We start from the raw sequence: 71,756 nt of genomic DNA, 5'->3' as shown, positions 1-71,756 counted from the left end.
GGGAGGCAGAGGCTGCAGTGACCCAAGATCATACCACTATGCTCCAGCCTGGGTGACAGAGAAGACTTTGCAAAAAAAAAAAAAAAGAGAGAGAGAGAGAGAGACAGAGAGAAAGGAAAGAAGGAAGGAAAGAAAGGCAGGCCAGGAAAGCAGTAACAGTACAGAAGATTGGGTGGAGTGAGTAGGGGTGGGGAAGGAAATTTCAGCCAAGAATTCTCAAGTTCCTTTTCGAAGCCTAGAGAGAAGAGTTAAACCACTTTTTTTTTTTTTTTCCGAGAATATAGTCTCGACAGGGTGCAGTGGCTCAGGCCTATAATCTCAGAGCTTTAGGAGACTGAATCGGAGGAATTGATTGAGGCCAGGAGTTCAAGGCTGCAGTGAGCTATTATTGAGCTACTGCACCTCCAGCCTGGGCAACAGAGTGAGACCCTGTCTTTTAAAAATAAAAAATAATATTGCCTCCCCATCACTGACGACGCACAGACCCACTGAACTGGTGGTATTTCTCTGGAGAGCAACTTGGTTGGAAAGCTCTGTATGCCTCTGCCCCCATTGCTGAGACCATATTCCAAAGAAACAATCGCCAAAGGAACGAGGGGATGGAGGGTGAAACACTGTGTAAGGTCATTCCAAGCCCAGCTATTTATAATGGTGAAAAACTGGAAACAATCCAAATGTTCAATAATGGTAGACTGTCTAAAAGAATGTCGTCTATGGACCAGATGGAATGCTGTTTAGGCATTAAAGTGGTAAGTATGTGTGCTGTGTTAAGTGAAAAAGGCAGATCACAATGTGATATGGACAAAAACATCACAACTATGTAAACCTAAAATATGTGGACATTAATATAAAGGAAAGAGACCGGGGATGGTGACTCATGCCTGCAATCCCAGCACTTTGGGAGGCTGAGGCAGGCAGATCACCTGAGGTCAGGAGTTGCAGACCAACATGGCCAACATGTCAAAACCTCCGTCTCTATTAAAAATACAAAAATTAGCCAGGTGTGGTGGCAGGCGCCTGTAATCCCAGCTACTCAGGAGGCTGAGGCAGGAGAATCACTTGAACTCAGGAGACAGAGCTTGCAGTGAGCTGAGATTGTGCCACTACACTCCAGCCTGGGTGACAAGAGAAAGACTCTGTCTCAAAAAAAAAAAATATATATATACATATATACACACACACACACACACACACACACACACACACATATGTAAAGGAAAGAAAATGTGTGTAGTGTGTGTAGTGTAGAGAATAAGCTACTGTGCGTGCCACCTTATAAACATTATCTCATTTAATCCTCACACCATCTAATCATTTTGTTCAATTTTTTTTTTTTTTTTGAGACAAGGTCTCACTCTGTCACCCAGGCTGGAGTTTAGTGACCTTGGCTCAATGCAACCTCCACCTACCAGGCCTAAGCAGTTCTCCTGCTTCAGCCTTCAAGGAGCTGGAACTACCAGGCATGTGCCACGTGTCTGGCTAATTTTTGCATTTTTTGTAGAGACTGGGTTTCACCATGTTACCCAGGCTGGTCTCAAACTCCTGAGCTCTGGTGATCCACCCACCTCAGTCTCCCAAAATGCTAGGATTACAAGCGTGAGCCACCCTGCTGGGCCTGTTTTGTTCATTTTTTTCTTTCTTTCTTTTTTTTTAAACAGTTCTGCTCTGTCTCCCTGGATGGAGTGCAGTGGCACGATCTCAGTTCATTGCAACCTATGCCTCCCAGGTTCAAGCGATTCTCCTGCCTCAGCCTCTCAAGTAGCTGGGATTACAGGGCACACCACCACACCCAGCTAAATAAATTATTTTATATTTTTAGTAGTGATGGTGTTTCCCCATGTTGGCCAGACTGGTCTGGAAATCCTGACCTTAAGTGATCCCAAAGAGCTGGGATTACAGGCTTGAGTCACTGTGCCTGGCCACCATTTTGTTCATTTCTATATACACACACACACACACACAAAAGCCCTGCTGGGATTATAATTTGCATTCTGAAAAATGGGACTTTAAAATGAGTGGCTCTGGCCGGGCATGGTAGAATCCTGCTCCGGCAGGAGAATCACTTGAACCCAGGAGGCAGAGATTGCAGTGAGCCGAGATCATGTCACTGCATTCCAGCCTGGGTGACAAAACAAGACTACGTCTCAAAAAAACTGAATAAATAAAATAAAATGAGCAGCTCTCCCATTTACAAGATGTGTGACTTTGGACACTAAATTGCTTCCTTCATAAAATGAGGAGAAAGCTGATTAAATGTTAAATCTGAGTGTCTTTGAGCTATCAAATGTGTCATAATTTTACTTTTTATGTCTCTGGTGTTCCTGAGAATCACAGTTCAAAAATGCCTATCATGAAGTGAGTGTCCATCAACATGTTTTGAAAGGTATGGTGCAAGTCTGGGTGCAGTGGCTCACACCTGTAATCCCAGCACTTTGGGAAGCCGAGGTGGGTGGATCACCTGAGGTCAGGAGTTTGAGACCAGGCTGGCCAACATGGTGAAACCCCATCTCTACTAAAAATACAAAAAATTAGCTGGGCGTGGTGGCAGGTGCCTGTAATCCCAGCTACTCAGGAGGCTGAGGCACGAGAATCACTTGATCACTTGAACCCAGGAGGTGGAGGTTGTAATGAGCCGAGATCACGCCATTATTGCACTCCAGCCTAGGCGACAAGACCGAAACTCCGTCTCAAAAAAAAAGGAAAGTATAGTGCAAAATGCCACCAAAAGATAACTGACTTTCCTATATTAAAGAAGAGAAAAGAGATTAAAATTTTTTCTATATTAAAAAAGAAAAAGAAAAATATAACTGACTTTCCTATATTAAAGCAATATACGGTTCAAAATATTTATTAATGTCATTCATAGTTCCATAAATTTTGGTTACCAGAATAAAAGTGCTTTCTTTCTACCATACCCAGAGAATTGGCAGAGACGGAGATGGGGGTGGAATAACATACCCAGAAAGAATTAGAAACTATGCACAGACAGTTTAAGTGAAAACTGGAAATTCTTGCTTGAACCGCATTGTTTTCAACTAGCATTGAAATAACTTTGTCATCTAGGAGGCGCTATTTCCCCCAACCACAAACTGTCCTTTTGAAGTGGAGGAAGGAGGAGTATGTCAAGCCACATGATACAGACACTTTACAAAAGAAGACATACGTGAGGCCAACAAACATATGAAAAAATGCTCATCATCACTGGTCATCAGAGAAATGCAAATCAAAACTACATTGAGATACCATCTCACGCCAGTTAGAATGGCGATCATCAAAAAATCTGGAGACAACAGATGCTGGAGAGGATGTGGAGAAATAGGAACACTTTTACACTGTTGGTGGGAGTGTAAATTAGTTCAACCATTGTGGAAGACAGTGTGGCGATTCCTCAAGGACATAGAAATAGAAATTCCATTTGACCCAGCAATCCCATTACTGGGTATATATCCAAAGGATTACAAATCGTTCTACTATAAGGACACGTGCACACGAATGTTCATTGCAGCACTGTTTACAATAGCAAAGACCTGGAACCAACCCAAATGCCCATCGACGATAGACTGGATAGGGAAAATGTGGCACATATACACCATGGAATATTATGCAGCCATCAAAAACGATGAGTTTGGGTCCTTTGTAGGGACATGGATGAACATGGAAACCATCATTCTCAGCAAACTGACAGAAGAGCAGAAGATCAAACACCGCATGTTCTCACTCATAGGTGGGTGTTGAACAATGAGAACACATGGACACAGGGAGGGGAGCACTACACACTGGGGTCAGTTGGGGGGAAATAGGGGAGGGACAGTGGGGGGTGGGGAGCTGGGGAGAGATAGCAAGGGGAGAAATGCCAGATGTAGGTGATGGGGAGGAAGGCAGCAAATCACACTGCCACGTGTGTTCCTATGCAACAATTTTGCATGTTCTTCACATCTACCCCAAAACCTAAAATGCAATAAAATAAATAAATGGGGAAAAAAAATAAAAAAAAAATAAAATCACATGCTAATTAAAAAAAAAAAAAAAAGCCACATGATCAGGGTTAACCCCTCCTGAACCTGACGCTCTTCAAGGCCCACTTGCCTCCCTATTTGCCATAAACTGCTGAGACTGTGGTCTTCTGGCTTGGATTCTCATTAGATGCTGCTTGCTTCAGTTTTTGCCTCTTTTTTTTTTTTTTTAGACACAGTCTTGTTCTGTTGCCCAGGCTGGAGTGCAGTGGCACCATCTCGGCTCACTGCAACCTCTGCCTCCCAGGTTCAAGTGACTCTCCTCCGTCAGCCTCCGGAGTAGCTGGGATTACAGACATGTGCCACAGCACTTGGCTAATTTTTGTATTTTTAATAGAGACAGGGCTTCACCATGTTGGCCAGGCTGGTCTCAAACTACTAGCCTTAAGAAATCTGCCTGCCTCAACCTCCCAAAGTACTGGGATTACAGGCGTGAGCCACCACGCCCAGCCTGCCTTACTCTTGATAGATGTTTTCTCTTCTTGCAAGGTTACTCTTCCAGTAAGGCTGTTTCCACTTGTGAGAAATGAGGGGAGAGTTCAATCATCGTAGTGGCTGCAGTCTGTTGAGACTATGTTTGTCCCTGCCTTCTGGCTTCTCCCACCTTGAGACAAGCTTGGGAGAGGGGTGGGTGGGTCTGCAACTGGACAACGTTTCACCGGCACCTCAAGGGAACAGACCCTACCTTGATTTCTTCTGAAACAGGCCTTCCCCTCCCCAGCAGCTGAGGGAAGTAGGGGAAGGGGCAGCACAGGAACACAAAGGGAACTGACATTCTGTGATGCTCCAGCATTCTGGTCTTTAAAAAGACTTTGAGGCCGGGCACGGTGGCTCATGCCTGTAATCCCAGCACTTTGGGAGGCCAAGGCGGGTGGATCACGAGGTCAAGAGATCGAGACCATCCTGGTCAACATGGTGAAACCCTGTCTCTACTAAAAATACAAAACATTAGCTGGGCATGGTGGCGCGTGCCTGTAATCCCAGCTACTGAGGAGGTTGAGGCAGGAGAATTGCCTTAACCCAGGAGGCGGAGGTTGCGGTGAGCCGAGATCGCGCCATTGCCCTCCAGCCTGGGTAACAAGAGTGAAACTCCGTCTCAAAAAAAAAATAAAAATAAAAAGACTTTGAGCGATGCTCTGGTTTCTCTTCATAACGAATAAATTTTTTGCCTTTTACTAAAGATTTTCATGGAGAGGAACAATTATGAGTTTATAACCAAATTTTTCGATGTCCTGCTTAGGCAGGGCTAAGTAAAAGAAAAAAAAAAAAAGACTTTAAGTGGCTGGGTGTGGTGGCTTACGCCTGTAATCCCAGCACTTTGGGAGGCTGAGGCGGGAGTATCATGAGGTCAGGAGTTCAAGACCAGCCTGATCAACAGGGTGAAACCCCGCCTTTACTAGAAATACAAAAATTAGCTGGGCATGGTGGTGCACACCTGTAATCCCAGCTACTAAGGAGGCTGAGGCAGGAGAATCTCTTGAACCTGGGAGGTGGAGGTTGCAGTGAGCCATCTCACCACTGCACTCCAGCCTGGGTGACAGAGTGAAACTCCGTCTCAAAAAAAAAAAAAAAAAAGACTTTGAGTATATGAATGAGTCCTATGTTTATTTCTCCCCAAACAAGCTTCTTTGTTAGGTAGTTACACACAATTATTATTCTTGGCCTAAAAATCTTGAAACTGCAAATCCCTCTGCCAGCATTTGGGTTGCAAAATGTTTTGTTTTCTTGGCCTTCTGTCTTTAGTCTCTAAATCACCTGATGAAACATCCTCAGCCCTCTGTTCACAAATGAGGACATTTAGGGTAAAGGTGAGGGAACAAGGAAGAAAAGGCTTTCTAGTAACTTTTGAGTCGGGACAGGATTAGGAAGCATGGAATTATCTATTTTAGTCTGAGCTATGTGGTATATATGTTATTATCATTATTAATAGAAACAGCATTTAGGCCAGGTACAGTGCCTCACGCCTGTAATCCCAGCACTTTGTGGGCCGAGGCAGGTGGATTACAAGGTCAGGAGATGGAGACCATCCTGGTTAACATGGTGAAACCCCATCTCTACTAAAAATACAAAAAAAAAAAAAGAAGAATTAGTCTGGCATGGTGATATGTAGTCTGGCATGGTGATATGTGCCTGTAGTCCCAGCTACTCTGGAGGCTGAGGCAGGAAAATCACTTGAACCCGGGAGGTGGAGGTTGCAGTGAGCTGAAATCACTCCACTGTACTCCAGCTTGGGCAACAGAACAAGACTTTGTCTCTAAAGAAAAAAAAAAAAAGAAAACAAAACAAAAACTAACAGCATTTGAGGGGATAATTCTACTAACTTCATAGTATTTTTTTTTTTTTTTTTGAGACAGGGTCTCACTCTGTCCCCCAGGCTGGAGTGATGCACTGGTGTGACCATGGTTCATTGCAGCCTGGACCTCCTGGGCTCAAGCTATTCTCCTGACTCATTTTTTTATTTTTTATGGAGATGAGGTCTCACTGTGTTGCCCAGGCTGGTCTCAAACTCCTAGCCTCAAGGCATCTGCTGGTCTTAGCCTCCCAAAGTACTGGGATTACAGGCATGAGCCACAGCGCCCAGCCTCATAGCATTATTGCCAGGAATAAGTGAGGCTGCGATGTAAATAAAGTGTATGACTTAGTGCCTGGCCCATAGTAAATGCCTCTAAACTATTAGCTATTATTATTGTTACCAGTCATCTTGTTATTGAGCCTATACTGTACATTGGGCACTGTATCTGATCTTTTATATCAACTGATTTGAATATCAATGGAACAGTTATAAGCAATTGTCATTATGCTCATTTTACAGATGAGAAAACTGAGACTCAAGGTCACAAAGTCCTTAGGTGGCAGAACTGGGACCCAGGCCCATATGTGTTCAGTTCCAAAACCCACGTGCTCCTCACCGCACTACAGTGGATAAAGGACACTTTCAAGGGCTTCGCAAGTTAGCCAGTTTCTCTCCTCAACAGTCTGTTACTAAACTATGAATCCTTATATAATGACAGCATTTCTCCCTGAACCAATTTTCTTCAAATGTCATTTCCTCCTTCTATAAACAGACTGAACACATCCCTGACTCACATTTGAACAAAGTCATTTCACATCTCAGATTTTCTTTTCCCTGCAGTCAGCCCTATGGCAATTGCGCAGGCCCAGGGCCAAATTCCAGCTCAGAGTGGAGGATGTGTGAATACCATAGGCTAAGAAAATAGCATGAGACCAACTAACAGAGGGCCCCCAAGTCCTGTCTTACCCTGCTATTTCCCAGCAGGCTGTGGATTAAGATATAAATGAGACATATGGAGATGGTAAAAAGCATATGTCGGGCATGCTGTGGCCTGTGTTCCTGTCAAGCACACACACTGGGTCATTCTTAATCATGAAAACACCACCAAGCAGGCTACCCAAATATTTCTACAGAACCAAAATTGAAGTCAATGCTTTATTTCTCACACTTTCCTTCTTACATCAGCCTTTTCTGCAGTGTCCCAGAATTGGGTGCACACACCCCTCCTCCGCTCCCCAGAAAAAGGAGAGAGAAAGAAAAGAACTGGTTAGTTCCAAAAAAATGAAACAGTTTCTCCTGGGTATGTTTCAGTTGAATTAATTATCCCCAGGCATAATAATAAATGTTGTCATGATCAACAGCAAAACTTATCGAACATAAACCTTCTACACAGTATTGTAGAAGGGCGTTGTGGTAAAATGCCATCAAGCATCCCTGCTGCACCTCCCTGTCGGTAATGTGTCCCCCATGTCCCTGTGTTGTGATGCGCTTCCCTGCCTTAAGCTCTGAGGACAACATGTATAAGAACTCACCATTCAAGAAATAGCCATTTCTTCCATGAAGCCGCTCTGGTACACTAGAGCTTGGCCATTTCCTCCATTCCCATCTTCACTCCCAGATTCAGATGGCAATTTGATGTGGCCGCTCGTTTGGCCCTTGGCATAGGCTCCCCGGCGCCATTTTTAGTGGCCCTGTCTTCCTCTGACTCCTCCTACTGTTGGAAAGCTTGTAAGCTCTGGAGTCAGATTATCCTGAATTGGAATCATGCCTCGGTGAGGTGGGGGAAGAGCAAAGATCAAAGCAGAGGTCCTTGTGGGCTCGGGAGATGTCTTGGTTTCGCTGGTGCAGAAAAGAGTTCCTGGGAGGAAGTAGTGAGGAATGAGTCTGGAACAGCAGGAAGGAGCCAATTCACAGGAACCTTTACAAAAAGAACAAGTTGTTAAACAGTACATCTTTCAAAACTTTGCAACATCTCCATTTAATTCCCTCCTATCCTCTTTTCAGTTTCATTGGGAGGATATAGGCCAAATTCCAGCTGGAATACATAATGATTCCCAGCATTGGATAAGCAATTCTCACTTTTTTTTTTCCTCCCAAAAGATTGTTTAGGCAGCCTTTCACGTGTGTGTAGAGGAAAGAACATTCATTAGATAGGGTATCAGGAGACCTCGGTTCTAGCTACGGGAAGTTGAGTCAACACCTCTCTCTGAGCCTCGGTGGAAGGTAAAAGGACTAAAGTAGGTGACCTTGACAGTTGTTCTAGCTCTGACATCCTTGATATGTTCTCAACAATAACATCTGGACACTAAAGAAAAGCAAAATCTAAGGGTATGTGTCTTTCATGAGAACAGAGGAATATGGTCTATTTACCCAGTGGCTTCAGGGATAACCTGCACTTTCTCAGTTGTCCGCATTTACCTCAAGTCTCTTCCTGAATATGTTCCTTGTAGGCCTTGAAGTGTTGGCTGTTGGGTTAACCTGAGCCTTAGAACTTTTGCTCTGTTTTTGCTGAGTCCTTCACCTGACCTGCATGCAAAGATGTTGGGAACCCATTGGCAAAACTTGCTTCAGCTCTTGGCTGCCCATACATGCATGCCGATAAACCCACGTGCCCTGGAGATTGTGAACACAGGTCCCTTTATACTCTCAGGCCCTTTTTCTTTCAAAGTACACATTCTTTAAATAAGGCTGTGAGCTGGCCATGAAAACAACAATGAGGTTTACAGTGCAGGCTTTCAGCTACACAACTGTATCGGCCCATTGACAACTGAGTTTTGCAAAGAGACATTCTCTCAAGAAGAGCCAGAACAAGGACAGATTTTTAATCATTGAAAATGGCTTCAGCTTGAGTCTCAAAATGTTGATAATCTAAGACTTTCGAACACCATGTAGCCCCAGATAGCACATGATGATTAATGAAGTACAATACCTAAATAGGGATGAGATAGATTCCTCCCATCCACAGAGCTTCCAAATGTCTAGATCAACACTCAAAGCAACAAACCATTCCCTCTGCCATGGAAACATCTGAGTTTGCAGCATTAAAATCTGGGGGCTGAGTGCAGTGGATGAGGGGACATGGTCTACTCTGAATCTGACCAATTCTCCCTGGGAAAAATCTCTCTCGGTTTATAGAAGAGTTTCTTCTGCATTTCACTTCTTGTGTGTGATCTGGAGGTTTTTACATCTCCCTCATTCATCTAGCTACCTCATTTTAAAATGTAGTTGGCTTTGTGTGTGTACTGTCCTTTATGGGGAAATGGATAGAAAATCGTGCTTGCAGTGTATTGTATCAGACTCTGTCACAGGACATTGTGATACAAAATGCCATCAGGCATCCTTGCTGTACTCTCTATAGGTGACATACATGACCACCCCCACCTGTCTGTATTGTGATGCGCTTCCCTGCCTTGTCATGCTCACTGGTAATGTCATGGTGATACCTTGGCTTTCAATGTACCCCAGGGCAAAGCATCTGCTCTGAGTTTTATATATATATATATATATATATATATATGTTTGTGTGTGTGTGTGTGTATATACGTATATATAAAGTATCCACAATGTATGTACACAATGCTAGACCTGTATTAGAATCTCTAATACTTCCCATTATCAAAGTGTAATAGTATTAAATGTTCAGCTGTAACTGACATCAAATAAGACATTATTCAGTATAGTTTCTTAGAAATGGATGTCATACAAATAACAACACATGTAGAATCAGAAACTCTGGGAATGGGGCCCAGAAATCTATGTTAACTCCTCTTTTCTTCTCATTTTTTCCCATCTGGATTTTTATCAATTTTTAGCTCTATTAGAAATTCCAAAGTGTCTTTAAAGGGCATCCCTTGATACTTTCTGCTTTTGGCAACCTCTGAAGCTTCCCTTATATTGCAGGCCTGTATTTGGAATGAGGAAGCACAGCCCATGTTTGCTGTACTTTATTTGAAGTCAAGAAAATAAATGAGGACATTTTCTTGCCCTTTAATAATTTTAAGTCTAGACCTTTTCAACACTGGGGTTGCCATCCAAAATATTTTCATTTCTTCCTCCTTCAGTACCCAGGGGGCTTCTAGTACTCTCTTTCATTTATTCAATAAATATTATTTACAGGATAAACAGCATAATAAATGTGGCACATCTTCTTTTACACACGTATTTTGAAATCAGTCCCAAATACTGAGCATTTATTGACTCTTCTAAGCCTTTCCAGAAGGAAGCCTGTTTAAGAGGAGTCATATCTATCTCCATTTCAAGACATACATTAAACACCCATTTTCTTTTTTTTTTTTTTTAATCTGTATAACTTTAAGGGGTACAAGATGCAGTTTTATTTTTTGGATACATTGTGTAGTGGTGAAGTGTCTGGGCTTTTATTGTAACCATCACCTAAATACCCATTTTCAATGCTTTCTTCTTCAATAGTTTCAGTCGATTTCATTAGAGGCTTAAGAGGCAGCTGTACCAACACTCAGGTTAGGAGATGTAGTTGTGGGAGACCTTACCAATTGGAAAGTGCATCTTTCAAAAGTCCCAGTAGCCAGAGTGTGAGGATTGGCTCAAGGAAGAAGTGGAAGACAAGGGTGAGGAATTAAGAGTGTACAAGGGCTTGTCAACTGGAAATTGGGAGGAGCCAGGTGCGGTGACTCACACCTGTAATCCCAGAAACTTGGGAGGCCAAGGCAGGTAGATCATTTGAGGTTAGGAGTTTGAGATCAGCCTGGGCAACATGGTGAAACCCAGTCTCTGCGAAAAATAAAAATAAAAATAAAAATAAAAATCAGCTGGGTGTGGTGGCGCACACCTGTAGTCCCAGCTACTCAGGAGGCTGAGGCAGACCATCACTTGAACTCAGGAGGCGGAGGTTGCAGTGAGCCATGATCACACCACTGCACTCCAGCCTGGGTGATAGAGTGAGACTCTGTCTCAGAAAATAAAAGAAAAAGAAATTGGGAGGCCCAGTGGAAGGAGGATGAGCTCTGCAGTCAGATATATGTTGGCATGAATCCACTCTGCGACTTCCTAGCTGTGCTAACCTTGGGTAGGCTAGCTAACCTCCCTGGGCCTGCTTCCTCATCTGTAAAATGAGGATGAGAATAGAAGTGAGCTCATAAAGTTGTGGTGAAGATTACATGAAATAATCCATGTCAACGCTTTCACACTGGGCCTCCCATTGAGCAGGCAATCAGCAAATGATGGCTCTTAATATCAACCAGGAAGTTTCCAGGCTTACCTACTACTCCAAGCAGATTGCCCCCACTGCCACACCCTTCCTCTCTGAGGTTTGTCTACATTCCCACTTGGGAGGGAAATGGCAGTGGGAGCCTCTTTCCTTTCCTCAGAAGTTCACTGCCCCTTCCCTGGTGAGCTCAGGCAAGGAAAATCAGCCCCTCTACCCCAGGGAAGACCTAAAAGGAGATGGCACAGAGCAGCCTGCTGAAATTAGACAGTGGGGTCACCCTGGTCTCTGTGCCACAGGAAGGAGGGTGTACTGAAGCATCAGTTGCAGTGGGCAGTGCTGCAGCAGAAATTCCAGAGCTGACAAGGCTGCCATCAGCCAAGTGAGACGTGACCAGGCCCTGAGTTAAGTCTGTAACTTAGGAGGAAAGAAAGTGCAGATGTGGGAAAAGGAAGGAAAATGTGAATAGATTTGGCAAGAGATGAGTCCAGAAGGAAACATCACTCTTCCTGGGCATCACAGTCAAGCTACAACAGATGCAGGGTAAGAGTGAGCGATGAGAGGAGAAAGAACGAAAAACCGGAGCCTTGTCTCAACTGTGTATATGACAAGGAATCTAACAGGTAGTTCCAGATGGAGAGAAAAAGCCATCACATAGCTGGTAAGCTTAAAACTCATAGTACAGGGCTGTGGTGGTGGCAGTTTGCATGCAAATTAGCTAGACTTGGTAAGCTCACTAAATGTTTATTATATGTAAATTAAACTTTTTAAAAACTTCATCTTTTAATAGAAACAAATGTGACAATTCCTAGACCTATTATGACTGTGGTTTCTGAATGCTTTTCCTTATGGTGTAAGGTTTAAGGGGAAAAAATAGCCTAGAAGGAAGAAAAAGTGAGCAGGATTCCAATTCTTTTCTGCTCGCTGGGGAACACATGCTTTCCAAATACCAGGAGGAGAGGAGAAGAGAAGAGAGGAGAGGAGCCACCTGGGTTCTTTCTCAGCTCTGAGTCTGTTTTGGCTCCAGAATACACTCTACTTTCCTCAAGCTGATAGCTTTCACTTCCAATATTTTTTTCTCAGAAATGCACAATCTCGTGAGAGCTCCTTGGTGAGCTTCTGCAGCCCTAAGGAAACATCTAAAGGGACCCTGATATGTCATTAGTTTAGAATCAATGAGATCAGGGGCCCCAGAGGGCAGGGCTTCCTTCTGTATGTATTTGTCCCCATACGGACAGTCACAGAATAGGTTAATAAAAGATTAATTGAATAATTTACCTACTAAATGAATGAATGAATGAATGAATGCTAAATCTCACAGTAATCTACCAATGATGTTAGATAGAAAGAAGTTATATCTATAGATTAAAAGGCATATCAAATAATGCAATGTATGGACCTTGTTTCCATTTTTATTCAAAGATTTTTTTTAAAATGCAATTTGGAAATTTGAACACTAATTAGATATTTGATGATTTTATCTGCCCTGCACCATGGTTTTTCTTTTCTTTCTTTCTCTTATTTATCTTTTTTGAGACGGAGTTTCTCTCTTATTGCCCAGGCTGGAGTGCAGTGGTGCCATCTCGGCTCACCACAACCTCTGCCTCCTGGGTTCAAGTGATTCCCCTGCCTCGGCCTCCTGAGTAACTAGGATTACAGGGGTGTGCCACCACGCCCAGCTGATTTTTTTTTTTTTTTTCTTAGTAGAGATGGGGTTTCACCATATTGGCCAGGCTGGTCTTGAACTTCTGAACTCAGGTGATCAGCCCACCTCAGCCTCCCAAAGTGCTGGGGGGATTACAGGTGTGAGCCACTGCACCCAGGCATTTTTTTTTTTTAACTTTTAATGTAGTCACCATTTAAAAATAGATTTTACAGTAAGATCCAGATTTCTAGCTTATTTTGAAAAATGGGAATATCTGGCCACAGATGGGCCCACCTCCCCACTCACGACCATGTGCTGGAATTATGGTGTGGTTACTCGATTTTGAAGGTGGTTCCAACAGTCTCCATCTCAGGCCCAGGATACGTGCTAATTCTTCCGCAAAAACTTCTCTGATCACCCCAAACAAGACTGATTTCTCATCCCTCTGAGCCCTCGGAACCCATTTCAATTACTCACCTAAATCCTCCACATGCTGCCTGTATATGGTTATTTCTGGATGTCTTATCTCCCTTCTTCCTCGTACATCCTGGCTGGAATGAGGCCTTTTGAGGCTCTACACACTGAAAAGATTAGCAGGGTGCCTCCCCATATGTAATTCCCAATCAAATTTTATTTTTCAAAGTGACAGTGTTTACAAATAAGACAAACTTCTAGAATGAAAAAAAATTCTCGGCTGTGTGCAGTGGCTCACACCTGTAATCCCAGCACTCAAGGATGCCAAGCAGGGTGGATCATTTGACCTCAGGAGTTGGAGATTAGCCTGGGCAACATGACAAAACCCCGTCTCTACTAAAAATACAAAAATTAGCCTGGTGTCACGGTGCATGCCTGTAATTCCAGCTACTCAGGAGGCTGAGGCAGGAGAATTGCTTGAACCTAGGAGGCGGAGGGTGCAGTGAGCCAGGATCACACCAATGCACTCCAGCCTGGGCGACAGAATAAGACTCCATTTCAAAAAATGAAGAAAAAAAAAATCTCTATTTTCTTCTAATGAAGAACAACTTCTCATTTTGAAAAACCTCAAATCAAATCTTTACACCTAAATTCTTCAACATCTTTTTCTCTCTCTCTTTTTTTTTTTTTTTTTTTTTTGGATGTTTTTTGTTCTGCTCTCAGGGTGGAGTACAGTGGGTGATCTCGGCTCACTGCAACTTCCACCTCCAGGGTTCAGGGGATTCTTTTCCCTTAGCCTCCTGAGAAGCTGGAATTACAGGCATGCATCACCACACCCGGGCAATTTTTGGGTTTTTGTTTTGTGGGTTTTTTCTTTGTTTGTTTCTGTTTTTTTCTGTATTGGTGGGGTTTCGCCATGTTGGCCAGGCTGATCTGGAACTCCTGAGCCCAAGCAATCTGCATGCCTCGGCCTCCCAAAGTGCTGGGATTACAGGTGTATTTATTTCTTAAGAAGAAGTACATTTTCCTAGGTGACCACAACATCATTCACACAAGAAAATTCACACCCAAGAAATTTGACCTTGATACAATATCACGTACCATACAGTTCATATTCAAGTTTTCTAATTGTGCCAGTAATGTGTGCCCTTTGAAGCTTCTAAAAATCAGAGTTCTAATCAAGGATCATATATTGTATGTGGTCCCTTTTCTTTCCTTTTCTTTCTTCTTCTTTTTTTTAGGCCAAGTCTTGCTCTGTTGCCAGGCTGGAATGCAGTGGCATGATCGCAGCTCACTGCAATTTCGGCCTCCCAGGTTCAAGCGATTCCACTGCCTCAGCCTCCCAAGTAACTGACACTACAGGCACGCGCCACCACACCCGGCTAATTTTTTGAATTTTAGTAGCAATGGGGGTTTCACCACGTTGGCCAGGATGATCTCCATCTCCTGACCTCATGATCTGCTGGCCTCAGCCTCCCAAAGAACTGGGATTACAGGCATGCGCCAACGTGCCCGGCCTACATGTGGTCTCCTTAGCTGTCTGTGATCTGGAACACTTCCCTGATTTTTGTTGTTAGTCTTTCATGACACTGAAATTTTGAAGCATCAGGGCCAGTTTTTTGTAGACTATCCCACAGTCTCTACCTCTGTCTGAATGTTTCTTCATTATTAGATTTAGGTTCAACATTTTTATGAGAAACTACAAAGCTGATGTAGTTTGCTAAATTTTCTGTTGGTGGAGTTCCAGATACTGTCATGAGAGCTGAACTTGTGTTTGTGTATGTGTGTGTACTTTGTGGGCACCTTAATAATATGTGTGTTGTATTAATAATCTTGGCTACCATCCTGGATATCATGCAAAGCATTAGCCGGGTGTCAGGGTGCATGCCTGTAATCCAGCTACTCGGGAGGCTGAGGCAGGAGAATTTACTTATAAACAGGGCTTCAGGAATTATAATGCCAAACTGTTTATTTTCCCCACTAGTTGGTTTTTTGTTTTTTTTGTTTGTTTGTTTTGTTTTGTTTTGTTTTTTGAAACAGTCTCTCTCTCTGTTGACCAGGCTGGAGAGCAGTGGCATGATCTCAGCTCACTGCGACCTCCACCTTCCAAGTTCAAGCGATGCTCCTGCCTCAGCCTCTCGAGTAGCTGGAACTACAGGTGTCCGCCATGACGCCCAGCTAATTTTTGTATTTTTGGTAGAGATGGGGTTTCTCGGTGTTGGCCAGGCTGGTCTTGAACTCCTGACCTCAGATGATCTGCCCGCCTCAGCCTCCCAAAGTGCTGGGATTACAGGCGTGAGCCACTGCACCCAGCCTCACACTAGTATTAATCTACGTCACCGCAAACACTTATTGACCACGTTTTAATTTTTCTTAAATCTGTAGGTGTAACATAATGTCTTTTTCCTTTGTTTGTTTTTTGTTTTGTTTTGTTTTGTTTTTGAGTCAGTCTCTATCGCCAGGCTGGAGTGCAGTAGTGCCATCTTGGCTCACCACAGCCTCTGCCTCCCTGGTTCAAGCGATTCTCAAGTCTCAGCCTCTCGAGTAGCTGGGATTACAGGTGCCTGCCACCATGCCCAGCTAATTTTTGTATTTTTAGTAGAGATGGGGTTTCACCATGTTGGCCAGGCTGTTCTCAAACTCCTGACCTCAAATGATCCACCCACCTCGGCCTCCCAAAATGCTGGGATTACAGGCATGAGCCACCGCGCCTGGACCTATATTACATATATTATATATTAATACATGTAACATGCTGTTATTGCTAATATATGTAATATATGGTATTATTAGCTTCATCCATTTTATAGCTCCCATGTCATTTGGAGACTCATTGGGCTCGCCAAGGTGCCCATCTCACAAGCGGTCCTGCCCCCTTTGGGGATGTCCTGCACCACACTTAATGGCCACAACCCTAAAGTGCGTCCCTATAGCCGTGTCACCACACACATGCTCATAACAGTGGTGACTCCATCTCGTACGGGCAAGCGCCCATGAACTGAGGTCTGCCCCTTAAGGGGACTGGCCAATTATGGTTTTCCTTGTGAATCGAAAAAACATTCTGCGACCCGGTAGTGTCTCCCAAAATCCGGAGAGATTGATGCCGATAAGTACCCTGCCTCTCTTTAAAGACTCACATCTTAAAGATACTTCACGCAACTTTGAGACCTATGTGTCATGATTTATTCTGCAACAGTTAAAGGAAGTCTACTCATGACGGGGCCCCTAGCACATCAAAGCAACCCTGCCACTCACAACCTCTCCCTGGGCTTCTTCCCCCAACTTGGGTCTTTCTTTGTGTAGTGTTTCAAGGACTAACTAGTAAACTCATGATACAAGCGCACCCAGGAGGCACGCCATAAATGCTCCTTGAATAAACGAATGAGGAAGGACTGTTACTGCGTTGCTAGGTAAAGGGAAGGAATGTTGGGGGGCCAATCTAGGTGCTGATTGGCTAGTCCCCACAATGCAGTAGGGGTAGAACACGGAACGTTAGAGACGGTTACTTTAGACGAGGCAGTCGCGGCCCAGCTGGTGAGGAGGTGGGACGCAGGAAGCAATCCTGCCTCGTTCCCGGGTCCGAGGCGGGCGCGGTGGCCCTTCGGGCCCCGCCCCCGCCCCGCCCCGCCCACCGGCAGCCGGGCCACGGCCCCAGCGGAGGTCCCGCCGACGCCTGCGCAATGTATCCTTACTGCCACCACTGCCTACGGTCCCGACTCCCGTGATGGCGGACGGCTCCGCCGCCGGCGCTGGCGGCAGCACATGCTTGAGGGAGCTGCGGCCACGGATGGGTGAGGGGGCGGGCGGGCGGCTCCCGGGGGTGGCTCGGTCCTGCGTGGGAGGCGGGGCTCCGGCAGACCCCGGGCCGTCGGAGCGGCGCAGCGGGCGCCACAAAACTTTTCCCTGGAGTCGCCTAGCGCTATCCTGTCCTCCCCTCACCCCCGCCGGAGTCCCCTGGGATGGGACTGGGAGTAGCCCTGGGCCTGGGGCGGGGGCGGGGGTTTGAAACGGGCGGCCGACGCCGCGAGCCGCCTGGGTCCGGCCGCCAACGGTCGAACCGCCGCTGCCAACGGTCTAAGCCCCGCGGGCACGGCGCGAGGGAACTCACCGGCTCTGCTTCGACGCGCGGGGCGGGGGTGGGCTGGAACCCGGACCTCGCGGACCGCCCCGAGCCCTGGCTGTCCATGGGGGGCGGCGGCCGCCCGCGCAACTGCCCCAACGGACGCCCGCAGGGACTCCGCGCGCCGGCGCCGCCCCCGCGTCCAGGCTGCCCTTCCAGGCTGCCCTTCCAGGCACGGAAAGTTTGAGTGATCCCCCAGCCCGGGACGTGGGCGAGTTTAGGCGCTTTCACTGTCGCAGTCCTCTCCTCTCCCAAAGGCTTACCTCCTGCACCCTCCTGGTCAACGTCCAGGAGGAAGCGGGGTGAGGGTGGGGATGTTTAAAAGTTGCTTTAAAAGTTGAGATGAAACTTGGCTCTTTGCATCTCCTAATTTGCCTGCTGTAGCACGTGACTTCGACAAGATGTCACCTTCCGTGGTACATCTTGCAGTCCCTAGGCTGAACTGAACGAGAATCAGCATTTCAGAGTGCTTTTTCCTCAATGGGTCCCAGCGCCAAAAAGTTTTTCCCTCCTCCAAAACCGTTGATCTTAAACAATTTGACAGAGAATTGCTTGGTCCAGGAGACTGCTCCACTATCTGAGATAGGATTTCTTCCTTACAGGAGGTTACTTTTAGCTTGTTAAACCAGTTTCCTCTGCTATGAGTGCAAATAAAACGATTTTATTAATTTTAATTGAATTTCTTAGGGTTTTTCTTTGCATTTGTAATTAAAAAGTTAGATTGTCTGAGACTGGGAAGCTATATGTTACTTGAGAAGACTCTGAATCAGCTCTCCAAAGACTGTGTCAGAAGCATATAGTACATATACTTTCACCATTCATTAGGGAGAAATGAATCTTCCTTCTGTGTCTAAATTTATAGTTCACCTAGAAAGAGAGTCTTCAATAAATTGTGTTGCTTATTGGTACCTGGGACTCTGTGACACTGGTTTATTTCAGTGATTTAGATTAACCAGCATTACTCCAATGTGAAAGAGCTGTGGACCAAATAACCCCCCAAAAGCATTTGAATATCAGATGTTAGAAAGTGTTTTAAAATTATGTATAGGGCAGATACTTGAATTCACAGCATTTCAAACCAAAAACTTAAGAGCCATGCAAAAGGCGTAACCCAGGACTCTGGTTTAAATCCTTGCTGCGCATTTCATGTTAGGAATTGGAAATATCACATGTTAGACTTTCTTTCACAGAGCACCAACTTGACCAGAATCGCCCTTTAGATCTCAGCGTTTTCCTTGAGGGGTCACGGAGACAGATGTTTTTGCTAAAATGTTTTCATGTTCTGCTGGAAGCCTGGCAGCAAGAGTTAAAACTGTCTTGAACACATAACATATAGATGCACAGTACAGTCTAAATATATTTATTTTATACATTTATGTATGTATGCATTAAAGGATACACTTATATAAATAGATGTTACGTATAAAGTGTAAATATGCATGTATTGAGTTATGTTTTCTGTGCATAGCACTGTGCTGAGGTTATAGCATACCGAATATTTATTTTAACAAAACACATGTGTTTCATAGTTTTATGCAGAATTGTTTTAAAATAATTTATTTGAATATTTCAACCAGCTGAGTGTAAGAAACTTGCCACTGACTTATCACCTTTCCTTTCCTGGTTTTCTAAATTCACAAATGTTTCTCAGTTTAGAATAACTTATTCAAAGAACAATTTCTACCTATGCAGAAAAAGTTACTGAGATTGACAGCCAGATTATCATACAATTTTAGAGTTGGAGAAACCTTAAGATTATCTTGTCTGGCATCCAGAGTCCCAGCTGTAAAATCCTGGGGCACTTCTGCCACTTGAATGTGTAGTCTAATGAGGAGCTTAATATTTTCCCAAGTAGCCATTCCATTGTAAACAGCTCTAAATAGTAGAAAATTGTCTGCAATTTTGACCTCAAGACATGATATCATTGGTTTGAACTTGGAGGTCTTCTGAAAGTCTCAGCCCTATGACTTTGGCTTTTGCTATTCAAGACAAAATTCTGTGAATCTGCCTGATTTTTATGGTTCTCTGATAGCAGATTTCTTTTCCTGTTATTTTTCTCTTAATATTTTATAATAAAGTTGCTTTGAAATTTACAGTTAAGTTCTGGCTTCACCACTTACTACCTGTGTGATCTGAGAAAGTTATGTTTAACTTCAGTTTTCTCAACTGTAAAAATAAATGGGGGGAAATAATTCTGACTACTTTATAGGATTGTTATAAGAATTACATTAAGTAATACAAATGAACTTTTTAAATGGTGAACTGATGTATAATAATGTGTTATGAAAGTTTTTAGAAAAGTACCATAGATACATATTAAGACTCATAATTCAGTTTTAGTAATAAACTACACATTTTCTTAATCTACAGGCAAAATATAACTTTTACTTTAATTTTGGATTTACAATTAGTATAAGGACTACAGAAACACCTTGCTGTTACTTTTAACTGAATATTAATTCCCTCATTCATTAAAATGCATGTTAAGTAAATTCTTTCGTTCAATGAAGTTGTATAAATTGTTGACCCTATTATATCCAGACATAAAGGCGTTATCCCATTGCCTGGACATTTTAAATAATTTTAAATCCTGTCCTTTCTGTTAATGTATTTCTTACCAGTAGGAATTTGGATACAAAGGACTAAAAATCAGATTGGATACTACTACCACATTAACCTTTATAGGATTTGGTTCATTATTCTCATCACAACTACTTCTAAGGTTATTTCTGTTTAATAAAATTTTTGATTAATCTGGTAAAAATGTACTTTTTTGAGACAGGGTCTCTCTTGCCCAGGCTGGCATATAGTGGCATGCTAATGGCTCACTGCAGCCTCAAACTCTTGGGCTCAGCCTCCTGAATAGCTGAGACTGTAGGTGTACACCACCACACCCAGTCAATTTTTGTATTTTTGTAAAGATGGGGGTTTGCCATGTTACCCAGGCTGATCTCAAACTCCTGACCTGAAGTGATCCACTTGCCTTGGCCTCCCAAAGTGCTGGGATTTCAGGCATGAGCCACCACACTGGGCCAAAAATGTGCATGTTGGGAGAAATTGTCAGCTAAATAGTGTCAAATACAGACTATCCTTAGGACTTCTAAGCTGGAGAACTGAATGTATAAAAACAATATTACAAGATACTTTGTTTTCTCTGCGCTCACATAAAAATGTTGTAAGTGGGTATATACGAGGATCTATAGACTAAGAAGTTTTGTTAATATACTAGTGCTCAAATTCAGAAGATAATTGTGGTCCATGGAATTGCCAGTGGTTAAATTATTAAGGAAGCTGAGAAGAGTCTAATCTTCAAATTAAGCTAGGTCATACATTATCTAGGCTGTTAGGCCTCTAGGGTAAAAAAAAAAAAATCATTTTTCTCTTTGGAAATGGTGATCCTTATGGCAGCAATTGTGATGTCACTTTCAAGGTTATGCTGTAAAATAACTCCCTCAGTAGCAACATCTCGGAGTTCATTCATTTTATAAGTGCAAGGACAGCCCCTCTATTCCCTCAGTTATTTTAACTGCCCATCTTCAACTGTTCTATTTTTCTTAATATATAAAAACCAAACTTGTATGCAGTATCACAGGGGCTTACTTCCTGTGCTTTTCTACAAGGGTGGAATAGAGTTTTCAGTATTATTCTCCATACTGTTTCTGAAGATACTCAGTATTGTGGGGCCTTTTAGATAGAGCCATATGTGGAATTAAAGGGTTCAGGGATTCCTCTTACTTTTCCTCATACTGTACCTTCCTAATCTTACACTTCACTCTTATTGAAGTTTATCACTTTTTCTGCCTGTTTACACGTTTGTTTGCACATTGTATAATTTATGTTTGTTTGCTTGACATCTACCTAGAATGATACCATCTCACTGGAGATTCCTTCTTCTAAAAGAATAGTTATTTCTCCACCTTCAGTGTGCATCAGAATAAAGCTTTTAACAACTGCCAATGCCTGGGCTGCACACCCAGAGACTGGTGGTGGGGAGCAGGCAGGCAGGCATTGCTGATTTTTAAAAAGTGACTTAGGTGATGCCAATGTGCAATCAGGGTAGAAAGCCCTAATTTAGGTAATTTATAAATTTACTCCTTAACATTGGTTTGGCCTGATCTCTGAGTATTTCACTGTTAACACTTTGCTTCGAAATTCAGATCCATATATTCTTAACCTGTTATCGTCTAAATTTCCAATTTATGGTGAAACTTAATTTTCCCAATTCCTTGCCAGCTCAGTTTTTCTAACACTTTTTTTTTTTTTTTTTTTTTTTTTGAGACAGAGTTTCGCTCTTGTTACCCACACTGGAGTGCAATGGCGTGATCTCGGCTCACCGCAACCTCCGCCTCCTGGGTTCAGGCAATTCTCCTGCCTCAGCCTCCCCAGCAGCTGGGATTACAGGCACGCGCCACCATCATGCCCAGCTAATTTTTTGTATTTTTAGTAGAGACGGGGTTTCACCATGTTGACCAGGATGGTCTCGATCTCTTGACCTCGTGATCCACCCGCCTCGGCCTCCCAAAGTACTAGGATTACAGGCTTGAGCCAACGCGCCCGGCCCGATCTAACACTTGTTGTAATGTCTTGTCTGAGACATTTTTGAACTCTGTTAATCATTGGCTCCTACTCATCCACAAGCTTGTTCTGCCACTGCCACTTACAATTATCTTTATGTCTACAAATACCCTGGCCCATCATAGTCAACACTTCGTTAAAGTCGACACTTCTTCGTTAAAGTATTGTTGAAGATCATAGGCGTTCAATATATCTTTGTTGTTGACCCAGATGAAATCAGTCGTGATTTTTAGAAGTGATCCTATCCTTTATCATCAGATACCATTGGCTGTGGTTTGCTGACCCCTGTGTTAGCTATTCATATTCTTAATACCTAATCCCTTTATCTCCCTGTGTTTTAGTTGCTGCAGCACACCAGATTGCAGAAAGGCAGAAACAAGTTGTGGTTAATAGCATTTCATCCCATACTCCAAGTATAAGAGCAACATTTAAACCAGGTATAATTTCTCTGAGGCTTTGATAGATGTCAAAGTGTCGTATCTTTAAAATTTTATATCCTATTAATATCTAACTATATTTATATATTTTTTTTTTTAGTGATCGATGGATCTGTACTTAAAAATGACGAAAAACAAAGATTAGCAAGAGAGAGGCGGGAGAAGAAGAAAAGACAGCAAGATGGTATATTTTAGACCTTTTTCAAAAATCAAAATGAATTTTATTTTATATACTGCAAAGTGTTTTTAACTTCTCCTCATTTGTTTATATGATAGATTATACTTTTTATATTATATATTATTTTGGGTTAAATCCTTTTACTAAATCAGGTAAAGAAGGCCCATGAAAATTCTTTAAATTGTTTAATTTTTGAAGGAGTAGTTTATCTAAGTTTTGTTTTTCTGAAAACTAAGGTCTGGAAATTTCTTCAATATTTGTGAAAACAATCAGAATAAGATTTCAGTAAAAGTGATTCTAAAAATGAAAATAAGTTGCCAATAATCCTAACATAAATAAGATGAAAAGCATGTTACCAAGTTATAAAAAGATTATCCTTTTAGATCCTAATTTATGCAGAGTCACACTTCAGAAGCATTTAGTGACAGAAAATTTTAATATAGGAAAAATTGTGCTCTCCTATAAATCGATTAATGTAAAATGCATGTTTAATATGATCTGTATAGATGAGGACTTTGAAAGAAGTTTCTTAGTAGAAGGAAACAAAACATATATCCTGGCCATGTGGTTTTTAAAAAGTTTTATTTTAATATACAGCATATTAATATGGTGGGGTTTGACTTTAACTCAAATCAGCAGAAATATCACATGAAAGAAAATATTTTTTCTTAATTTGGAATTGTAGTTTGCACAGGATGAGAGACAATCCAGTTCTCCAGAAATTAAGTGAATATTCAGTGGAAATGGTTCTTCAGTGGCTACCTCTGTTCACTTTATAATAAATCTTTAGTTACTAGCACAGACTAGCACAGATTGTGTTACATTAAGAAAGAGAATGAGATATGTTAACTTCTGTGTGTGTAATATGGAAAACCTAAATATTTTCTTCGTTCTTACACGTTGAAAATGTGTTTGGAATATTTCAGCCGATAAGGAGACACAACTACTTGAAAAAGAAAGAAAGACCAACCTCCGACACAAGCAACAGTTAGAGGAAAAAGAGAGAAAGCTCAGGGAGCGAAAAGAGAAAGATGAACGAAGGAGAATAGCTGTGGAAGAAAAAAGACACCAGAAGGATGAGGCGTTAAAGGTACATAATTTTACAGCCAGTGCGTGAGAAGATAAACTGGGTTGCCTGAGTCTGGAATGTTTTCTCAGGCCTTCTCTGCAGTATTGGCCCTGTGGAAAGGGAACCAATCCCAGCTCGCTCTTCTTCCCTTCCTCTTCTCCTCAGTATTACAAGCTCTTACTCCTGTCCTGTTAAGATTCCGGGAGCTTAGACCCACTAGCGCAGGGAAGGAGGAGCCTTGCAAATCCAGGAATAAAGCCATATCCACCTTCAGGACTTGACACATAAGGAAGCTGTGGCCTGGGGTTTATTCTGAGTGGCTCTGTTGTCTCATTGCCTACAGAATAACGGCAGACCCCACTGTCTGACCCTCCCAACATGCCCTCATCTGACCCATGGTTCACAACTCCTTTAAGAGTGTGACTCCTCAGCCAAATCAGGGCACTTGCTCTCCCTTTCAGCGTCCCTGGCCCCCTCTGGTGTGCACTCATACTCTCTTCCTCTCCACCCTCTGTCCCCATATTCCTCACTTTCCCTTTCCTGGCAGGGACCCTCTGGACATATGGTTCGGAGTCAGCATCCTTGCTCTTGTTTTGTGGCACTGCCCCTCTCTTTTCCTTTCTGGATTCTCTTTTGGTGTCTTTGGCACTCTATTGGGATGAGTCTGTGGCTTTGTTACGCCCTCTCTTTTTCACTTCTTTCCCTTTTCAGTTTGTCTTTTGTTGTTTATACTGGACATCTGGCTACCTGCCTCATTCTGTGATTCTCTCTGACACCGAATTTTTCTCTTGTAGGTCATTTTGCTACTTGATTTGGAGTATGCTTGACTCCTGAGTCTAGCGTGGTCTCTCTGACACCATTCTCTATCTTCCCGATGTTCTCACTTTCTCTTTATTCCAGGGATTCTTAAGTGTCCCTAGGTAAGCCTTAGTCTGTCTTTGGGTCTCTGTCTGATTCTGACCTTTTTCTGCCTGAGGCAGCTTGCTTTTCTTTCTTCTGTCTTTGTCGTAGCTTCTGTTTTTCCCCATCTTTAGACTCTCTGTCTGCCATTCTTTCAGTGTGTTCTATTTTTATTTGCCTCTCTTATTTTCTGTCTCTCTAATTTTTGCATTTCTTTTTCTCTCCTTTTCTTTCTGATTCCATTTCTTCCACGAAGAAGCTTCTTGTCTTCCTCTGCGGCACTCACTTTCCTCCCTCCCCATCCATACTGTTGCTCTAGTACGTGCCTCCTCTCCAGCCCTGCACCCTATCTGGAGAGCTTCCTGATTCCATAACACCTCTTATGCCACTTCTTCTCCATACATGGTGTACTGTCTGTCTTTCTAGACCTTTTTCTGTGGTTTATGCTATGTTTAATGTTCCACTATTTGGTAGACTCATTCCGAATTTCTGTCACTTTCCATCATCCTCTGTGAAACATCTCCTTATTTTACTTATCTGTGGTGAAGAGATGAAGGCCAGAGAGAGAGAGTATGAACTAAGTAAAGATAGTTTGAGAACCAAAGGAAGTGAAATATAAACTGTGTAGAGTGAGGGGGAGTGCATGGAGGAGAGAATCCCAGGGCTGAAACCAAAAAATAAAGACTATCTTAGAGAAAGAAGAAGCTGCCAGAAAGAACAGAGAAGAGAGTGCAGCAAAATGACACGGCAGACAGAAAGGGAGCCACAGACATGGCAGGAGAAGGGGCAAAAGAAAACCCCAGAGAGCTAGTGTGGGGGAGTCCCAGACAACACGAGGCATGTGGCACTGTAAGTAGGGTACATATAGCAAAAGAGAGGAATTCTGGAGAGCAGAAAAAAAAAAACAGACTCAGTGGTGCTGAGGAGGGATGAGCGTGGACAGGAGGCGTATATGAGATGGGATAGGAACTTCTATGTGAGTCCACAGTGTGAGAAGGGACCTGGATGAGAGCACAGTAGGTAATGCCTTTGGAAACAGTCGAATAGAATCAGAAATAGTTTAATAGTACAAGATTAATCTTTGTTTTTAGTCTATTATAGTTTCAGGGTTTCTAAGTAATTCAGAACAACTGTCTTTCTGTTAGATAATATAATTTTCAAATACTGCCATTAGATCAACTTTATTTTAGGAATTGCAGTTGCTTTTCTTCTCAGAAGCTATGGCTGCTCTCCATGTTCCTAGTACGTTTATCTTTGCCCTTGGTAAAAACAGTACAGGCTTTGTAAGGATGATGTTTGCTGTGAAATGGTTGTTGATAGGGAAGAATAGAAAACCTCTGGCCCTGAAAGTTGATTTGTTTACTTGAGTTCATGGTATGGTGCAGTACAAGGATGAGAAATATTTGAGAGAAGAGCTCACTTCTGGAAGTGGAGTTGTTTTGCTGCAGCATGGCATTGACTTTGTATAGTGTCTTGACCACTTTAAGTTAAAGTTGAGGTCAAGACAAATACATTGATTATCTTTTTTGAAACTTTATTTTTATTAACACCAGAATTTAAGCTGTTACAGATGAGAGTATAATAGGTGATTCTCGTATAAATTTAACTTATACGTGTGCTGATTTTTTCCCCTGCCTCATTCCACAAAGAATTTAAGGTGACTTAAAAATGCATACCACACCAGATGATAAAATAAATGGTTGAGAGAATCAAGCAGAGGAGAAAATTAAGGTAGGCAAATAAAACATAAAGTATGATTAGCATACACAAAAGTATAGCAGTCAGTTTTTGTACAGTTGCTGGAAATGCTACAAACTTGGTTCTAAATTTCCTAATGATACAAGCAAAGAGGAAGGCATGGTCATTTTCCCAATGCAGGGTCCATAAGATAAAAAAATGAGTTATTTAGAGAAGCACTGGTATTGATTGATAGCTGAGACATGTCTCCAATTATTTTAAACTTTTACCTGACACAGAAATTTGGTGACGGTTTATTTTATAAACCACACAACAAAATTATACTGACTAATATAATGAATATGTAAAAATATGTTGGCATTTGCTTTAAATAGGAGAAATTTACAGCCATTCTTCACCAAACATTGGAAAGGAGGAGACTTGCTAAAGAATATCAGCAAAAAAGATGGTCATTGGGAAGCTCTGCCATGGCGAATTCTGAGAACACAACTGGTAATTAATACATCTGTTAAATTTTAAGTTCATTTATGTTCTTGATTAAATATTGGCTATGAATAGAAGCTTGCATTACAGCAAGGTTTTATTCTTTGTATCCTAAACAACAATACTGTAAGTGGTAAATTTAAATTTATGTCATTTGCCATTGCAAAAGAAACAGGTGAAATTTTATAGTAGCTTTTATTTAGCTCAATATACCTACAATCTTATTGAAACTTATAACCAGCAGAAAAATGATGAATTGGTGAATAATGACTAAGCTTTACACAGCTTATTGAATGCATATTTTAAAAAATAAGTCTGCTTTATCTACTATTGATTCAGTGTAAATTTTCCTATGTGTACATAATCCTACACAATTTCAGAAAACAAAAGTACAATTTATACACTTTAGAAGGATTGGCCAGGTGCCGTGGCTCATGCCTGTAATCCCAGCACTTTGGGAGGCCAAGGCAGGCACATCACTTGAGGTCAGGAGTTCGAGACCAGCCTGGCCAACATGGTGAAACCCCCGTCTCTACTTAAAAAAAAAAAAAAAAAAAAAGGAATGACAGGCAGTGAACATTGTGAACTTCAGTAATGTACGTCTGTGCTCCATAGAACTATATCATGAAAACTCATTTTGTTTCAGTTAATGATGCTTTCCTCCTTGAAATATGATTACAGTAAGTGTTATGTCTTTTCTCAGCCAATAAACAATTTTCATCTACTGAAAAACTTGAACAGGGAACTTCTTTTGCTCTTATCAGACAAATGCCTTCAACATCTGCAGGACTTAAAACTTCCATTGCCAAAAGCAAGTAGTTATTTTATGTATTCTACTGAATTTCCATTTAATGAAATTAGTTTATATTTTTACAGTACCACCTATTTGAATTGTGGAACATTTAGGTTTATTTCAGGAGAGTACCATGTTATTTTACAGCAGAAAGAGAGAGATAGTAATACGTACTTTTTTTTTTTTCTTTTTGAGACAGAGTCTTACTCTGTTGCCCAGGCTAGAGTGCAGTGGTGGCTCATTGCAACCACTGCCTCCTAGGCTCAAGTGATTCTCGTGCCTCAGCCTCCCAAGTAGCTGGGATTACAGGCGTGCACCGCCACGCCCAGCTAAATTTTTTGTACTTTTGGTAGAGACAGGGTTTCACCATGTTGACCAGGCTGGTCTCGAATTCCTGACCTCAAGTGATCCACCCGCTTTGACCTCCCAAAGTGTTGGGATTACAGGCGTTAGCCATCATGTTTGGCCTTGTATTTTCATCAATATACTTGTTTCATGATGTTTGTGTTAATCATATCAGATGGGATTATTGGGCCTCAGTAGCTCAAACTGAAACATATTTTGGCCAAAAGACATTGCCATTAAGTGGCATAATTATTTATTTTAAAATTAGTTCATATTCTAGCCAACCTATAAATGAAATCATGTTTTTTAGGGACTGGTTAGACTAGTTATTCAATTTCCATTAAGTATTGTGAATATTACCTCATTTAAGAAAAATAACAGCATATATATATATATATAGCAGTGGACAAGTTGATCTGCATTACATATATCGTGTTTGTTATTCACCATTATCTTAGAAAATTGACAGACAAGTATAATTATCTTCCTTGTTTTGTAGTTAAGACTCAAAGAAATTCAGTGACTTCCACTCTAACATCCTTTTCTATGGTTTATATTTTGGTCATTTTATAGGTGGATCATGATATTTAAATTATACCTTTCATTTATAAGTCAACATTTTCCCCCAAAAGCAAATAAAGTGATAATGACGTTTAATGATAGATGTATTGCCAAGCTCCACTTTATAACTCTTCCTAGTGGCAATACAGAGTTGTTTTAAACATGTGAAGTTATCTACTATGGATAATTCAAATATCTTTTTGCTGCTGGTGTTTGCCCTTTTAATTAGTGTTCCTTATTAAAAGAAAAATCTATACCCAAGTGTGTGTCAATAACTACATCTGGCTTGTAGCACATGGTGCCTCTCACTGATAATTGAAATGAATTAGGCAACCATACCTTTAATCCAAAAAAAGAGATCCTTTTTCTTTCTAGAGGAAAGAAAGGAGTGTTCTTGAGAGGAAAAAGACAAAGAAAACAAATTCCACGTCATTCCCTTAAACTTAGCCATTAAAAAAAGATGAAGAAAGACAGCTTTTGTGCCTTAAGAATTGAAAAAGTCATAATTATAGTTTGAAATTTAAAATGTTTGTTTTGCATTATTAGGTTTCTCAACAATTTTTGAGCAATGCTGATTGCTATAAAATTCTAGTACAGCAAAAGATTTTGGATATCATTTAAAGTAATTAATTGTAGCAGTAGTTAACCTTATGAAAAAGATTTCCATTTTTGCATAAAACAATATAGTTTTTAATATGTTTAAAAGTATTTCTAGGGGGAAAGGATTTTTGTTCAAACTGACATTATGTTATTTGTACTTTTAGGACTCTTAAAATTTCAATGATGAACTTGAGAGGTCTTTTATTGTCAGTCTGAGTATATCACATTTTCTCTTGTATTGATCTGAGAAAATTTTATCCACTTACCACCTCCACCCTCAATATGCTTTCCCAAAGCACTTTTATGTATAGTCTGGGTTCATTCATAGATTAATATGGGAAGATTTTCTCTGGCACCTTGCTTATAATATGGTAAAATTAATTTATTATTCACCAACTAAATCCTTTAGAAAAATTAGATAACATTAATTGCAATGCCATGTTTACATACTTTCATTTTAATATATCTTAATTGTTCCACAAGCATTGACTCTGTTTTACTATCTAATTGCTTTCAGGAATTAGCAAAGATTTATTTCATAGACATTTATTACATATTTAATATAATGAGCAAAAGCCTTATTAATGAGACATGTAAAGAGAAGGGACAGATTATGACGTCAAGATAATAATTAGTTAAATTGTATTGTGAAGGAGCAATTCCAAATAAAACTTTTAAAATGATTTATTAGTTTTTAATACAAGAAGGTATGTATGGAAGATACTTTGTGAAATAACTTGCTTACAGGTATAATATATTGCACCCTCTGAAATGATGAATGCTATGATTAATGATTTCTAGGAAATAAAATCCATATTGGCAGTCTTACCTTTAAATTGTAATAAAACCTCGTCAATACAGATAGATCAATATTTTAAACTCAAATGAAGTTCATAATCTAACCTGTAATATTTTAAATAACTGTTTTAAATCTTGGTTGATTCAAGTAGTCTATTTTTGTGGCTACTCATTGCTGATTCATAATAACTGCTCACACCATTTTGTCATTTCTTGCAGTATGCTAGTGAAGGATACTGACTTAATCACATGATCAGACACCTCTGCGGTTCGGTTCATGCTGCTCAATCACATTATCAATTCAAGAAATTTTCAGATCACACTATGTTGTTAACATGTACTTTAGTTTACAAATCCCCAAAAGAGAAATTATTATTATTTTTTGAGACAGAGTTTCACTCTTGTTTCCCAGGCTGGAGTGCAATGGCACAATCTCAGCTCACTGCAACCTCTGCCTCCCAGGTTCAAGCAATTCTCCTGCCTCAGCCTCCTGAGTAGCTAGAATTACAGGCATGCACCACCACACCTGACTAATTTTGTATTTTCAGTAAAGATGGGGTTTCTCCATATTGGTCAGGCTGGTTTTAAACTCCCAACCTCAGGTGATCCACCCACCTCGGCCTCCCAAAGTGCTGTGATTACAGGCATGAACCACCATGCCCGGCTAAGAAATTATTTTTTAAACAGACATTTCTCAGTATACTGAGCTAGAATATCTTATATGAAATAAAAGTGTCTACACGGAAGCAGATTATTTTTCCTTGGGTTGCTTAAATCATGGCATCTATAGCAATTGTCAATATTCATTTTTATTTTAAAAATACTAGTTATAACTATGTAACTTGTAAGATCCAGGACCTCAGCCTCTGAAAGCCATTTTTTGGCCATGCAGCTGAAGTCAGATGCTAGAGCTATCAATAACATTACACTTGATATCAAAAGAATAGCTCCGTAGGGTAAAACACTGACAGTCTGTTAAAGCCTAGAAGCTGATACAGGTATAACTCAGATAATTCATTTTCTTTATGTTAAGAACAAATATCTTTTTATTTAAATGATTGATATTGGAGCTCGGTGTTTTCATTTTGTATTGGTGTGTGCTCATATGTATGTGTATACCTGTGTGTATACATATATGTGTTTTTAAAATATATGCATATATAACAAAAAACAGTAGTTATAACTAAAGTATAAATTATTTTTAAGTATTAGACATGTCTAAAGGGTTGTATGCTTGTAATTTGGGAACTTTGATGTCAGTATCAGACATTTTACTTCTTAATTTTTACCATTTTCTAAATAATTCTATTTCATTTCAGATAAAGAATAAACTCACTTTAAGTTTGGGGATATAGACTTTCTGCATATTATTTGAAATTAAATCTTATAAGCAAGGTAGAGAAGATAAAAAATATTTGAAAAAGGAATATCTCACTCCTGAGATAATTAGTAGTTTATGAACACTAATATTCTTTTGTACTTGATCTCTAGAAAAAACCAACAAGGAGAAAAGCTTGTCTTTAGATAGAAGAAATACCAAGGCACATTCATCTGCTAATACAAAACAAGTGGAAAAGAAGCCAGGTGGTTATTATTTCTAAATACAAATTTTAAGTAGTGATTTAAAGGAGGTATTTTATGTCAACATTGAATTGCTTGAAAAATCATTTTCAAAATTGGAAGCCAAAATATTCCTACTTAAACTAAAAAATGTGCTTTGATGCCATGCCTATTTGGCTAAAGCTAGAACAATCTGTCTGTAAATGAAGTATGTAATTCCTCTCATCATCTGACAGGGGGTGGATAATGCAGCTGAGGAAATAAATAACAGAATATTGGTATAGATAGCTGTGTATTGGAGGATTTGATTCACTTCCAAGATTTCATTAATTTGGATTTAGAAGTTTAAATTCCTGGCCACATTTTGAACTTCAAAACTTTGCTCTTGCGTCATAGCATTACCCTTTGTGCATATTTTCACTGCTGATTATTCACAGAATTTCACAGTGATTATTAAAGTACTTCTTTATATAAAGTAGTATTTTTTTTTTTTTTTTTTTTTTGAGACGGAGTCTCACTCAGTTGCCCAGGCTGGAGTGCAGGGCGCCATCTCAGTTCCCTGCAACCTCTGCCTCCTGGATTCAAGCAATTCTCCTGCCTCAGCCTCCCGAGTAGCTGGGATTACAAGCACCCACCACCACACCTGGCTAATTTTTGTACTTTTAGTAGAGATGGAGTTTCGCCATGTTGGCCAGGCTGGTCTTGAACTCCTGTCCTCAGATGATGTGTCTGCCTCGGCCTCCCAGAGTCCTGGGATTCCAGGTGTAAGCCACTTCGCTGGTCATAACGTAGTTTCTTTTTAAAACCTTTCCCTGGCATTTTCCTTTCACATGTATTTATTGCTTTTTGTTTCATACCAAGACTCTCCACTTAATTGATTCAGGTCAAATTCTGTTAGAACAAATGTCATTGACACAGGGATCTTTATGAACATGAAGATTTATTGGCATAAGATATTTACAACAAAATTTACTTTTAATGAAAGAGTTTACTCACTTTCTTGAGGCCTTTGGCAGTGGACTTGACCATTATGATTTTCAGTGATGTCCATCTGTAGGAATCCTTGTAAAAGTTGTTTTACCATGTGCAACTTTTTTTCCCAAGTGTGAGTTCCTGTATATACTTCATACCGTGGGGAATGGCTGTGTTTGAATTGTTACCTATACTTCTTCCTTGGAGTTATTTTGGTATGTATGCTGTACCTTTCTCCTTTTATTTTGGGAATCTCTTCCTTGAAAGTACAGTCCAGTCAGATGACAGTGTTCAATCCTGGTATGTTTTGTGTTGCTGGGAAAGTTGCTGTTGAGAGCAGTTTGCATTGTTCTTTCTTTCAATGGAATCCTTTGAATTTGTTCTCATTATATAGCTCATTGCTCATATATCAGTTCTCAAGAGAATAATTTAATCAGTTGTCTTTCAGCCCAACAAAAGTGTCATTAGCCAAAAGCAGAAGTGCTGCTTCATTATCCAGCCCTGGAAAAGATAGTCCAGGTAACAGGCATATTGTGGAAAGCCTGATACTAACACCTGCAGAGGTGTTAGTATTTGCATTTGAAAGCAGGCTTCATCACTGAATTTGTTGTATTTAGACATCAAAATAGCTTGAATCAGTAGTTACGATATTAGTGATTTTACCCAGTATTTGATGTTGCATATTTATTTTTTGACTTCTAACATGATAGGGCAGTTATCTGGGGGATAGGTAATTTGTAGGATGAGATAGTTAACTCTGGAGGTGGTTGTTAAATTTTAAAGCTCTGTGGGTTTTTAAAATATAGAAAAACTTCACTTTCAAGGGAGACAGTTTCCTACGCTACCCTCCTTTTTTCCCTAAAATGTGGAAGAATAGCATAGAATCATCCTTCAGCTTTTAACCAGAGACCTAAGATTGTTCTTAACATAAAACATCTTCAGGGTTGTGTGGACTTTCTCATTTTCTCATTTATAGTTTACATATAGTATTAGACTTGCCTTTGGATAGCAAGACACCCCCTGCCCCAATAATGGAAAGTGCTAACGCTCTGTTCCTATGACTTTTTTCTCTTTTTTTTCCCTTCCACTTTTTCCTTTCCAATATATATCTCACTCTCTTTGCTTTTTCTCAGTATTCATATGATTAGTAAAATGAATCTAAATGCTATCACAGACTTTCTTGGAGTGCACCCTTATTTTTTTTGCTCTAATTCCTGACTTTTTTACGCCTAGTTATATGTATGTCAGGTTATTTTCTGCCAGCCTCCCCCACCAATCTATGGTGAGATATTTCTATTACCACTGTCCAAAAAAACCTCAATATTTTGTCTTACATGTTTCTAGCTAATAAAAATCCAGTTATACTATATTTTCTGTAGATCAAACTGTTGGTGCTAATGTGACTGTTTAGGCATATGTAGATATGTAAATAAAATGCTTTCTCCACTAAAAATGAGGGACTAAAAGATAACATTTAATATAACTAAAAGTTTTATTCATAAGTAGTCAGTCTTTGGTAATTTGGTATATTTTAATTATTTGATAAGATTACATGAAAATTTGCCACCCATACTTAAAGATGAGATGGCAGATAAATTTAACCAGGTCTTTTTTAAAATTTAATTTACCAGGTCTTAAGAAAGCCACCTCCAAATACGTTTTTAAAAGTGTTTAATTAGGCCAGGTGTGGTGTCTCACGCCTGTAATCCCAGCACTTTGGGAGACCAAGGTAGGTAAATCACCTGAGGTCAGGAGTTCAAGACCAACCTGGTCAACATGGTGAAACCCCGTCCCAACTAAAAGTATAAAATTCGCCGAGTGTGGTGGTGCAGGCCTGTAATCCCAGCAACTTGGGTGGCTGAGGCAGGAGAATTGCTTGAACCTGGGAGGTGGAGATTGCAATGAGCCAAGATCACGCCACAGCACTCCAGCCTGGGTGATACAGCGAGACTCCATCTCAAAAAATAATGATAATTAATTATATAAGCAATAAATATTTCACGTAGAAGAATTTTTTAATCTAATCCCCCATTACCCCAGTGCTCACTGGCAAGTTAATATTTTTCTTTGCATTTTTTTTCACAAAATGAAATAACCTTTCATTTAAACTCAATAGAAACCATCTTTTATGTCCAAAATATTGCATGTTATTACTCTCAGTGACTGCCTTAATATTGTCCACATTTCCTTTGGAGCATTTGGATGGTATTTGCAATTGTTTCAATATTATAAACAGTATAGTAATTAGCAACTTTATGCATACATTTTTATGTATTTATGTAATTTCTTTTCCTAAGGTTAAACCTAGAAGTAGAATTACTAGAACAAACAGTATGTACTTTTTATGCCCCCCAGGGAAAATATACAAATCTATACTCCCACCTGTGGTGATGAGGTTGCCTGGTTCCAAACATTGGCATTAATGACTTTCTTCCATCTTATCTGGCACAAAATATGATCATTTTTGTCCACTTCATAGGAAAAATAAAATTAGATTGTTAAAGGTGGAAGGGACCTTGGAGATCCAACTCACTCTGATTAATGTCTTATTACAATTGTTAGTATGGGTGAGAAAATGCTCTTTCTTACATTCTATTCTAAAACAATAAAATATGGAGTGTCTTACATAATCACCTATAATGGTAAGATCTCTAGCCCTGGTGAAGATGTTTCGATTACTTTTAGAAAGGGTTGAAGATCTTGTAATTTTTTGTGAGAATTATTCTGAAATATAGTACGATTAAAATAGACACAACTTACTGCAAACATCAACATTGGAGAAGCATCTTATTTTCATCCGTAACAAGCTATTGCTTTTACAATGACTGTTGTTCATGTTGCTTCTGAAGCACTGACTTTGTGATGGTTCTGTCCTGTGTCATCAAATTCACTAAAATTTCCTGTGTTGTGTGTAATCCCTGTGCTTTCCTAATAAACAATCTCTTTTCTCTGTTCCTGTTGTTATACTGTATATGTGGTGTATCCTTATCTTGTCAAATTTCTAACTTAGGGAATTTAATTCTCCTTCCTCATTCACTTACAGGCGTCCCCAAGTATGTAATGCAGTATGTCACTATATCACTGCCTAAATGTACTAGTGATGAATTGAGAGCTTTTATGCTTCGTATATCGGCAGCGAAAATACCTCCTCAAACTAAAGTAGAAGAAGTTCCCTCAGAAGAAGTAGAGACACCTCCCAAGAGTATGGATGCACCCTCCCCAGTGGATGTGGAAATAATTTCCAGCAGAAATATAGAGACAATCCCCAAGCGTAACTTTTACACAGACATAATCTCTGAGGAGAGCACAGACTTATCTTCTGTGGCAAGTCTGGACATGTCATCTGTCATGAGCACAACTGAATCTGAGATGAGCATGGACACATCCTCCGAGTTGAGCATAGAAGCATCCTCGAAGGTGCACCTGGAAACATTTCCCAAGGTAAGCGTAGAAGCATCTCTCGAGGTGAACCTGGAAGCACCTCCCAAGGTGTGTGCAGGAGCAGCCCCCAAGGAAAATGTGAAAGCGTCATCCAAAGAGAACACGGAGGCGATGGCGAAAGTGTCCCTGGAGGCGAGTGTAGAAGCGCCCCCCAAGACATCCTTTGAAGCAAGCTTGGAACCCTCTCACAAGGCAAAAGTGAGAGATGCTCTAAGGGTTTGTCAAGTGTCTGTTATTGACAGATTTTCTATTAAAATATGTACATTTTGTTGTATAGTTCACAATAGGTCAGATTTTACAACATAACCAGCATATTATTTATAGTATTCTGCAATATAGTTAATAAAATAGGCTAACTCACTTAAACTAGGAATTTAAACTCTCTGATGTTCATTGGACCACTTTTCCCCCAAAGCTGAAATATTAGTGAGTCTTTATAAGAAGGGAGAAAATGTGAGTTTATGTGAACTCTGTTTCTAAACTCTGAAGAAACCTTTTGTGAGAAATGTTTTAAACCCTGAGTTAGGATTTGGAAATGGAGTTAGGTTTTGAAGCATAATATGTCTTTTAAACTTATTACTTCTGTGATCTCCTCGAATTGTGTAATATAAATTGTTAGTCCAGAAGAAAATATCGCTGTCCTGCTTCTCATGCTCTAAAAGAAAATTGCAGTTTAAAGAATTCTAATTGTGTTTTATTCAGAATGCTTTCCTCTTAAAAAAAAAAAAAAAAAAAAAAAAAAGCCAGCTGCAGTAAGAGAATTGCTAGTAACTTATCTTATTGTGTTTATCTGTTCAGAAATCAAAAACGGACCAACAGACCTTAGACCCTGTTGCCAAGAAACATCTGTCATACGGTGAATGTTATACACGGTCGTTTTCTCCTGCGAATGTTTGTACTCTGCCATCTCCTGTCAGTTCTAAGTAAGCAGCTTATTTGCAACTGTTCCTGATAGGTATTTTACCAGAACAAATTTAGTGTCAATGTCTGATGAGTGAAATAATAGAGTGTGCATGGTAACACAAATGTAAAGGGAAAAGCCTGTAAAAAGGGATTTGCTTTTCAGAAAAATGCCAAGATTATAATATTGTCTCATAATATCATCTCATATTTTATAAAATTGTACACCAAAAATTAATTAGCAAACACGTATTACTTTTTCTCAGGAGTCAAATCCAAAAGAACCAGCTTTCATCACCTCTGCTGAAACAGTCAGAACAATCAGCAGACCCTTCCCTTTTCTGTAAAATGCCTCTTCAATGTGCCCAATCTGTGCAAAGCGAATCAAGCGCTGATAAAAATAAGAAAGAGTCACGTAAGTTCTTTCACTAAGTTTATCTTAGCAACACAGAAAATCTTAACTGTATTCTGGGAAAGTTTCACTTCATTTTATTCCCCAATTGAGAGAACTTTAGGGACTTATTTTCCTTATAGAGAAAGAGAGTCTAACCAATCTCTGTTACATTGGAATGTATCTTCTCTGTTTGCTTGTCCTTACCAAAGCTTTCTTCTCACCCCTTTGTTTTGAGAAATCATTTTTGGAACTGCTTTTAAAAGCATAGGTCTGGCCAGGCATGGTAGCTAACACCTGTAATCCCAGCACTTTGGGAGGCTGAGGAGGTGAGAGGATTGCTTGAGCCCAGGAATTTGAGACCAGCCCAGGCAACATTGAAGAGAGATCCCCTTTTCTACAAAAAATACAAATATTAGCCTGATGTGGAAAGGGTAGGCTATATATTCTCTTAGGGGTTGAGGATAAGAATAAGCCATATTATACCATAACTACCTAGCTTTAGGTGGTATGCAGCTGTAGTCTCAGCTAGTAAGAAGGCTGAGGTGGGAGGATCACCTGAGACCACGAGGTGGAGGCTGCAGTGAGCCGTGATGGTGCCTCTACACTCCAGTCTGGATGAGAGAGCAAGACCCTGTATCAAAAAAAAAAAAGCACAGGTCAGATGAGAAGTTTGGTCTAGGTGACTGCTAAGGTCCCTTCTAGCTCTGATAGTGATGGTTCTTGGAGAGAGCATATCCACTCGTGGATGATCAGGTTTCTCCCAAGATTTAGGTTCGTTTCTATATATAGGCCATAATGTGGTTTCCCTTGATTTGTGTAGTATTCCTGAAAATGTCATATTGCCATATTTGCCCATCACATGCATTCTTAATACCAATGGACAGTACTTAATTTCAAAAACACACTGGGGAATTTTGCTTTTTTAGGGAGCTCCACAGTGAATTTCTTGTAACAGAAACAATCTTTTAATTATAGATTATTCATTCCTGATGTGTCTTCTCATTTTCGTATGTGATTTATTTAAAATAAATTAGTTATGTGGACCAAAATATTATAATATGTCTCCACGTACTCACCTTATTTTACTGATAGTCTTGGTTTTGTTATCTACTGTTAGCTACTCTATGATCAACCACATATATACGCTATTATCAAGGTTTAGCTAAATAGTAATTATATAGTAAAAATGATGCACAAATCTCAAAACGTATGCCAGATGTATTTTTGCTTATTTGAGGTACACGTACCATTCATTTAGACTGAGCATACCTTGTTTTCCTCTGTGTTCAGTATTTCTTACTCTTTTCCCATGAGGTCAGTTGATTCAGTTATTTCAGAACAGCTAAAACAAAAGTAGAAGTACATTGTTTCATTTTGGAGCAAGTAGGTGTTAAAAAGAAAATGTTACTGCTTTTGTTGGGGTACAGTTTGAACGAAATCTGTTAAGCACCTATAGTTTGCTTGTGATTTATAAATTTTGGACTATACACCTGTTTTGTTTTTTAATGTTTTGGATTGTGTTGCACTTCTTTGTTGGACTAAGAGACGACTAGCTCCGTAAACTAACTGTTGCACATATTTATTTAAACTAGAGTCTGGTAATAAGAATACTGCAGGGTTTATGAATGACAGGGAGACAAAAAAAATTTTTGCCAAATTACGTCGCATTGCTCATCGAATAAGATCAAGACAGGAAGAAGAAAAACGACAGGAAGAGATGAAGCAAAGGTCAGCACGAAGTCTTCCTTCTTATGCTATAAATCTTGAGTGGGGCCCACATTTTTGAAAATCAAAATTTTACCCTGAAGTTATAAATTCTCAAAGAGCAACTGACTCTTCAAGGAGGATCAGAAGTGCCTCATTGCTTGTATATGAAGCATTTCAAGCCCTTGTAAATGGCTAAGGACCCTTGTGTGTGGATAAAAGGCATAGTCCTTTTTGGCCTCCATGCCTCACGTGCCATTAAGGTGTGGTAGGAAGATGCACAGAGATCAAACTCACATTCAGGATTTGATCTCTCAGCACCAGAATGATATATAAGAATATTTTTCTTTGTGTTCACTAGTGTCAGCCCTTTTCTTTTTTTTAAAGGACTTTTAACCTCAGGATTTTTAAACCTGAAAATTACAGTTACTCATGTTTTACTTTGGGTGTTTTCCAGGGATCTTTGTGACCCCTGTATCTCATCAGACCGGTGAGTCATTGCTAGGATTTCCTTTGTGGGCAGGAAATCTCATGTACAGTTGTGTGCTTTCAAATTCTAGCAAAGGTTTCTTGCTCTTCCATCTTGAGGCCTGTTTTATGTGAGCCCTTATAATGTAAACCTCTGTCCACTGACTGCAGGGAATAACAACAGTACTGACTTTGCTTTTAAGTATTTAGTGTTATTTGAAATAATCACATATTTTCCATATGCTTATATGGGCTTGGGAAAAAGAAGTATTATGAATAGCAAAAAACTATAACTTGAAGAGTATTATTACTTACTTCATATAAACAGAGCTAATGTAGCCTTTGAAAATGCTGAATACTAGGGAACCACCAGACTCTCCTCTAAGTTATCTCTACAATCCCCACAGAGATTGGGTGTGAGCATGTGTAAATACGGCCTTTTAGGGGATGTCACATCTCAAAGACAGTTAAGTTTTTTAACAAGCAAAGTAATCTATTACTTGATTGAAATATTTTTCTGCTCCCGAGGACTGGTTTTTCTCTTTTAAAAAAGGGTGGAACTGTGTGATTCCTATATAGTAACAACATAGAAGATGTAGTGACTATGGTATAAATATAAATTGTATTACTATACACATTATAGTATACTATATACTATAAAAACTCACATAGGACTGCAAGCCGAGTATGGTAGCAATCAAGACAGATACTAAGAATTATTTAAATACTCTCAGGATCATTAAGAAATCAAATGACGTGGAAAAGAAAGAAGCTGAGTTATTGGAAGCAGAAGAGTTATTGAAACCTGAAGATGGGCAACAGCAAAAGGAGACTGAAGAGAAGAAGGGATGGCCAGATCAGGAAGACCAGGAAGCACCACTTCAGGTTTGCTGGCTTGACAGTTTATCAGGAGATAGGAACCAGATTATATCAGTTAGAACCCAAAGCAAAAATCTCTGTCTCTGACAAAGAAGACACGAGCAGATTCTCTGGCTGCATTTTTTTTTTTTTTTTTTTGAGACAGAGTTTCACTCTTGTCACCCAGGCTGGAGTGCTATGGCATGATCTAGGCTCACTGCAATCTCCACCTTTTGGGTTCAAGTGATTCTCCTGCCTCAGCCTCCTGAGTAGCTGGGATTACAGGCATCCACCACCACGCTCGGCTCATTTTTGTATTTTTGGTAGAGACAGGGTTTCACCATGTTGGCCCAGCTGGTCTTGAACTCCTGACCTCAGGTGATCTGCCACTTCGGCTTCCCAAAGTGCTGGGATTACAGGCATGAGCCACTGCACCTGGCCTCTGGCTGCATTTTTATGTTACAGTCTCTATTACCCAGTACCACTGCAGGTCATTGTCAGCCACTCTCAGAAAACCACAGAATGTTTTCCTACTGAAATTAGCAGAAAACAGGAAATTGTGGATTAGTGGTTCTTAATTTGAAACCCAAATTGCTTAAACAGATTCAATATCCTACACTGGTTTCCCCCATCTTGCATTCTGTGGTACCACATACAACTCCACCAACTGGACCTTACAATGTCCCTATGACAGATAAGATAAACCATAAATACTTCTACAAGTTTAAAATCATTAACCAATAAGAATGTCTCATCTATCTAAAGTCAAATCATTGGGTAAATAAAGGCCCAAACTGAGCTCAGACTATACTCAGTTTGAATTATTATCATAGCCCAATTCATATTCCCGGTTTTTAGTGTGTCATTCACCAGCATTGGTCATATTTTATATATGATTGTTTATGCCTGCATTTTTTAGGAAGGTGCCTTCAATAATCCTCTCAGTGCTTTTGAGAAATGTCAGGCTGTTGGCTTCTGTTACTGTGTTAATGGCCAGCTCCACAGTCATTTACATACTTTGAAATAGGGTGGTATGGTGTTCATAATGGTCACCCTGTGGTCCCGAATCTTCAAGATAACATTTAGCCTAGCTTTGTGCATTCTAACTAGTGCTTTGAAAATTGACAGTCTACAAATATCTTATATATAGGAACCTTCATCCAAAAGGTTACATTCTTTTCTTATGCTGCATAACATTTTACTGTTGAAGTTTTTAAACTAGAGTTCTCTGATGTCACTCAGGTATCTTGAGATTAAATGATACTTGTATATAAATTTTCTAGGAAGGGGACACCAAAATAGAAGCTCAAGGGGAAGCCGACAAACACAAGAAAGAACACGACAGAATTATTTCACAAAATTTAAAAGGACGCCTACAAAGAAAAAAGGTACTCTCTATTTGGGGGGACTTGATTTTGTGTTTTAAACAATATTGGGCACCTGATATCAGCACATTTTTAAAAATCACAAATCTGGTGTATGCTAGCCCTTGGTGGTTTCCCCACTCTGTTATCTTCCTTATCCAAGGATCTGACCTCTCCTACATAGAAGGCTCCCCTTGTACTGATCATGCCTCCCCCTCATGGACCCTCGGTGGCCGTTATAGTGATGCCTCACTATATCAAACCTCTGGTAACAAAACTCCTCTGAGCAGAATGACTCCAGTCATGGTAGGAGTTGGTGGAAGTTAAGAATTTCTTCCAAACTTGCTGGAAATTGCAGCAACTACATGGGAAGAAGCAGAAACTGCGGGCCTCTCTGAGAGGCCAAGGCGCAGGCTATCTGTAAGGTAGGACCACGTGTGAGCTCATCTGGCAGCCGTGGTCCAGACTCAGGTGCTGCAAGGCTTCTCTGGTAGTAGATTGGTCACCTCGAGGGGGCCAGGGAGCTGCAAGTCTTCTCACTGCAGGGAAAGAAGTATGCACAGGAGAAAGAATTCCTGTCATTCCCTAGAATACATTACTCTTCCACCTCCTGTCTTCTCTCTTCACTAACACAGTCTCTAACAGTGTGGCATCATTGAGGTGTATATTATTTTCATTAACATTGGCTTCAGGAATCAACTGAAGACTAAAGACTATAATTATGTTAAGACTAAAATTATGTTAAAAGCTCTAATTGGTTTGCAATATGCTTAGTCTAAGTAATGAATTCCTGCATATGCAAGATTAGGAGTGAGATGCTGTCATTTGGATATTTGTGTTATAACAAATCCAGCGGTCATCATTCCAGGCATTGTACAGCTGAAACTGGGATTGGGATAGGGAACTTAACTGCCACCACAAGCCTTCTGTTGGTAATATCTGGCGTTTTGGAGCAATCGCTGCCATTGTCTACCTCTGCAAAATGGGGATAATCAATTCTTTTAGGACAAGTGTTTGGTTTCTTATCTGTTTTTCTGTTTGAATTTTTATTTTCCTTTAAACAGAGAATAGAAGAAGTTACAAAGCGGAGGAGAAAAACAGATGTGAATGCCTCAAAGGTAGTCTCCATACTCATACCAGCAGTGTATAAGAATGCCTGTTGTTTCACATTATTGCCAAGCTTTTCATTTTTGCCAATCTGGTGGTAATGAAATAAAGTATTACATTTCCATTTCCCTGATAATTAACAAGGTTAACCATGTTTTCATATCTTTAGTTAGCTCTCATGTTTTCTTTTGTGTGAAATGCTTGTTTTGATCTTTTGCCCAAAACTTTTGGCTTGATTTGAATCATTTGTAGTTCTTTAAATGTTCGAGATACTGCTTGTTTTTTGGTTATGTGTTGCAGATGTCTTCTCCCAGTTTACAGCTTATCTTTTCTTTTTTTTCTTTTTTTTTTTTTTTTTTGCCTACAATGTATAATGATCAAATCAGGATAATTAGCACACCCGTCACCTCAAAGGCTGATCATTTCTCTTGTTTTTTTTTTTTTTTATTTTTATTTATTTATTTTTTTTGAGACAGAGTCCCCCTCTGTCCCCTAGGCTGGAGTGCAGTGGCGCAATCTCAGCTCACTGCAGCCTCTGCCTCCTGGGTTCAAGCAATTATCCTGCCTCAGCCTCCCCAGTAGCTGGGATTACAGGTGTGTGCCACCATGCCCAGCTATTTTTGTATTATTAGTAGAGAGAGAGTTTCACCATGTTGGCCAGACTGGTCTCAAACTCCTGACCTCAGGTGATCCACCCGCCTCAGCCTCCCAAAGTGCTGGGATTATAGGCATGCGCCACCGCACCCGGCCAGCTTATCTTTCTTAATGTTGACCTCTGGATAAAATCCTAGTATCTTATTTTTTTTTTTTTTTTTTTTTTTTTGAGATAGAGTCTTGCTCTGTCACCCAGACAGGGGCACAGTGATACAATCTCAAATCACTGCAACCTCCACCTCCCAAGCTCAAGCGATCCTCTCACCTCAGCCTTCCAAGTAGCTGGGACTACAGGTGCATACCACCACACCCAACTAATTTTTTTTTTTTTAATTTTTTTGTAGAAATGGGGTATTACCACGTTGCCCAGGCTGGTCATGAACTCCTGGACTCAAGCAATCCACCCGCCTCAGCCTCCCAAAGTGCTGGGATTGCAGGCTTGAGCACCCTGCCTTCTGATTTTAATGTTGTTGAATTTACCAGTATTTTCTGATGACTAATGAAGTCAGGCACCTTTTCATAAATGCTTATGGGCCTGTTGGAGATTCTCTTTGGTGAAGTACCTTTTCAAGTCATTTGCCTATTTTGCTGTTTTGTTACCTGCCTTTCTCTGAGTTGTAGACATTTTTACCAACACAGTTAGGAGTCCTTTGGATTTGCAGGTTTCTTTTTTCATGTCATAGTTTGCCTCACACTCCCCTAATATCTGTTGATGAACCAGACAGAAGTTCTTTTTAACAAGCTCAAATTTATCATTTTTTCCCTTATGGTGAGTGATTTTGTGGTCTGTTTCATAATTATTTGCTTACCCCAACGTCATGTCTTTTGATGGGGCACATGTATTCAAGGCCTTTTTCCTCCAGCTTCTGTGCTTTTTACATTCTGTGCTGTAAGACTGATGTTTTGTCTGTTTGTAATTATCCAGTTATGCTCATTTATATTAAACAAAGTGAGAATTTACAAGTAGAAACGTCATTTCCAAAAAATGCTGGGAGTCATCATGTCAAAATTCATTCAACTCATTGAGAGTTTTACCTCAAGCAGCAACCAAAGGCTGGGCGCAGTGGCTCACGCCTGTAATCCCAGCAATTTGGAAGGCCAAGGCAGGTGGATCTCTTGAGCCCAGGAGCTCAAGACCAGCCTGGACAACATAGTGAGACTTCGTCTCTATAAAAAAAATCTAAAAATTAGCCAGGTATGGTGACACATGCCTGTAGTCCCAGCTACTTGGGAGGCTGGGATAGGAAGATTATGTTAGCCCTGGAGTTTGAGGCTGCAGTGAGCTATACTCATGCCACTGTACTCCGTCCTCTTCAACAGAATGAGACTTTGTCCCCCCTCACCAAAAAAAAAAAAAAAAAAAAAAAAAAAATCAGTCAAAACTTTTTAGCTATTCACTGACTAGTCCCATCCCGCCTTAGTTAAGGTTCTGAGCAGGCATAGAACAAATGCCAACCCAAAGCTGTAGTCCCTTGGCTCCTGCCCAGGGAAATCTTTGATTCTTGAGTGTCTTTTCCTAGCTAAAAGATACAGCTATGGGTACCTGTCTCTATCCTTTGTAGATTCTTGGGGCCAGTTACAAGAGGTTAGATTTTTTTACCTTTTCATTGAAATGACAAAAGTTAGCCATCAATCCAGCTTTGAAATCTGACTTTGTTGAAATTCTAAACCAAGATGATTGAATATTAGGCATAATCAAGATTTCCTTTTTTAATCATAGGTCACAGAAACACCCTGCCATGACACATATGAGGGGGCCGAGGCTACCAGTGAAGAAAGTGACACGGACTCATTGAATGAAATGTTTCCATCAGGTTAGTCCCCATTTAGGAGCTAGACTGCCTAGGTTCATATCCAGGTGTTCCTCTGCTTTTGAGCTGTGTGGCTTTGGGCAGGTCATTTAACCTTTCTGTGCTGAGTTTTCCCATCTGAAAACAGGGGAAATTAATGTCCTTTTCCTAGAGTGGACATGAGATTTCAATGAGATAAACCCATGTAATGCTAAGAACAGTGTCTGACACACAAACTCAATAAATTGCTGCTGCTGCTGCTGCTATTATTTTAAAGATCATGCTAATAGACTGTAGACATCATCTTTCTCACTTGAATGTGAGGATTGCCAGCATTTCATAGCTCACCTCCTCAAGGCATGCATGATTGACCATGGAATTCCACTTTCCACTTCATTAAGAAAAATGGAAACCATGTCATAATATGAATGCCCTCTCAAATGTATCAGTGACTCCCTTACGAGTAGGAATGACTTTGTAGTAGCAGTAATTGGCATTTGAGAAAACACTATTTGTCCATATTTTTCCTGCCAGTGGATATTAAACAGGTGAGTCAGGCCCTCTACTAGGTGCTGGGGATGAAGCGAGGTGGAAAGACATGGCCTCAGCTCGAAGGAGCCATAGCCAGTGGGAAGACAAACATATGAGCAAACCATAATACTGCCACAAGATGATGGGGTTAAAGGAAGTTTGGTGAAAATACAATGAGAACATAGCAGTAGGAGTCTCTCAGTCTGCCTTAGGGCATTGAGGAAAGCCAAAGGTAGGAGGTAACATTAGAGGTAAGACGAAATGCACAAACAGAATTGGCCAGGTGAGTGATCACGGGAGGGGCAAGAATCTTGAGCAGTCTTCTCTCTGGCCTGTTATTCTTTCCTAGCAAAGTAAAAAGGACAAGTTCCTTAAAGGTAGCCTCTTGGTGCCTCGAGGGCAGGATGAGTGTGTGTGCTGAGCAGTGGCCCGGGACATGGCTTGGGAAGGTAAAACAGCTGTGGGCTGCTGGGCCTGCCTCCCAGGGGTACCACTACTTAACTCTTCCTGCCTTCAGACAGGTGTCACCTCCTCCCCATGCCATCAGGATCACAGCCTTCGCTTTTTCTTGAATTAATTATTGAAACTCCATATTTAATTGTGTTTTTTTTCCCCTAGGCAAAGATCCATCTTCCAGATTGAAAATGTCAATTAAGAATATCAAGAAGATGCCGCCCAAGCTTGTATTTCTACGAGACAGTAACAGCCAGGTCTGTAAAGAGCCAAAGACATATTTTAATAGTGATTTTAAAACCTTCAGACCAAAAAGCGCGAAAGGCACTTCAACACAGGCAGTCATTTCAAGGTGAGTCACTGAGCCAGCTTATCTAAATAAACTTGGCAGGATTATGATTGACATTCTTGGAATGCTAAATAATATTATCTCTTGAGCTCATGTTTGTACCAAACATGATGTCATGTATTTGACTTAACAGAAATAAACTCATCCCCACAACAGCCTTGCTAGGTAAGGATCATCATCCCCATTTATAAAGACAAGGAGACTGAGGTGCAGAGAGGCTAGAGGCTTCATTTGCCAAATATCCTGCTATTAAAGGGCTGAGCCCAAATTCAATTCCAGATACATCTGGCTCCAAACTTTACTTTCGTTCACAGTGATTAATGTTATCGCATAAAGTCAGGCAATAAGACATTTACTGAGTGATTGCTATCTACCAGGTATTTTATATTACCCGTTTCAATTATCATCACAACTCTGAGTGTGACAGTAATATCCTCATTTTATTTATTTTTAATTTTTATATTTTTTAAGAGAAGAGGTTTCACCATGTTGGCCAGGCTGGTCTTGAACACCTGGGCTCAAGTGATCTGCCCACCTTGGCCTCCCAAAGTGCTGGGATTACAGGCATGAGCCACTGCACCCAGCCATAATATGCTCATTTTCGTTGTAAGGAAACAAGGTCAGAGGTTAGGTCAGGAAAGCGGGAACCAATTCATGGAAAGGAACGCTATTCACCTGCAAGGCCCACAGGAACAGGAGTCTGCTGAGAGGAGCAGTGATGTGGAAGGAGCACTAGAGCTAGAGAACCTGCACCAGTTCTGTCACTACATGTCATTGGCCACATCCTTGACCAATCTGAGGGAGGGTTTCTGGAGTCCCACGTGCTTAGCTGCTCCTACTCCTAGTGCTTCCCTGGGACCAAGGGCTTTCTGGAGTACAGTTTGAAAATCAATGTGTCTGTGAGCTCTAGGGTTCCTTTTAGCCATCCTGTTCTATGATTCGGAAAATATTTTTTTAATTCCAAGGCATTTCTTAGAAGTTAATCAAAGGACAGAGCTTCTTTTAGGACAGAGCCTTGGTGTGTGCGAATAATTGGGATTCTAACCAAACTGTCTCTTTCCAGACCATCTACCAAAGGAATGACCAGTCGTACAACAAAAACCAGAAAGGCAGATGAAACCAATACCACCAACAGATCCTCTGTTAGTATGAATTATGAGCAGCAGCATATCTGTGATAAGATTACCAACATTGTAAGTCACACCAGACTCTCTTTGTCACATTTTTCTCCTGACAGCCACAAACAAAATCTGGATTCCATGACATCTTGCCAAAGCCTCCAGACACCTGGAGACGATAAGAGAAGCAGCAAACCTGTTTATCCAATTCAGGTAACGCCTCATCTCATCTACCTTTTTCTTGAAAGGCAGTTGACCCCGAAACCCCGTCCCCTCCTTCTAGCTGTTCCAGGGCAGTCTTTGCACCACATAGCTTTGGAAGAGAAGAAGACAGTTACGAGTCTGCAGGAATGATGTGAGAGTCTTCCATTAAGCTGGTTTTGAGAGAGTAGAGAGTAGATGACTTGATTCTAATTTTTATGTCCCACATTTCCTGCCAGATATAAAAAATAAGTTCTGGCCAGGTGTGGTGACTCACACCTATAATCTCAGCACTTTGGGAGGCCAAGGTGGGCAGATCACTTGAGGTCAGGAGTTTGAGACCAGCCTGGCCAGCATGGTGAAACCCCCAGCTCTACTAAAAATACAAAAATTAGCTGGATGTGGTAGTGCATGCCTGTAATCCCAGCGACTTGGGAGACTGAGGCAGGAGAATCGCTTAAACCTGGGAGGCGGAGGTTGCAGTGAGCTGAGATCACACCACTGTACTCCAGCCTGGACGACAGTACAAGACTCTTTCTCAAAAAAAAAAAAAGTTCTTTTCAAACTTACATCTCAGACTCCTCTTAGCTCCTGGTTTGCTGGTTGCTTGGCAAGCACGCAAACATTTGCTTAGCGCAGAATATTAGGGAGGTCTTTGAAATAGCCTCAACCTGTGTTTCTAAAACCGGAAGCCCCTTGTTTTTCTTTCCTTGAGAAGCTCTCTTTGAAATTGAAAACCACCTTGGGCTTGGTCGGGAGCTGGGGGATCATTTATAGGATCACCAGTATGTCAGCAACTCCAGGAGCATGTGCCCTGAAGCGAGGCCAGGGACAAGTTGCTGTGAGACTAGTATCTTCTCTACTCATCTTTCTTTTATTTTTCCCTTTGGTCAGATATGTAAACTTTTCTCAGCCTGGGAGGTAAATACATCGTCCACTTGGATAACTCAACTCCTGGGCCATCAGTCCTCAAATTTTTTGCTTCTGACTTGAACCTGGCAAAGGATGTGACACCGAAAAGTTAAGGAAGCTTCAGAAGGTCACCTTGATGTATGTCTTAGAAGATGCACAAATCATCTTGTTCTCTTGTTTCTAAGCAAGAGTTCTGAGTAAAGTGTTGTTTCTGTTTTGTTTGGAAAATCACCATTGTCTCTCATCTTGTGTTTTCCTATCAACGTGTTTGCTGGAGTGAGTGTGTATCAAGGTTGCTTTCCTGAAACTGTAACTGTAGAGTTTCTAGAAGAATCTGATTGCAGAACTAATTCTCTTTCAGTATATATTTGAAATCTTAATTTTTTTTTTTTTTTTTAAATTGAGAGTCTCGCCCTGTCACCCAGGCTGCAGTACGGTGGCACGATCTCAGCTCACTGCAACCTCCACCTCCTGGTCTCAAGGAATTCTCCTGTCTCAGCCTCCTGAGTAGCTGGGATTACAGACATGCACCACCACGCCTGGCTAATTTTTTGTATTTTGAGTAGAGATGGGGTTTCACCATGTTGGCTAGGCTGGTCTTGAACTCCTGGCCTCCAGTGATCCACCTGCCTTGGCCTCTGGAAGTGCTGGAATTATAGGCCTGAGCCACCACACCCGGCCAAGTAATGCTTTTTCTGTGTACCAGTGACAATTTCGACAGCTTAACACTCACAATTGATCTTATAGAGAACATAATAGATTATGCAAGGGCCGCTCACAAGAGCTGTGTCACATTGTTTCTAATATACGAAAACCAAAGGTTACAAAATACAGTAAATTGTATTTTACCATTATATATGTATATTTTTAACTCTACCCATCTGTGCCAGTGAGTATACAGGCAGTAATAGCTTCAAATGTTGGGAGTCCTGTAAAACTCCATCTTGGAACAGTCAGCACCTTTCATGCTTTGTCAGTGTTTCCTTTGGAAGGATACATTGGGGTTTATCTACAGAAATATATATTCTTTTTATTGTGTACATAAAGGAGTACATGGCTGTTGTCTCATGGGTAATGTTTAATTCCTATAAATGTTTAAAGTATTTTTCTGCCTGTACTCTCCAGTTCTGTCCTTGAGTATACACTCAGGCTTGAGATGTAATCAAAATTTGCTTGCCTTTCCCTAGCCACTGGCTGTCAGTGAGTTCCCATGATGGGCACACAGAAATGCACACAGATGTACATACATGTATGCATGCACACACCATATATGTTTCCGTAAAACTCAAATGCAGATTAATTGTCCTAATGCTAATGAATTTTCAGTGTTGAATTGCAAGTAGTCCAAACCAGGTCAGTGTTCCTTTTGGCCGCCAGTCTTGGATTAGTAAAAGGCAGTAATTCTTTCAGATTCCCTGGTTCTTTGCCACTTAGAGTACTGTGCCTTTGATATAGAATAGAGCAGGTTACCTTTGGTTTAAACACTATTTTTATATACTAGCTCTTTCATATATAAAGCAGAGACAATCATCCTAACAAATGAGTTTCTGTTATTTTTCTGCACAAATGTCATGTTGAAGCACTCTGTTACAGTTCCATATAAATGTGTGCTATATGAAGTAAACTTTACAGATAAAACAGGGTTTTTTTCATTATAATACTAAAAAAAAAATGTACTGGTGGTGGTATAAAGGCGACACCAATCATTGGCCAAGCTATGAACACAGGCAGCCAGCAAATTCAATGAACAAGGATGAAATCTTCTGATCTCCCTCTTCATCTAGTTGGTGATTTGGCAGAGTTCCACTTCTGGAATAGAAAGATATGAGGTTGTTCGTTTGTTTGTTTGTTTGTTTTAGAGACAAGGTCTCACTCTGTGGCCCACGCCGGAGTGCAGTGGCATGATCATAGCTCACTGCAGCCTCAAACTCTGATGTTCATGCAGTCCTCCAGCCTCAGCCTCCTGAGCAGCTGGGATCACGGGCATGACACCATGCCTGGCTTTTTGTTGTTGTTGTTGTTTCCCAGGCTGGTCTTGAACGACTGGCCCTAAGTGATCTTCCTGCCTCAGCCTCCAAAAGTGCTGTGATTACAGGCGTGAGCCACAACACCCAGCCTAGATGTGCATTTCCAAACTCTGGTTGTCTTCCTGCAACTACTTCAGTGCTTGTTACTCTTCCCTGTTATGGTTCTGTTGTGTAAGTTGAGGCTTATTACTACAGTATCTTTTGATTTTTTTTTTTTAAATATGTTTTGTTGTTTCTTTCTTGCCCTGTTTTATGGTGCTGACCTTGCTTTTTTACATCATAATAAAAATCATATAACCTAAAAGTCACCATTTTAACCATTTTAAAGTGCATGTTCACAAGGCTGTGCAGCTATACCCACTATCTAGTTTTGGGTATTTTCATAACCCTAAAAAGAAAATCTGTGTGCTTTAAGCAATCACTCCCCTTTCCTTCCTCCCCTCACCCCTTTAATTCTCACTTTTGGTGCTCACCTTGGATGAGGAAAACCCTCTTGCTTTGAAAAGTCTGGGCGTGCATGCTCAGGCAGTTAATTGTGCTCTTTTACATACTCTTAGTGACATCACCATTACTGTGAGTGGCAAAACAAATGTTCTGATCTGCCTGTGAGTGTTTAGTTTCCAACCTTAAATCATGCTTTATTCCAGCAGTCCCCAACCTTTTTGGCACCAGGGACTGGTTTTGTGGAAGACACTTTTTCCATGCACCTTTGGTGGGTGCAGTGTGGTGGTTTTAGGAGGATCCAAGTGCATTACACTTATTGTGCACTTTATTTCTATTATTATTACGTTGTAATATATAATGAAGTAATTATACAACTCACCATATTGTAGAATCAGTGAGAGCCCTGAGCTTGTTTTCCTGTAACTAGATGGTCCCATCTGAGGATAGACAGTAACAGATCATCAGGCATTAGATTCTCATAAGGAGTGCATAGCCTAGATCCCTCACATGTGTGGTTCACAATAGGGTGAGCGGTCCTGTGAGAATCTAGTGCCACCGCTGCTCTGATAGGAGGCAGAGCTCAGACGGCAATGCAGGTGATGGGGAGCCACTGTAAATACAGATGAAGCTTTGCTTGCCTGCCATTCACCTCCTGCTCTGTGACCCAGTTCCTAACAGGTCACAGACCAGCACCAGGCTGTGGCCCAAGGGGTGGGGACCCCTGCTTTACTAGGTTTTATTTTTGATAGGGCAAGGTCCTTGTTTATCCCCAGTCTTTGGGGTCTGGTGCTTATGAGAATGGTGGTAGCCGTTCCCCACTGAACATGCTAGAGCATTCTGTATACTTTTGAATCAGCACAAACTAGACACATCCCATTCCTGTCAAACATACCACCTCCATGTGTCTCATCTGAGCTGGAAACTCTTTACTGCCAAGTGTGGCGCCAGGTTCTATTGATCCATCCATTGAAACTGTCTACCAGGATGTTCCTGTTTACAAGGCCAAGGTGATGGACATTGACCTAGCCTTCCCCTCACGCTTTGCTGCCTCGCATTTCCCTTCCTGGTGTCCTCTCCCTGGAGGGACAGACCCCTGGCCTCTAGCAGCAGATTCTGCAGATCAGCGCATTTTCTACTCCTGTGTCATTGTGGACACTGCCTGTGGAATGAAGCTTTTAACAGCTACAATCCCTAAAAAGCACAAGAATGCAGTGTGAAATACCATAAAGAGTGCCAGACAGACCCCTGAAGACCTGAACCCAGCCGAGAGGGCTGCTGGCTCCCATGTGACTTTGTGCACGTTGTTGCTCCTCTCTGATCCCTGTTCCTTATCTGTCAAATGAGGGGGCTCTGCTACAATCTCTGCAGCCTTTTCAGTTCTGAGACTCTACTGTTCTCAAATACCTCTAATAGCAGCTAGGGCCAAGGAGCCAGGGCATAGAGGCAGGCTGTACATGACATTTTATCATGTCAGGGGGCAATTCCCTGTCATTTTCAGTGACCCCACCCCCCGTCAGTGCCTGGCCGGCCTGGTTGGTTGAAACAGGCTCCAAAACAGCCTCCTCGCCTGGATGCTGTAACCAGTCCAGTTACAGTGTTTCCAGATGGGTTTTAGGCACCCAAATAATTCAAATTTCCCCAACTGTGTTGTAATCGTTGTAGTTAGATTTACATGTGCAATATGCCAGGTACTTGATAGGCATTTTATTTTATTTTATTTTATTTTATTTTATTTTTTGAGATAGTCTTGCCCTGTCGCCCAGACTGGAGTGCAATGGCGTGATCTCGGCTCACTGCAACCTCTGCCTCCTGGGTTCAAGCGATTCTCCTGCCTCAGCCTCCGGAGTAGCTGTGATTACAGGCACGCACCAGCACACTTGACTAATTTTTGTATTTTTAATAGAGACAGGGTTTCACCATGTTGGCCAGGCTGGTCTCGAACTCCTGACTTCAAGTGATCTTACTGCCTCAGCCTCCCAAGGTGCTTGGATTACAGGCGTGAGCCACTGTGCCCTGCCAGGCATTTTCAGTGCTCACAACAACCCTACGAGGTGTGGGTTTTCATTTATGCCTATGAGGACACGGAGATTTGTGGCGAGCAGCATTTGTTCCAGGTCACACAACTGGGAAGAGGCAGAGCTGATGTTCAAACCCAAGTTTGTCCCTCCAGCCAACACCCCACACTGCTTTGGGAGTGGACATGGTGTCCTGAGGCTTGCAGGGTGGGTCACAGACACCGGAGCAGTGTCTTCAGTGCTGGGGACAAAATCTTTGATGGCATTGAGGGCTTTTACTGGGTGCCAGTCCCCTCACTAAGCACTTGTATTATATCCCCTGCATGGGATTCTGCGCAGTAAAAATTTTAGGTCTCACAGATGAAGGATCAAGCTCAGAGAGGTTAAGTAACTTGCCCAAGGTCTTATGAGCAGAAAGTGGCTGAGAAGCCGGGATTTGAACCCTGGTAGCCTGGTGCCAGAGCCCACCCATTGACCACAAGCAGAGAGGTTCTTGACATTCTGATCCCATTCATTATGAGGGAGAAAATGTTTCTCTGCTGACAAATTGTTAAGTGGAAATTTACCCTCATTTTTCCTAAGCCTTATGGGTGTCACTCTTAAAATCACATATTCAACAAAGTGCCTTATAAGTACTGAGCACTGTGCATGCTGGTTTTATTGTGATGTGTGTATTTGTATGACAATTTAGTGTCATGAGTGATTTGCTAGAGGTGTGCCCACGGTGTGGCTTGTCACTTATTAGCTGTGGGACTTTGAGCAAGCTTCTTAACCTCTCTGTTTTCTCATCTGGGAAATGGGAGCAATGGTGTGTGTCGGCCTAGAGGGTTAGCTCTGATGTGTGTAGGTGCTTCACAAGATGCAGAAGTGTGAAGGGCAGGCATCGCAAAGCAACAGCTAGAAGTAGACTCCGGATAGCCTCAGTCTCCCGGGTGAGGGTGGTGGAGGCAGTCTTGGGACTTTGGGCCAAGTGCCAAAGTGGTGGGACTGGGAATTTTAGACCAGGATGGCTTTTCCTCCGCAGAGCTCAAGCCATCCACTCAGGTTTTGCTGGCCAAGCAGGCTAGAAGGGCAAAGGGATAGCAGGAGTAAGGGAAACGAATGCAGTGCAGAGAATAGAATCTAGGGCAGATGGGGAGGGGCATCAGGGTGGGAAGGGGCTGAGAAGGAGGGTGCACCGAGGACTGCAGGGCAAGGAACTGGCACAGTGAGAAAGACTTTGGAATGGGAAACAGCACGTGGGTAGGATCAGAGCGTAAGCTGGGGCCAAAGCCCTTAGTGAAGGCAGTGGAGCCCCCCTCTCCATCCCAGGCCTGTCTCCTCTCCCCTCTCCCCGCAGGGCTCCTTTCATTGCTGTAGCCTCAGGAACTCAGCCAGAGGGGGCAGCCACTCTCCATCCCCCAACCCAGCCTCATTTTCCTGGGGACCCAGATGACTAGATAGACTTCATTGGTTTCGAGGTTTTCACAGCTAATTTCTGTAAGGAAACACACACAAGGCGATGTGCCACATTCCTGAAAGTGCTCATGGTTTCTTGCTGACAGGTTCAGTGCCCTTCTCAGAAGGCAAATGTTAGCACCAAAGGGCGTCTGCCCTTTGCTTGTATTACCCTCAGCATGGGGCCCAGTTAAGACTAACACCCTCTCCTCCCACCCAGTTCTGCCTGGAGTTTGACAAGGGTCCGTTATGGTCTGAAGGCCCTTCCACTGGGAGAGTACAGCAGACACCTGTCGCATGGGGCCTCCTGTGCGGTGCTGTAAGGGCCACATGGGTTGGCGGTTAGATGACCCAAGAACACAAGCCTCAGAGGTGAATGAAAGACACTGGTGTGTGGTACTAGGCTAGTGGCAACTGCAGAGCCTCAATGCCAGGCCAACCCCTCCCTCTGCCCACAAGATCCCTGCGTGTTCCCCCTAACTGAAGTGCATGGGCCCAAAGGGGCAGCCTCCTCAGTGAGCCATGCCCACAAGCAGCAGCAAGGATCTCATTCGGCTGTCAAGTGGAGGGAACCGTGGTTGAGATGGTCACATTCAACCTGGACCCTGGGCTCCAGAGGGCACAAAGGGAAAGGCACAGCAAGGAAGCACCCAAAAGACAGGGACTGAGATGGTTTCTCAGCACCATGCATCACTGGGGGACTCAGGGATTCCCTCCCTAATCCCCTGGCCAAATCAAACCAAGTCATCCTTTTTCAGGGATGTGAAAATCTGGGAAATACCATTTTAGGTCAGAGTGGTTTTTTTTTTTTTTAAACTCAATCAAATGTGGTATTTACAGGTTTGTTTATAATTCTTATGTTCTGTACAACTGTACTGAACTGAGTATATCCTGGAAGGAAAAGAAGTCATTTGGGTTTCTGGGTCTGGAGTATCACCTTAGTGTGATTCCACCCAGCAGAATGAAAGGACAGGAGGCAGGTTATTCATATGCTGCTTTATTTCTGTAAGGATACACTGAAACGTTAGATGATAATAGCTAATGACAGAATGTAGAAATGAGGCATCAGCTTCTCTAACCACTCCTACAAGAATGTTAGTATGTATTGTCATTACATGTTTACTTTTGATATTGTCTCATTATACTATGTCATATAATAATGTAGAATACAGTTAAGTAGGTGATCCTGCATTTCAGGTAAAGCGGTAGATAGAAATCCAGATTTCCTCTTGAGGATAAGTCCTAGGAATCACAAGAGAAGGGACTTTGCAGTCCTCATTAACACAGGGACACAGAGCAGACAACTACTACGTTACAAGGGATTCAACTCATCACTGTTGGGAAATGTCATAACCATGTTGATGACAGCCCTGGCGCCTGCTCAACTCCCCCTCTAGAGTTTGGCGGTTACTTCTGTAGGATGAATTTCAACGCTGCAGGAACATCTGAGGGGAGCTAAAATATTTTCATGCAAAGTTTCCAAACCCATAAACTATTTTACTATCAATTAAAAACAAACAAAAATTTAATTAAAAGCAATAAAAAGGACAGCAGGGTTAGTTTTGTTAAGCTTCCAGAAGTATCTGTGGTGACGATGTTGCTCTGAAACAGGCTCGTTTTCTCAGGTCTGCCTACACTTCCCAAATCACCTGCATGTTCCATGCTTTAAAGTAGGAACGCTCAGAAACATGCCACACGGGGAAACCAAACGTTAGTACGGGGATAGGTCAGTTTAGAATTACAGCTAAGTTCAAATGTTAATTTTCTGGAAATTCATGTTAGTCATTTGAAAGCACAAAAGAACAGAAGGAAGGGCAGAGTTCTGATGAGGAAGTTAAGCCATGCATGTCAGTAAGTTCTTTTCCTGCTCACAGAAGAGGGTGAGCAGTGAGTCGGAGCAGCCGCTCCGACTCTGGCATGTCGCGTGTCTACACGGTGGGTCCCAGCTGAGGCATGAGAGGCAGCTCAGTGGGCGCTTTATCTCATATGCTTCTTGCTTACATCACTAAGTGGCTAAATGATTAGCACTTTTCTGCTCTATGAGAAACATGCAGAAGAGTCAATCTACCTAAGTTTTTTTTTTTTTTTTTTAATTGCAGCTGGACAGAAAATCACTTTGCTGCAGGGTTGCTTTTTGCTAAATGCTAATATGATCATGGTGTGCCCTTATTTGAGTAATACTGTAAAATGGGAGAAAAGACGGAAGGAGAACTTTAAAGAGGGGAAAGACCACTCTTCCCCTGTTGATGTTAGAGGGCAGAAAGTAAGGACACAAAGAACAAGATTCAAATGCCATTTTACAGGACAGGAGCCCCTGTCAGTTTACAGCTTTTTGGCACAGTCGGGACAATACACTTGCTCCTCGTGGAAAACAAAGCGCTTGTTGGCCAGATTCACGGAGCATTTTTTGCAGTGGAAGCAGTAGTCGTGCCAGGATTGTCCTTCATAGGCCACCACACTGGAGCCTTTACCAAACCCTGGGGAAAAAAACAAAAGAAAACAAGAAAAACAGCTGAATGAATACAGGTAAGGAAGCCACGATTCAGAGAGATAAAATGACGACCTGCCCCACTCACAGACCGACAAGCACCACAAGAGCCAGTGTCTGCCTGGCTCCCAGACCCCCTCCTCCATTCCATCGTGCACAGTCCCCCACGCCGCCATTGTCCCCCATGCCGCCGCAACCCTGCTATGGCTCTCCAGGACCTGAGAAGAAGCCGGAGCCCAGCCAAGGGCTTCCCTGATGTAAAGACCCCACGCTCCCATGCCACCGCGCTATTGCCCTGTGACTCGCACCGACCTCCCAGCATAACCAGTTTCTTTGATTTAGGTCAGGGCCATGGCATCAAAGTGGCCACCAGGAGGCAAACTTGGGCTGTTCGTGGGGTGTGCACTTACCGGGCCTCGAGGAGCTGCTAAGCTTCGATTTTTTCTATAAAGAACCACCACCCACGAGGGACAAGTCCTCTCTCCACCCGGATGCCTGCCCCGGAGGTTGGCGCTGGGAAACAGGGTGAGAGGCAAGCGTTTCCCGTGGCACACTGGGGGCTTCCTAGCTTTAGAGACTGGGTGGCTCACTCTTGACACAGTCCTTTTCCCTGAGGATGGCAAAAGTCTTCTCAAATGTACATTTCAAGGCTCCCCGGGGAGATGGGAAAATTGGAGGCAAGGGAAAGGGCCCAGGGCACGTGGATCGCGGCCGCGAGATGAGGAATGAAGTGATTAGCTTTGCTGATCGCAAAAACAAATGAACAAAAAACCGAAAAAAAAAAAAAAACCCTGCCAACAGGCACCTCTGAACTAGCCTTCAGCTACAGGGTGTTACAATCCCAGGTTATCACTCTTCGGCCTCCCCTCCCACTTCCCCTGCCCTTCTTCACCCTACCCCACTCCCCTTCTTTCTACCCTCCTCCCGCCCCTCCCACCAGAATCCCCCTGCAACGTAGCAGTGCCTGCCGGTGGTGGCCGGCAGGTCTCAGGCTTGTGAACTCTCGGCATTGTTAGTCAGCAGTAGTCAGGAAGTGTTCTGTATTGCAAAGCCTAACCTGGCCTGGGGACGAATCCAGACTCTTGGGGGACCTTTGGGATGACAATAGCGGGGGGAGGAGGGCATTCTCTGGGGGCCTTTGTGGATGAAACCGACGATAGAAAAATGAGAGATGGTTACCATGCGCAAAACCTAGCCTGGCAGACTTAGCAAGGACTCTTTAGCCTACCAGTGATGGGGTTCTTGCATCCAGCACACTTCTTGGCCACAAAGTTCTTGTAGCAATCCACGCAGTAATACTGGTCCTCCACAGCGGTGAAACGCTGCCCAGCCAGCTTCTTAGAGCAGGTAACACACACAAAGCAATCGGCATGCCAGGGCTGATCCTGGTAAGTGATTCCTCCAGATGTGATGGCCTAGACCAGGGAGTGTAGCACCGGATTCAGATTCAACAACCATTTTGTTGAATGCCTACTGTGTGCCAGGCACCGTGCTGGGCGCTTTGGTATACAATATCTCATTTAATCTCCACAGCAGCCATGGGAGGCAGGGGCCATTATTATCCCCAGTTTACAGATGAAGACACCAAGGCTCGGAGAAGGCGAGCCCGTATGTGAGGTTGCACAGCCCCTAAGTGGTAGAGGCAGGCCTCTAGAGCCAGGGCTGCCCAGCTCAGCATGCTGTATGGGCCACCCAAACCACGGGGCTGAGCGTGCGTACCGACAGCCAACTTGGCTGCGGCACTGCTTTCTAATCCATGGTCTCCTCATCTGTAAAATGGGAATAATAATTCCTACGTCACAGGACTGTCGTGAGGATGGAATGGGATAGTGTGTGTGGAAGTGCTCTGCAAACCGTCAAACACTTCTGGAAACAGCGGTCAATGCCGAACTCCCTTGAAAGCATACCTTGTTGCACTTCACGCAATGCTTGGCAAACTTGGTCTCATGGCAAGTCACGCAGTAGAAGTCCTCCCCTTTAGGGAAGAAGCTTCCAGTCCCGATGACTTGCTTGCAGTTACTGCAGGTGAAGCAGTCTTTGTGCCAGACGGTCCCCTTGTACTCCACGTTTTGATCTCCTGCAGGAGGAAGCAATTGGATGGCCCCACTGACAGACTCTGCAGGGGGCTGCATCCACTCAGCTCCACTCCCCAGACCCCTAGAGGTGAGGGGATGCAGGCCCTGCAGTTACTGGCCTCACACTTCCAACTAACCTACCTGTGCTCTAATTGTACTTGTGCCAACCCGGGATTTCTGTCATGGGCGGGGACCCCAGCATTATTATTTTAGGATCCGATGCCTGAATCCCCCATGCTCCCACCTCTATACCCTGCGTGCACTTAGACATTAAATCAGGGACTGACTGGCCCACAATGACACCCTGAGGAAGAAGCATGCTTTCATCACTTACTACGCCCAAATGAGAAAGCGCTACATACTGTTCACTTCATTCTCCTGCCACAGGCTGTTCTCGCCAGTGTTCTTTAGTCTCCGAGTGTGTGCGTGTGTGTGAGCATATATGTGTACGCATATATACGTGTATGTATATGTGTACATATATATGCTAAGATCTCAAAGCAGCTCAGAGCAACGTTAGCCCCACCGTGACAAGCAAGCCCACATCATATCTGCCCTTAGGGCCTCCTCCCTGGGAACCCGGGGTGGGAAGCGGGCAGTACCTGCCACAATGGCCTTGAAGCACCCCTTGCACCTGGGGGAGTCCTCCCGGGTGGTGCACTTGTTGCACAGGATCTTGTTGTCCTTGGCCACAAAGGTCTCATTGGCCAAGGGGTGAAGGCACTTGGCACAGCGGAAGCAGGTGTCGTGCCAGAAGCGGTTCTTATAGTGCACCTCCTGGAAACCAAGCAGACAGGGGACCGCCGTGAGGGGTGCTGGGGACGGTGGCAGGAGCCCTCCCATAAGGCAGATTTCCCCGGGACTGACCACTGAGATGACACAGTCCCTTACACTTGGGACGGCCCCACAGTGACAGTTCTTATGAGTAATAGGAGGGATGCTGAGATGAGGATAAAAATCTCACAATTCTTAAAATGTTTAGAATGCAATCAAAAGAGCTGGCAAGGGCCTTGTCACCCGTCCAGTCGAGCCCCCCATTAAACAGCTCAGGCCACTGTGGCCTGGGGAGTGGAGGAGGCTTCCTTGAGACCTCAAGGTGGCTACAGTGATGCCGGGAAATCCTCACAGCCAGATGCTACCGCCATGGTTGTGGGGAAAGGACACTCCGAAGCCCAGTCCAGCCCATTGGTACGTGGGGACGCCCGTTACCTTGGAGTCCGCACCGATGGGCTTGCGGCATTCCACGCAGGTGTTGGCACAGAACTTGTCAAAGCACTTCAGGCAGCAGTGGTGGCCATCCTTTTGCACATACTTCTTCCCCTGCAAGGGGTCCCTGCAGTAGTGGCAGTCAAACTTCTCTGCCATGGTGCCCACCTTATAGCTGGAGGGACCTGCGGATGCAAGCAGACAGGACAAATGACCACCAGAAACGCCCCAGTACCCAGAGGCACCTGCGCAATGCTGCCTTGGAGTCCATGGGGTCTGGGGACCAGGACCCAGCTTCGCCTTCAGCACAGCTGACCACCAGGCACCAAGACAACAGATACTTCAACTATGATTCCAGGAACAAAAGTGCCCCTCGGGGCCAGAAGGCTGATGGCCAGTGTCTCCCTGGGGAGATGGTAGAAGCCCCTGTTTGGATATACCACTGTGCTGATTCACAAAGGAAACGGAGGAGGACAAGTGGATCAGAGCCATGTTGGCGGAGTCACCAGACAGGGGACAGGATGCTGGGAGGTGCGGCTGGGTAGTGCTATTGTGCTGTTGAGCAGTGACCCAATGGAGTGGAGAGTTGTGATGGGCAGGCAGGCGAGAAGCAGTTATTTTACACAAAGTAAGAGTGTGGGGCAGAGGCTCAAAGGGGCGCAGGAAAGCAGGGGCCCTGCCTGTAGGCAGCAGCTTCTCTGAGCCCACCACGTTGTCATCAAGAAGCCTCTCCACCCGCTTTTGGCTCTTCCTCCTTCATTTTTTAGAGAGGGTAGTATCCTCTGGAGGCCTCCTGTTCCTCCTATCTATAAAATTCTATTCATCAGAATAGAAACTGACAGCTCATTCTGTACCACAGGAGGCACCTAAGCAATCCTTGTTAATTTGTTTAAAATGTTTAAATTGGCTTGAAATCTAGGAGAAAAGTGTTAAATTCCTGAATAGATCCTAAAGAGGTTTGTCCAAGAAAGTTTACCGACTTTTGAGGCCACAGCAATATAGCAAGAGAGAACTTACGGACATGGCACTGTCAATTGGTACAGGCAAGTTTGGCAACCATGAATTATCTGTTATAGTCATGGGTGGCTTTGTGAGCAAAATCAAATCCCCCCTTGATTCAAGCAAGTGAGGATCAATATGCTCATAGAAGTGTAGCCAGTGTTATCATTTGGGATATGTGCTGTTTTAAAAATTATAATCTTAAAATAGAGCCTGGAAAAAATTATTCCAAGAATCCCTTCCACTCCCTCCATGTGAACAACCCCTCTTCCCTCCCTGGTCTCCTCCCCAGCTGCGGCCTGAGACAACAGGCCTGCAATCCTGAGCATTGCTAAGACACTCTGCAACTCCCTTTACCAAAGCATTTCCTATAGAATTCTGCCACCAAAAAAGGTACCAAATGTGAGTTTCTATTAGCTCTCAACTTCTTTAAACATATGCTAATTTGTTCCTCTCCCCCTGAAAAAGAAATTTACACGGGTAAATAGATAGCAATTATTTCATTTGCACAGAAAACAGACAAGAATTGAGACTATTTTCTAAAACTATCCACAAACATGGTTATTGTGCTAGCAAACATCCAGTGTAATTTAGAGAGAAAGAATGAGAGAAAATAAATGAGCAGTTGCCTGGTACTCACCGCAGCTCTTCCACTGACTGAACAGCCCCAAACTCTCACTTTGGGTTCCATTCCCAGGTTTTTTTATACAAACACATGTCCAAGTTATTTGGATCCTGTTGCCATAAGCAACCAAATAGCAGAGAGTGAGCTAAGGAAACCACACCCTGTGTCTGAGAAGCCGCCTGGGCAAAGGCTATTGAACTCTCACTCAGAACCAAGCCTCCAAACAAGGGAAATCAGGCCACTGGACGAGCCACAAGACCTTCTGCCTCCTGCTAACACATAAACAGACCCCCCTCATCTCTAAGGAGCTGGCAGATGAAGCAGATGAGTGACATTCTTGCGCAAGGACAGTTGCTTAGGACAGTTGTGTCACAATTAACAGACTTAGCAAGTCCAGAGAGTGATTCTTTCTTGCACTTTTCTCTAAAAAGCAAACTGGGATGTTCCTTTACATAATGGGTTAGAAACAAAAACCAGAGACACAATGGACGCAGGGCCTATCTTTTTGAACTATGTACTGTTTAGGCAAAGCAGGCTTTAAACTGCTTTTAGCCTCCGTGTCTATAGAGAAAGTACCTGTCACAGTGAGAACATATGGAAAATCTCTCTCCTTAATCCATTCTTGCTGGTCTTTCCCACGTCACACAGAAGCCTCGTCTTAGCTTTGCCATACTGATATTGTGCCCTCAACAAAGACTTGCTTTCTTGTTAAATGCTGAGTTGAGAAACCAAATAAAATCTCCAGTAACAGCCAGTGGTAATAAATTAAATTATCAGCTGCTCCTAAATCCCATTTGGCAAGAAAACAGAATTTGTAAGATTAGACAGCACTGGCTTCCTGCGTGGCTGGTAACAGTGGCTGCTTTAGCCTTTCAGAGACTAGCTTCTGGACCATACTTGAAAATCCCTCATTCTCTCTTACCAAGGTCTCTATTTAGTATACAACATTGAACCTACTCACTTTAGTATCACTTGCTTTTGATACCTTTATAAGCAGAAATGGATTCCAAATATTTCTGTTAAAGTACTATATAAAGTTCCACCTAAGGTGAGTCAAACCTCTTAGTATTTGAATCCTAGCTTTATGGTAAAAATACAGGTTAATTTGTGTCATACAGAAGAAAAAAAAAAAAGAACACTAGAAAACACAGTGAATGCCATTTAGAAGTTGAGGTTTTGAAGAGAAGGAAAATTGCATTATGGTTCAGAGTACCTGAGAGATCTTACCTGCCATGTCTTTCACACATTAAAACCACACACTTTCAGAACTTTTTTCATTACCAATGTAAAGTTCTTCATCATTTAGTCTCATAGTTCTAGAACATGACTTGATCAGAGTTCTAAGCATCCAGATGATAAAGTAATCCATGGCTCACTCACGAAGATAGAAATAACAAAGGGTGTTGAAAACGTCAGACAATGAAGTCAGTGGCCACTGTATAATTCCTATAGTACACGGTCTTAAACCAAGCAAAAGGAAAATTAAATGAAACAACCCCAAGTTAATAGTATCCATAAGAAGAGATTCATCTAATGCTATTTTTGAATCCTAGCTGTAGGCAAGACTTTTTCACTCTCTAGTATGAAAACTCTAGGGTCACCTTACACCTTCTATTCCCCACCACTGTATACTTAAACTTACAGTCTGTATCCAGATGGAGAAACATTTCAAAGGGCATATTCTTTTCGAATTGATTTCTACAATTCACTTGAGTCCTTTTAATGTGTGTGGAAACAATTAGTGAAGATAAAACAGGCACTTCTAGGAATGTTGGATTTGTTGTCTAATAAGTAAACAGGCTAGAAATACTTAAAGTATGTTCACAATGTCTATGTCAAATTCTTGAACCTTAGTACTTGTTTTGCCATAAATCAAGTGGAACTCTGGGCAACCTGAATTAGCTTATGGCATGTAATTCTAACTTTATTATTATTTGTTAGCTGAAGTTGGAGGAGATACTTACTGATCATACCACAACTTTGTATAAAATATGGATGATGTGCACAAGACCAAAACAACTCTAAAAAGCCAGCTTACAAATGACAACGCTGAGACACACATGCAAAGATCCTGTGTGGGCTCCCTAAGAATCTGAGTTACTGTCAAGCTTTCACTTCATGAGGAGAGAAAAGTTTGCACTTCCTTTTCTTTTGTTGGAAATGATGAGAAAATAGGGAAAAATGAAGATGGCATTTTACTTCGTTTTTTTTTTTTTTTTTTTGACAAGATTTCACCTTTTCTCCCCGGCTGGAGCGCAGTGGTGCCATCTTGGCTCACTACAACCTCCACCTCCCAGGGTCATGAAATTCTCCTACTTTAGCCTTCTGAGTAGCTAGGACCAGAGGTGCATGCCACCACACCCGGCTAATTTTTATTTTAGTAGAGACGGGGTTTCGCCATGTAGGCTAGACTAGTCTCAAACTCCTGACCTCAAGTAATCCACCCGCCTCAGCCTCCCAAACTGCTAGAATTGCAGGCGAGAGTCACCACGCCCTGCCACTATTTTACCTCTTCTTTTGGGCTCTCTTTAACCTTACGGAATTACATGTACTTAGGCATTTATCTCTTAGGGAGTAATTTTTTATCCCCTTAGCGATTTCTAAGTACATAAAATGTGAAGGCTTTTAATCTTCTAAAACTTCTAGACATGTCTGCCTTGACCTATTGTTGTTATCTGGGAATGGGCATGTCAGCCATCCTTGAAGGAAACATTTGCTACATATCATCACAATGCTTCTTTCCTTACCACCTGTCTTTGTGGACGGCATGTTTGCCCTCGGGCAGCTCTTTGACTAATTCTAATGTCTCGGTGTAGCCCTCATCTGTTCATAGCAGGGATGCTAGAGTAGGTATTAGACATGAGCACGGCTGGAGAGGGCCTCCCACTCAACCAGGAAGGTCAGGTGGCCATCAGGTGAAGGTTAGGTGGTTGCTAAACTCCCTCTCACTCTAAAATAATGATTGGTCACAGCTGGCACCAAGGAAATGTGGTTCCCAATAGACAGAAACACCTGAAACTGGTGATCAGCCACTTCCCCGTAAGATCTCAGGAGTTGGGTGAGTGGGCTCAAGCATGAGCACTAAGAGGCAAAATGGTGGCGTTCAACTGGTATAAGACCTACCTCTGGGAATGTTCCACTGCTAAGGCAAACACCGCTTAAAGTAAGCATGTGTACAACTTCAATAAACACTGTGCATGCGGCCCTTCCCAAGTGATGGCAGGCCACTGGGCATGCAGATAGCCCACCCCAATGAAAGAATCAGAAGAGAAGTAATATAACCCCTTTTATATGCCAACATATAAAAGCCCAGGTCAAAGATCAAACAATGCACTTGAATCTCTCAATTAGCCTGCTTGGTCATCTTCCAAGTGTACTTTACTTTCATTCCTGCTGTAATTTTTTATTTTTTAAACAGAGTCTTACTCTGTCACGCAGGCTGGAGTGTAATTGTGCTCTCTGTTCACTGCAACTTCCACCTCCCAGGTTCAAGTGATTCTCCTGCCTCAGCCTCCCAAGTAGCTGGGATTACAGGCGTATGCCACCACGCCTGGCTAATTTTTATTTTTTTAGTAGAGACAGGGTTTCACCATGTTGACCAGGCTGGTCTCCAACTCCTGACTTCAAGTGATCCGTACACCTCAGCCTCCCAAAGTGCTAGTATTACAGGCGTGCGCCACCACACCCAGCCTCCTACTCTAAAACTTTTTAATAAACTTTCACTTCTGCTCTAAACTTGCCTTGGCCTCTCCCTCTGCCTTGTTCTTCCTTGAGGAGGCAAGAGCTGAGGCTACTGCAGACCCACACAGATTCCCTGCTGCTAACATACTTCGGTGCCGAGTGACTTGGATACATTCCGTAGTGTTAACAAGTGGTTTCTCTATCACAAAAAGTTCTGCCCATACACGAGAAGCCCCAGTAGTTAACCTAGGGCCTTGTATACAGGAATCACTCAGTATATGCCTGTTCATTGACAGATGGAGATAAATTACCACAACCATGTTTCTAAAACTTCAGTATGTGAATGGTCACTAAAAGTGGTTTCTGATGCAATTATCTGAGCCTCTATTTTGTCCATACCAAGCCTATTTTAGGGCCACACTGATTTCCTTTCTGTAAGGACTTCTCTTCTTTCTTGGGCCAATTCTCCTCTGCTTTCATGGACTTATGAACCTAATGCAATATGACATGCTATTTCCTGATTTTAAAAATCATCTCCTATGGCCTGTAAGGTGCTGAAGTCTAACCTACACCTTAGGGTCACATGAATGTCCCTTAATTTTCTATGACAGAAAAGGCATCATTTTTAAATAATTTCATTTAAAAAATTGATTTAAAAGCTTTACAAACTTAGAATGCAGTTATAAATGTGGCTGGGTGATAAAATTTTAGATATTTATTCCAAAAGGGTAGCCTGACTTTCTATGCCTACTTCAAAAGACACATCATTTTTCACTTTATATAAACAAGCTTCCTTTTTCAGAACATTCCTGAACTACATCCAACATGCTGAGAGGTGCCTAAACAAACCTCAGTATCTTAATTAAAAGTTCTGACTTTCAATTAAATCATGTACATATAAGAGTAATATAACATTATGACATTTTTCTCTTTTTTACTATAAACCTCTCATTAGAGGAGATTCAATTTGTATTTAATAAATCTTGCTTGTGTTTTTACATGTATTTTCTCATGTATTTATTCCTTGTGTTCATTTTCTCCCACATGCCTGAGTAGCTCAAACTGTGAATATTTAAGGACAAAGTGAGTAGGTAGCATTTTTCTATGTGCTTTCCCTGAAGGGTGTAATGTACAGTGTAAACAATAAACAACCCAAATGGAAAGAAAAACCACGTTATTTCAGATCTGTTCATCACTAAATCCAACATACCAGTACATTAATGACTCCACGTATAAATACTGGCGTCTACAGAAAGGGTGTAATGCTTTCCTCAGAACATTCAACAAATGGAGCAAAGCCTTAACCGATGAATAGGACACTTGTGTAGCAGACATGCTAAGGCACCTGGAGGTGTCGTCAGACGTTTGGGAATAAGAACCTAAGTAGCTGCAATGAGATGGAGCTCATGAGTCACGGCTGAAAAGTAGTCTTTCATACAATTTCATACAAAAATCAGAAAGTGTTTTTTCCTTTCAAAATAGAACGTGTACAGAATGATTCAATGTTATTAGCAACTTCGCTGGTGTGCTGCATTTAGAAAAAAAACAAATCTTTTTGGGGTCACTGATACAGAACTAATGCCATTTTAGATTATATTGGGTGGCGGGAGGGCTCAATACAGATTATTAAAAGAAAAATGTGCCACTGAACTTCCTGCAGGCCAGATTCGATTCTAGCACCATTTTGTCTGTCTGAAGGTTTTTCATGATGTTGCACAGATTGTGTACAACACATCCCCTCTTTCATATGGGAAAAAAGCATCTCTGACCCGGCAGCAAAACAGCATGAGTCTTTAGTTTCTCCAGTTGTGGTGAAGCAGTAGGCAGACATTTGGTGGTCCTTAAAAGTGCAAAATGTTCAGTTTCACCCTCACCCAAATCTTCTGAATTTTAAGAAGCCAATCCAGTTTAATTACTCTCCTTTCACCCTACCCTCCCATTTTCCATCCCTGCCCCAAGAAAAGACGGACAGGCTTGTGTAGCCCACTGAGCAGTGGCGGGTGAAGGGAATCGACAGCTGTGTAATATGGCAAGTGACCTGATTCCCCTCCACACCCCAATCCTAGTCTTCGACTTGAAAGGCCAAAGGGTAAGAAATTAAATCTACATAATTTTGCAGACTGAAAGTCTTCAATGTCAAGAGTATACATTTTTTTGTCCCTGAAATGTCCTCTCAGTATATGGGCAGTCACTAAAAATGGATTTTGATCCAATTATCCTAGCTTCTATTTTGCCCGTACTGAGCCTATTTCAGGGCAACACTGATTTTCTATGAGGACTTCTCTCATGGACTGATTCTCCTCTGCTTTCATGAACCTATGAACCTGATGCAATACAAAATGCTATTTCCTGATTTCAAAAATCATCTAAAAGGTGTAAATAATTGGTCTCATTTAGCCACAATTATTATAGCCTCCAGACTTACATACACAAGAATGACATAAGAATTTGTTGCAATTTAAAACCCAAGGTTGGGCAAGCTGTAAATATGTCACCTTTTAAACTTTCTGTCACTATTCTGTCACTTAATTAGTAAATAAAATGAAGAGTTACTCTACCAGGTAACATGCATTTAAGGTTCATCAGGACAACTAGTACAGCTGTCTAGTTTGCTTACACACAGAGAATGTGTATCTTGGCTGATAACGACAATCTCAAGCATTTGGTACCATGTTTGTGAAACAGTTCCTGAGGGTTGGAAAAAAAAAAAAAACACAACTTTTGAACACTTGGGAACAGGGAAGACATTGCATATTAATTCATTAAGGTAGGTAATTCCATTGCAGCATATTTACTTTAAAACCCCAAAAAGAGAAATTTCCATTGTTCAAATATTGACAGGCAACAAGTTTAAAAAAATGATTTTTCCGCCACAGCATGTGTATACCTGTGTAACAAACCTGTCCATTTTACACATGTAACCCAGAACTTAAAGTATAATAATAATTTTTTAAAGACTTTTTCAAAAAACCATAGATAAAGACTTTGTCTCTTAATCTGAAAGCTGGGAAACAGGACGAAATGCCTTCTTTATACCCAACTGCCTGACTTTAGCAGCTCCAAGAAAGGGAGCCGTTACTTAGGCAGTGGGCCACAGGACCACAGCCACCCTCCTGGCTTCAAGGACTGGGCTTTTGTCCCCTCAGCCCCTAATTCATAGATTTCTTGTCAATGGCCAAAAGGCTTCCTTAATTGTAAGGTTACAAAACCAGAAGAAAATGCTTATGACCTAAGGAGTCCAAAATGTGCCCCTTTTTCTGCTAAAAACGGTAACATATTTATCATATCAAAAGAACCATAGCTGTTACTTTGGGAAGATTCAAAACATTGTCAGAAAAAGGGAAGATGTGTTAGGTCATTGTGGACTTTCTTAGTTACAAGTGTTCCTCCTTCCGGCTCCACATTCGATTTACCTTCTTCAAACACCTTAGATTTAAAGCACTGACAAGATGAAGAATTCTATCTTAGAATAAAGAAAAGCAAAAATTCCTAAGCAGAAAAACCTTTCCTCACCTAATCTCTTAGAGTTTCATGAGTTGTCCTGAAAAAGGTAAAATATAGTGGTAACATGTTTATATACATCTTTTTAAAATAAGCCACTCAAACTGTTAATTGTACTTGAACAATATTTTGCTTGAAATAGCATGAAATGCAAAGGCAAAACAGAGACAAGCTATAATTTATTTACTATTCAGACAAGACTAAAACCATTTCATCAAAAACCATCTTTTAGCCAAATGATGGATTCACTGCCCTAACAAAACTGTGCTCAATATAAGATAAAGAGCATTAATTTTTTACCTGAATGTCTATGGGAAGCCATGGCTCAGAGACCAATTTCAGGAGCAGCACCTAGACCCGTCTTCCCTCAACCCCAGCTGATAAGGCTGTGGCTCATTTGTGAACATACATTTAAGGGGAAGCAGCTAACACAAAAATAACCGAGAGCAGATGTCCCACCCCTCCCCAGAGATCACAACCTTAATCCCACTAGAAAATTCTTAACCATTTTAGGTGATCCAAGGGAGAAGAATAGGACCCAGTAAAAATACCAAACGCTACATATAAATACCTGCGGGGCTACTCAGCATCCAAATTAGCTCCAGAGCCAGAGAGGCCACATAGAAAGTCATCCCTGTACCGGAATAAAATTTGGACTCGGCTCTGGCATAGCTTAACACTGAGCCAACCTTATTAATCCACTTTATATGCCTCAAGAGCTTGCATTTGGCCCTATAAATAATACATTTTTGTGCTGTTAATGATAAAAGTAACTCTGAAAGATAGACTTATGTTACCAGTGTAATTCAAGGAGATTAGACTCTATGAATATAGAGATTAAGGGGATTATAGATGTTGTCACTCGACACCCTCCTTGGTATGTTCCAGAGATCAGCAGACTACCCAGACTACCGTACCAGAAAGGGGAGCAATTCTAATCACCCGACCTCCTTAACGGCAGGCAGCACAGAACAAGATGGGGAGACTACGTGTATCCCCACCACAGATACAATGAAGACATTTTGTCTCACAAACTCAACCTCTTGCTTTTCAACGTCAGGGACAATAAAAGGAAAAATATGAATGAAAATAAAGACATCAACCTAACATGTTGTAACAGCTCAACAGGCCATCAGATGGTTGGAGGCTAGTCATTAGGAGCGTGCTCTAGGAAAATAAAGCCCCTAAGTGCCTCCAGGATCTTCTCCCAAATTCTTCTCTGGCCTTATCTTCAGCCCCCTTTCCCTCAGTCCTGCCTCACTAGCCTTCTCACGGAGGGCACAGGGGCCCCCATGGTTGTTCCTTTCACCACTTCAAGTCTGCTGGTATTGCACTGATTTCTCTCCTTGTTGTCTGATCTCCTGCTCTGCTCCAGGAAGGCAGGGATTTAGTAGTGGAGCCCACTGCAGTGGCCCCAGAGCCTAGAACACTGTCCAGCTCCCAGGAGAGCCTCCAATAACGATTCCTTGAAAGAATGAACTAAATAACTAAAAAGTCCATCAAACCTCCAAAACATAGTCTCACCTGCAATCCTGAAAGTGGTTTTGGCCACTCAACTTCAAGGCAGGCAGCTGACCTTCACGCTGGTACACCTTTATAGCCACTGTCTTGTTGAACAGTGCATGCCACTGGTTTTGACCCTATTCACACGTCTCCCCTACCAGGTTGAGGGCCAGGGCAGTGTTTTGCTTGTCTTAATGTTCCTACAGCACAGAGTAAGTGAGCAGTAAATGTTCCCTGAATAAATCAATGAATGAGTTTCCCAATTCCTATGATCTTCAAACATTTAAGGAAAAGTTATTCTAAAAGGTAGCTGACATCGGTAACTCCCATTTAGCTAGAAAATGATACAATAAAAGCCAGGTTGTTACAAGCAAATTTATTACATGTTGGGGAAAAAAAATAAGCCTGGGAAAAGAAGACACGCTACACTGTGCTCTCGCTCCATGCCTTTCTAGTCTCTTTCTTATCCAGCCTGATTAAATTATGGTGGGGAGATTAGCCAGTTGTAACACCACCACACCCCTAAAATAAACTGAAACTTTTCACCTAGAGAAAATTCTCTTACTTTATTAGATGATTAACCTTAATGAACCCTGAATTTTTTATTTTAGTAAGGTATATTTTTAGGAAGGGCCCATGTATGTTGAAATGCCTCTCTTGCAGTGCTTGATGTGCCAACTGCTTTCCTTTAGGAAGTCAATTCCTGTTTCAAGCTATGTATCACTTAGCGTCTCCTTTTAGCAAGTATGGTAGTTCTTTAGGTTCCTGATCATTTTGAAAAGTGACAACAGAATATGGACAGACAGCTTTATGAACCTATCAAAAAACAAATCTGTTTTGCCTAAAATAAAAGAGAAAATTCAAAGACAAGAGAA

At 41.9% G+C, this 71,756-nt stretch overlaps 2 protein-coding genes and 1 non-coding gene across 17 annotated transcripts in view; 2 read left to right on the top strand and 1 right to left on the bottom strand.

Moving 5' to 3' along the window:
• Window positions 1-5,144: 5,144 nt before the first annotated feature.
• On the top strand, window positions 5,145-5,261 carry LOC116540550. Its single transcript, XR_004264493.1, has one exon. It is a non-coding gene; the product is annotated as a U5 spliceosomal RNA (small nuclear RNA).
• Window positions 5,262-17,063: 11,802 nt separating this feature from the next.
• Window positions 17,064-49,111, top strand: MAP7D3 (MAP7 domain containing 3). Its single transcript, XM_032264022.1, has 20 exons — window positions 17,064-17,338; window positions 22,584-22,679; window positions 22,780-22,863; window positions 23,784-23,947; window positions 26,899-27,016; window positions 27,711-27,818; window positions 31,596-31,691; window positions 35,680-36,077; window positions 36,876-37,000; window positions 37,244-37,392; window positions 38,964-39,099; window positions 39,533-39,565; window positions 40,278-40,428; window positions 41,685-41,789; window positions 42,830-42,883; window positions 45,247-45,340; window positions 46,466-46,652; window positions 47,713-47,791; window positions 47,887-47,980; window positions 48,863-49,111. The coding sequence occupies exons 1-19, from the start codon at window positions 17,272-17,274 to the stop codon at window positions 47,947-47,949; spliced, it is 2,307 nt and encodes a 768-aa protein (XP_032119913.1). The 5' UTR covers window positions 17,064-17,271; the 3' UTR covers window positions 47,950-47,980; window positions 48,863-49,111.
• A 6,673-nt stretch (window positions 49,112-55,784) lies between these two features.
• The window catches only part of FHL1 (four and a half LIM domains 1), a 63,833-nt gene continuing 47,861 nt past the window's right edge, over window positions 55,785-71,756 (bottom strand). For 5 of the 15 annotated variants that reach the window (XM_032264024.1, XM_032264029.1, XM_032264025.1 and 2 more), the window contains 6 exons: window positions 60,576-60,757; window positions 59,969-60,143; window positions 59,199-59,368; window positions 58,520-58,706; window positions 57,702-57,901; window positions 55,785-57,280 (listed from right to left, as the gene is read on the bottom strand). In XM_032264024.1, coding sequence (XP_032119915.1) covers window positions 57,197-57,280; window positions 57,702-57,901; window positions 58,520-58,706; window positions 59,199-59,368; window positions 59,969-60,143; window positions 60,576-60,731 — 972 coding nt within the window. In that variant the 5' untranslated portion in view covers window positions 60,732-60,757 and the 3' untranslated portion in view covers window positions 55,785-57,196. Of the gene's footprint in view, window positions 57,281-57,701; window positions 57,902-58,519; window positions 58,707-59,198; window positions 59,369-59,968; window positions 60,144-60,575; window positions 60,758-62,211; window positions 62,426-69,678; window positions 69,913-71,756 lie in introns of those variants that run through there. The other 10 variants (XM_032264032.1, XM_032264033.1, XM_032264034.1 and 7 more) reach the window with 7 other exon arrangements.

Source organism: Sapajus apella, unplaced genomic scaffold (genome assembly GCF_009761245.1).
Source record: "Sapajus apella isolate SASKATOON/1434 unplaced genomic scaffold, GSC_monkey_1.0 scaffold141, whole genome shotgun sequence".
In the NCBI taxonomy this organism is placed as follows: Eukaryota; Metazoa; Chordata; class Mammalia; order Primates; family Cebidae; genus Sapajus; species Sapajus apella.
This window is presented reverse-complemented; position numbering and strand designations above follow the sequence as displayed.

What these genes read in the sequence shown, in the direction of transcription:
- MAP7D3 (XM_032264022.1), top strand. Translation starts at nt 17,272, where the DNA reads ATGGCGGACGGCTCCGCCGCCGGCGCTGGCGGCAGCACATGCTTGAGG. An exon ending in AGAAGGATGAGGCGTTAAAG is followed by an intron (nt 23,948 to 26,898) that starts GTACATAATTTT and finishes TGCTTTAAATAG; the next exon opens with GAGAAATTTACAGCCATTCT. An exon ending in ACACAGGCAGTCATTTCAAG is followed by an intron (nt 46,653 to 47,712) that starts GTGAGTCACTGA and finishes GTCTCTTTCCAG; the next exon opens with ACCATCTACCAAAGGAATGA.